Source organism: Elaeis guineensis, chromosome 6 (genome assembly GCF_000442705.2).
Source record: "Elaeis guineensis isolate ETL-2024a chromosome 6, EG11, whole genome shotgun sequence".
Classification (NCBI taxonomy): Eukaryota; Viridiplantae; Streptophyta; class Magnoliopsida; order Arecales; family Arecaceae; genus Elaeis; species Elaeis guineensis.
The window spans coordinates 40,067,099-40,128,853 of record NC_025998.2 but is presented as its reverse complement, the minus strand read 5'-3'; the positions used below and the strand labels follow the sequence as shown (position 1 = coordinate 40,128,853).

General features: G+C 38.2%; 2 pseudogenes; one reads left to right on the top strand and one right to left on the bottom strand.

Annotated features, from left to right (window-relative positions):
* The first annotated feature begins 15,473 nt into the window (after nt 1-15,473).
* Nucleotides 15,474-25,925, top strand: LOC105034102 (uncharacterized; annotated as a pseudogene).
* A 903-nt stretch (nt 25,926-26,828) lies between these two features.
* On the bottom strand, nt 26,829-48,635 carry LOC105034103 (dirigent protein-like; annotated as a pseudogene).
* Between the last annotated feature and the right edge of the window lie 13,120 nt (nt 48,636-61,755).

Below are 61,755 nucleotides of genomic sequence, written 5' to 3'. Positions count from 1 at the left end.
CTTTGAGAAGGATCACCAACTTCACAAGGAGTCGGTGAATTTAGTGGGAGGTTCATCTTCTGGTTCTCGACCTTTAAGAAAGGAAAGAAGAACAAGAAGAAGAAAGTAAAGAAGGTGCAAGTTCAGGCTAGGACATCAGTGCAGAGCCAGACCAAAAAGGTCAAGCCTGATAAGAGTCTATTCTACTGGCAAGCACCCTAGATTAGATAGTGTGTCAGATATCTACTTATGGCACTGTAGGCTAGGTCATATAAACAAGAACAGAATAAACATGTTGACTCAAGAGAGAATCTTCGAAGTTAGTGATTGTGAATCACTTCCAACCTGTGAGTCCTGTCTTCTTGGTAAAATGACCAAGTCACCTTTTACTGGAAAAGGTGAGAGAGCTACTGAGCTCTTGGGCCTAGTATATACTGATGTATGTGGGCCCATGAGCACCAATGCTAGAGGTGGATATTTCTACTTCATAGCTTTCACGGATGACCTATACCTATATGGATATGTCTATCTGATGAAACATAAGTCGGATTCATTTGAAATGTTCAAACGATTCTGAAGTGAAGTAGAAAAATAAACTGGAAGAGTATTAAAACTCTTCGATCTGATCGAGGAGGAGAATACCTTTCTAGTGAGTTTCTCACATATCTAGGAGAGAATGGATTCTCTCTCAATAGACTCCTCCAGGAACACCACAGCATAATGGTGTGTTTGAAAGGAGGAATCGGATTTTGTTAGACATGGTCCGATCCATGATGGGTTTTTGCTAGCTTGCTGATATCTTCTGGGGATATGCACTCGAATCGGCCTGTTATCTGTTAAATAGATTCCAAGTAAGTCTGTAATTAAGACTCCATATGAGATATGGACAGGGCGTAAGCCAGTACTTTCACACCTTAGGGTCTGGGGTGCCCGGCCTATGTCAAACGATTAGTCACAGACAAACTTGGACCTAGGTCTGACAAATGCTCATTCATAGGGTACCCCAAAGAGACAAAAGGATATTTTTTCTACCATACTGATGAACAAAAGATGTTCGTCAGCCTTAAGGCAATCTTTTTAGAAAAGAAGTTCTTGGTGAAGGAACCGTTGCCTCTAAGGTTGAACTTGATGAAGTTCAACAGGTAGAAGGACTGACACCAATAGCTGAACCTGAGTCGGATATGATTAGATCAGATCCAGAGCCCAATATACCTGCACCATTAAGGTGATCCGGTAGAGTACCGCGTCAGCCGGACAGATACTACGGTTTCTTGATCTGGGACGGTGATCCCATTGAACTTGATGAGAATAATGAGGATCCGATCACCTATATGGATGCTATGCAGAGACCTGATTCTGAGAAATGGCTTGAAGCAATGAAATCCGAAATGGAGTCCATGAAGGTCAACGATGTATGGACATTGGTTGACCCACCTGAAGGGGTTAAACCCATTGGGTGTAAATGGGTCTTCAAAAGGAAGAGGGGCGCAGACGGAAAGGTGGAGACCTATAAAGCCCGTCTGGTTGCCAAGGGGTATCGTCAACGTTATGGTATTGACTATGACGAGATGTTTTCCCCTGTGGCAATGCTCAAATCTATTCGGATAATGCTTGCAATAGCTGCCCATCTGGATTATGAGATCTGGCAGATGGATGTAAAGACAGCTTTTCTGAATGGAGAGCTGACTGAAGAGGTGTATATGATACAACCTGAAAGGTTTACATCCACAGATGAGTCCAAGGTGTGCAAGCTTCAGAGATCCATTTATGGACTGAAGCAAGCTTCTCGGAGTTGGAACATGCGTTTTGATAAGGTGATCAAAACGTATGGCTTCATTAAGAATGGAGAAGATCCCTGCATCTATAAATGGGTAAATGGTCCAGTTGTGGTATTTCTTGTCTTGTACGTGGATGACATTCTCTTAATCGGGAATGACATCCCCGCACTACAGGGAATAAAAGTTTGGTTGTCATCACAGTTCTTCATGAAGGACTTGGGTGAAGCATCCTACATCCTAAGGATGAAGATCTATAGGGATAGATCTAAAAGGATGCTTGGGTTATCTCAGTCCATGTACATAGACACTGTGCTGAAGAGGTTCAGCATGGAGAATTCCAAGAAGGACTATCTACCGATAGGCCAAGGAATTTCTCTCTCTAAGAAGGATTGTCCGACAACTCCTGAAGAGAGAGAGCGTATGAGTAGAGTCCCATATGCTTTAGCCGTGAGATCTATCATGTACGCCATGACATGTACAAGATCAGATGTGGCATACTCACTAGGAGTAGTGAGTAGATACCAATCTGATCCTGGAGAAAACCACTGGAAAGTGTTAAAGCCATCCTTAAGTATTTGAGAAATACTAAGGACCAATGGTTGGTTTATGGCGAGTCAGATCTGAAACTTGTGGGGTTCACAGACTCCAGCTTTCAATCTGACCATGATGATAGCAGGAGAGTGTCGGGTTATATCTTTACTCTGAATGGTGGAGCCATCTGCTGGAAGAGTTCCAAGCAGCATAATGTGGCGGACTCTGTTTGTGAAGCGGAGTACATCGCAGCATCGGATGCCGCGAAGGAAGCTGTGTGGCTGAGGAAATTCATCAATGAGCTTGGAGTAGCATCTTCCTTCGATGGTCCAGTCCTGCTCTACTGCGACAGCACTGGTACCATAGCTCAGGTGAAGGAACCCAAAGCACATCAGCGGATGAAGCACATCTTGCACCGCTTCCACCTGGTCCGAGAGATCGTGGATCGAGGTGACGTCGACCTTCAGAAGATCGACGGAAAGGAGAACCTAGCCGACCCCTTCACTAAAGCTCTGGCAATAAAGGAGTTCGACAACCACAAGTCGAAGATGGGTATTAGATACTGTGCCGAGTGGCTTTAGGACAAGTGGGAGTTGTTGGGAAATGTGTCCCAAAAAGCCAATCGTCAAGCTATTGACGGTTGAGCAACCAAGTATTGTAATTGATTTGTTAATAAATAAAATATATTTGGCATCTTCATCATAAGCTTTCATCTTCTAATGAACTCCGTTGTTATGATGAAGTCCTTAGGACTATTTAGGTTCGATAAAGAGAGGATTTATCGATTAGTCCTTAAAACTGTTCACGACCAAATGATAGGCTGTTAATAAGGACGACAGCTTCTATCGAGTATAGGTCGCTGTAGGCCATATGGGTTGGTTGTCCTCTTAACCAAAGAGTGTGGAGACACTGGTATGGCATACAGGTGAGATGTAAGGGTACATCATCATTGAACGTGACCAACTCCAGAGTATTCTGCTGTCGAGAATGTCTCTGATGGGATATAGGTATAAGTGTCCCTTAGACTTGAGATCACCTCAGTGACTTGCAAGCAACTCACTGTGCTTTGGTACCGGACTAACTGAATTTCTAATTCAGGGACGGAAGGCTTCTGGGCACAGTCAAGTACTTGCGAAGTCAGAGTGTGATCGAGATGGGATTGACCACTCCAAGAGTTGGAGAAGAATGAGTCGCTGTATTTCAATTTAGCAAAACCTTGGCCAGGGTAATCCATCAGATGGATTTGATATTTTGAAATACAATGTGGACAACCTGATCAGAGTTGACAGTTGAGCTCTAGGGTGTCCTATGATCATTTTGGTCAAGGGGATGAATTATATGTAAACTATATCCGCATGGGTTCTAAGGATGTTGTTCTACACATTCGACCTATCCGGACGTCGGGTACCATTGCTAGATGGTCACTTTGATTGGTATAGAAATTTATTTCTATGCTACCGGCTTAGGTTCGGACCTATGAGGTCACACACATTAGAGTTCATGATCCGATCGGATGGTTGATCAACGATTAAGAATCATTCTAGGGTTAAATAATCAATACGATTGACATTTAACCCAGTGCAAGTGTTGCAGGAGGATCGATTAGCAATTTGATTGCTAATTGGCTTAATTTGATTAAGCCAATGGGCTGAGATTAAGTCTAATTAAATATGATTTAATTAGATTTGGTTTGGGCTTGATTGGATCAAGTCCAATTGGTTTATTGGATAAGCCAAGTGCAAGGAAAAAACTAGTCCTAGTTCAACTAGGACTTGGGTCAATCTAATTTCTAATTTGATTAGAAAATTAAATCAGATTTAAATCTAATTTAATCTGATTAAATTAGGTTCTTAATTAGGTTAAGACCTATCTTAATTAGGTTGATCTAATTTTGATTTGATTTGGTTTGGGAAACCAAATTAAAACAAGTCATGAGACAGAATCCTAGTAGGACTAGGATTCCACCTTGCGCCACATAAGCCTTCTCCACACCCTCTCTCTTATTCAACGCCAATCTCCACTAATTTTGTGCGACAAAAGCCCTCTTCCAGATCTCTCTCACGTTCACAAAAGGTCTCCTCTCTTCTTTCTTACATGGAAGGTGATTTGGATCAAATCTAAAAGGAATAAGTTTGGATTTCGAATTCTATGAGATAGAGTTTTAGAAATCCAAAACTCTTTCAATTTTGCACCGAATTTATCCAAATTTTTTTTGGAATTTTCATGGCTTTTAGGGTTTACATTGTACACCCTTTTCTGGTGATCCATGCACGAAAATATGGAGGAGGTGCTCAAGAGTTGGGCGTCCCTTAACTTGCCATGTTTGGATAAGCCTTGACTAGGTGTTTGACCTAGACAAGGACTCTATCATATCTCTCTATATAAGACGAGTTTCTTCGTGAAATTTTAAGAGGAGATAGATATTTGAGAGACCTTTCTGTCATCCAAAAATCAGAGAGAAATACCTTTGGGTCGTGGAGATATAAAAGATGCAAGTTTGGGTGTCTAGAGAGAAAAACGTGAAGAAGAAGAGGGTCTTCTTCTAGGGTTTTTATTTTCATATCTTTCCTCCTTCCATCTTGAGTTTCCTGAGAGCATCTCAGATCTGAAACTCCTCCTTCTACTTTTCATCTTTGGAAGAGTCCAAATCAAGAAGAAGGAGGCACCTGATCAACCATCAAAGAAGGATCAGCGCAGTACTAGCATACTGTGCTGATTTCCTGAAGCAGGACTTCTGATCGAGATTCGTGGGCTCGTGTGGACGACTCCTAGAGGCCGGATGCGTGTGTGGCTTGCAACATCATCCTTAAGCCCGGATCAGCGAGGTTAGAGCGTCTAACTTGCAAGGTAATAGATCTGATCTATTGTTTAATACATACATTAGATGTAGTATAGAAACATGTTGATATGATCAACATGTAGTTCATACTATATTTAAATATATTTTAATTTTTGATTTAATGCCATATAATAATCATGTAATAGGATCTTAGATCTAGGGATTTTCTGATCTTAGAAAATAAATTTTGATTTATTTTAGTCTTCCGCTGTATGATCTTGAAAAAGTTTCAAGATCTAACCCTGAAACTCTAGATCTGGTTCCTTCACTGATGTAGCAATATACTCTGCCTCGCATACTGAATCAGCCACAGTGTGCTGCTTGAAACTCTTCCAGCAGACAGCCCCACCATTAAGGGTAAAAATAAATCCTGACACACTCTTGCTGTCATCGCGATCAGACTGGAAACTAGAGTCTGTAAACCCAATAAGTCTCAAGTCTGATTCACCATAAACAAGCCACTGATCCTTAGTATTTTTTAAATACTTCAGGATGGTTTTAACAACCTTTCAGTGATTCTCCCCTGGATCAGATTGGTATCTACTCACTACCCCTAGTGAGTATGCCACATCTGGTCGTGTACATGTCATGGCGTACATGATAGATCCCACTGTCGAAGCATATGGAATCCTACCCATACGCTCTCTCTCTTGAGGTGTTGTCGGACAATCCCTTTTCGAGAGAGAAATTCCATGGCCTATCGGTAGATAGCCTTTCTTGAAATTCTCCATGCTGAACCTTTTCAGTATAGTATCAATGTACGTGGACTGGGATAAGCCAAGCAACCTTTTGGATCTATCCCTATAGATCCTCATCCCTAGGATGTAGGAAGCTTCTCCCAGATCCTTCATAGAGAACTGTGATGATAGCCAAATCTTTATTCCCTGTAATGCAGGGATATCATTCCCGATTAAGAGAATGTCATCCACATACAATACAAGAAATACTACTACTGGACCATTAGCCCACTTATAAATGCAGGGCTCTTCTCCGTTCTTAACGAAGTCATACATTTTGATTGTCCTATCAAAACGTATGTTCTAACTCCGAGATACCTGCTTAAGTCCATAAATGGACCTTTGTAGCTTGCATACCTTAGACTCATCTGTGGATGTGAACCCTTCAGGTTGTATCATATACACCTCTTCGTCCAGCTCTCTGTTTAGGAAAGCTATCTTCACATCCATCTGTCAGATTTCATAGTCTAGATGGGCAGCTATCGCAAGCATAATCCGAATGAATTTGAGCATTGCCACAGGAGAAAACATCTCGTCATAGTCTATACCATAATGTTGATGATATCCCTCGGCAACCAGACGTGCTTTATAGGTCTCCACCTTTCCATCTGCACCCCTCTTCCTCTTGAAGACCCACTTACACCCTATGGGTTTCACTCCTTCGGGTGAGTCAACCAATGTCCACACATCGTTGACCTTCATGGACTCCATTTCGGATTTCATGGCCTCTAGCCATTTCTCAGAGTCAAGTCTCTGCATTGCATCCATGTAGGTGATCGGATCCTCATCATTTTCATCAAGTTCGACAGGATCGCCATCCCGGACCAAGAAACCATAGTATCTATCCGGTTGATGTGGTATTCTACCAAACCGCCTTAAGGGTGCATAATCAATGGGCTTTGGATCTGATCTAATCAAATCCGGTTCAGGTTCAGTAACATATGTCGGATTTTTCACCTGTCGAACTTCGTCAAGTTCGACCTTAAAGGCAACAGTTCCTTCACTAAGGAACTCCTTTTCTAAAAAGATTGCCTTAAGGCTGACAAACACCTTTTGCTCATCAGCAAGGTAGAAATAATATCTTTTGGTCTCTTTTGGGTATCCTATAAAATTACACTTGTCAGACCTAGATCCAAGCTTGTCCGTAATTAAACGTTTAACATAAGCCAGACACCCCCAAACCCTAAGGTGCGAGAGTATTGGCTTACATCCTATCCATATCTCATATGGCGTTTTGGCTACAGACTTACTCGGAACTCTATTTAGAAGGTAACAAGTCGATTCGAGCGCATATCCCCAGAGGGAGATCGACAGACCAGCAAACCCCATCATGGATCGAACCATGTCCAATAAGGTCCGATTCCTCCTTTCAGACACACCATTATGCTGTGATGTTCCAGGAGGAGTCCACTGAGAGAGAATCCCATTCTCCCCTAGATACGTCAGAAACTCATTGGAAAGGTATTCACCTCCTCGATCAGATCGAAGAATTTTAATACACTTTCCAGTTTGTTTTTCTACCTCATTTCGGAATAGTTTGAACATTTCAAATGACTCCGACTTATGCTTCATTAAGTAGACATACCCATACCTCGATAGGTCGTCTGTAAAGGTTATGAAGTAAAAATATCCACCTCTTGCACTTGAGCTCATAGGTCCACATACATCAGAATGTAGCAGACCCAAGAGTTCACTGGCTCGCTCATCTTTTCCAGTAAAAGGTGACTTGGTCATCTTTCCAAGAAGACAAGACTCACAGGTTGGAAGTGATTCACAATCACCAAGTTCAAGAATTCTTTCTTGAGCCAACCAGTTTATCCTGTTCTTATTGATATGACCTAGCCTACAGTGCCAAAGGTAGACTTCTGACATATTATCTATTCTAGGGCGTTTACCGAAGTTTTGAACCATATTAACAGGCTGTGATAGTAAGTAAATTTCATTATTTAATTATCCAACAAATATTGTAACACCATTCAAAATGATATTGCAAATATTTTTTTTTATTAAAAAATCATAACTGTACATGGTCAAAAGGCCTACAGAAATAATATTTAATAAAAAGCTTGGACAATAGTGACATTCACTCAGAATTACATTACGAGAATTGATTACAAGACTCATGATTCCTAAAGCTAGAACTGAAACTTTGCTTCCATCTCCAACGTTCAGGAACCTCTCGCCTTCATCAAATCTCCTACTGACCTGCATACCCTGCATCGAATTACAAATATGATAAGGGCTTTCGGTATCCAATACCCAGGCAGTAGTATCATAAATGAAAATGTTGCAAGGAGTTATCATATAATTACCTTGCTTCTTCTTCGGCCTGTTTGGGTCCAGGGAGGCAATATATTGAGGACAGTTCCTCTTCTAATGCCCCTGCTTCTTGCAAAAGAAGCACTCTGCCTGGCTCTGGTCGGGCTTGCGCTTCTTGGTCTGACCCTGTGCAACCGTCCCAGCATGAGGCTACACCTTCTTGTTCTTCTTCTTCTTGTTCTTCTTCCCCTTCCCAAAGGATCGACGATGAGAAGAAGACTGTCCCACTACATTCACCGACTCCTTATGAAGTTGGTGATCCTTCTCAAAGTTCTGCAGCAACCCCAACAACCCGTGGTAGTTTACTACAGGCTTTGTCATTCGAAAATGAGTAAGGAATGGGAGGAAGGACTTAGGCAAGGAATTAAGGATCGCATCCTTACCGAGCTGCTCGTGCAGAGAAAAACCCAATTTGCTTAGGCGCTCAATCATCTCGATCATGTACAGTACATGATCAGTGACTGAGGCCCCATCCCTCATCCGAGCATTGAAAATGGCACAACTAGTTTTGTGCCTTTCAATGTCGTCAGGCATGCCAAAGGAGTCGTTCAATATTTGAAGCATCTCCTGTGGCTGGACGTTCTCAAACCTGCGGCTGAACTCGTCATTCATTGCTGCCAGCATAATACATCGGACGGTGATGCGGTCATTGAGCCACTTCTGGTAAGTGTCTCTGATCGCCTTACTAGCGTTCGGAGCTGGCTCCTCAGGTGCTGGATCCGTTACTACATAAAGGATTCGCTCATGCTCAAGGACGATTTTCAATTTTTGATACCAGCTATCGAAATTAGGTCCCATGAGCTTGTCATTATCTAATAATGATCGGAGTGACAGGGTAGTGGCCATAGCTGTATAAAGAAAAACCAGACCTCTATTAGTACATAAATTAATACTAAAGACTTGGACTTTAGTCTAAAGTTTTTCTCAATATTTTTACGAACTAGTAGCCTCAACCTCCAATTCGAAGAATTACTTTAATTCCTTAATGGGTACTAGAATCCACACAGACTACACACGAGCCCAACTTTGATTGGTCAACCCATGTACATCTATGGGTAGGTTCTTAATCAGTTGTTTCTTTAAACAACTTCTAGTAATTGATTTTACCCCAGAACCTAATCAGTAGGCTTTGGCCTCCAATAAAAAGATCTGGTTAGGTCCAACCATTAACATGACTTAATTTGGTGAATCAAACCAATAAATGATCAGGCCCAACTTTGGCCGGCCAACCTAACCACCATCAGAAAGACTCAACCAAATTATCATATTATGAATGATAATTCCATTAGCCAATGAGCACCAGGCCTTTGGGCCTCCAATGATCATTAAACTAATGGACTCATTATCATTCACTTAATGGGAGGCATTGACTTAGTTATCATTATAACTTAATCATTTTAGGGACCTAATAATTTTTGAGGATTTTATTAAAGGATAGTAGAGAAGAAATCATCCAACCAATTTCAATCCTCCCACTGACTTCACCAAGTCAGATTAAAAAGGATTTAATTAAAGTTGACATTAGGAGCACCTAAATCAGTCACACTGATTTACCTAATGACATGGGTGAGCTCTAATCACCAAGTGATCTAATCAAAATCTAACTTACCAGATTGGCCAGGTAAGTGAGATCAGTGGTGGGGATTTGCCATTAACTTGTCTATGATCGAATCAATGCGAGTAGCTCTCACTTAAGAACCACTGGTCAAAACTGTCGAACTTACCTTAGACACCAACCGGTTCATTAGTTTTAATTTTGATCAACTTAGTAAATAGGGCTCCACCGCGTAGCCATGAATTAAGTCCATCTTGGTCTAGTTAAAGACATGGACCCATTCAACTACAACTATTGAAGTTGATTCTAGAGTATCCTTGACCTAATCTAATTCAACTTTTGATTAGATTTGATCAATTACTCTATTTAGTCTATTTTTTAAGCTAACTTTAGGTCTAACCCAATTATGGACCTAATTCATCTAACCCATTGACCCACAAGTTTATGCAATTATCTTAGGTCTTAATTCATAATTCTAGACCTACTAGACAACACTTAATTCTTTTAATTAAGTACTTGGGCTGATGGGTCAGGGTTTGGCATTTTGAAAATAATTTTTAAATTTTGAAAGATTTTATTTTCTGTTCACCAAATGTGTTGACTCATTTCACAAACGGGTCAGCACAATTCATAAACAGCAATCCTATTGCTCATTTCATAACAGAAAATAACTCAAAATAAATCATAAATTTTTTTTAGATCTAATCTAACACATTCATGATAAATTTTATAATTAAGTCCTTTTGCTGCTTCATCGGCATGGGATATAATTGCATCGGCACCCCTACTGCCATAGGAGACCCCATCGAATGGGAAGAGAGGGCCTTTAAACCCTACTTTTCTCCTATGACCGAACGACTATGGCAACCAACCCAATTAGATTACTTGCTACTTGGATCAAGTATATCTAAATATACCAATTTCAAAATTTAAATTTTGAATTTCAAATTTCAAATTTGAGATTTCAACCAAATTTCAAATTTCGAATTTCCAATCTTTAAATTTTAAATTTTAAATTTTGAATTTTGAATTTCAAATTTCAAATTTTAAATTTTAAATTTCAAATTTTAAATTTAAAATTTCAATCAAATTTTAAATTTTGAATTTTTAATCTTTGAATTTTAAATTTTGAATTTTGAATTTCAAATTTCAAATTTTAAATTTCAAATTTCAAATTTCAAATTTCAAATTTGAAATTTCAAACAAAGTTCAAATTTTAAATTTTAATTTTTAAATTTTAAATTTTGAATTTCAAATTTGAACTTATAGATTACACCTTAATCTACACATACATATGTATATCATATTCTAGAACCATGCTCTGATACCATTTGAAGCGAAAATTCAGTGAGGGGCAAAATGGTAATTTTAAAATTTTTTCAAAATTACTATTTTATAGCAGAATTATTAATTAATCTCATTAATTAATACTAATTAACCCTACACTAGGATCTAAATATGGTACAACAGCTGCATTTAAATTTGAAATTCAAATTTGAAACAGTAAACTTTTTACTGTACTATGTTCAGAACACATCATCTTTTACGGATAGTCGATCACCGCAATCTGATCATCATCGGAGGGCTCTGATCATCACGTCGCAGCCACACTAGTGTCTGAGCCTCTACGGATCGTCCACACGAAGCTCCCGTCTGATCGGTTCCTCACGAATACTAGTTCGTGATTTCATCCTTTTGATGGCTGATGTTGATTAAACTCCTTCGATCGATGTGTGCCAACTCCTCGGATGCTCCGGATCGTCTGCACGATTGGTTGAGAGGTTGATGAATCTCTCTCTAAAATTTGATGGACTCATGACACTCGTGACACACCAATCTCACTTCCCGAACCCTAGGTAGAAACCTTAGGGTACACACCAAAAACTCTGCGCTCAATTTTCTTTCTTTTCTTTCTTTTTCTCTCTCTCAAAAGGTTTTGAACCTTCACCTCACGCACAAGGCTTTCTCACGCCCCACTTTCTTTTTTAAAATTTTTCTACGCACGCCCCAGCTCCCTATCTCTTTTAAAACAGTTCAAAACGTATCTTATCCGCGTGAGAGGATAAAGACAAGTGTTACACATTTGAATTCAAATCAAATTTGAATTCAAACTAAAATCAACTCATCCCTATCCACTTGGGTGTGAGAAGAGAAGGTGCGAGTCTGCTTTGTGCGTGGAAAGGTTTCACGAGAAACTCTTTCTCGTGTGAATTATGTGGTGCACAAGATGGATAAGCTTGAAGGCAAAAGAGATAAGTTATCCATTCAAATTCAAACACGCTTTGAATTTGAATGGTTAACTAATCAGCTTTATCCATCTATATGGTGCACAAAAGTGGGCGTGAGAAGGGCTTTGCGTGAGAAAAAATTCACAAGAAGTTTCTTCTCGTGAATTCAAATGGGCACAGAGATTTAAGGTGGTGCAGGGATTCAAATTCAAATGGTGGTTTGATCTTAATTGAACCAACCTAATCAAAATAGGTTAAGCACAATTAGACTAAATTAAACCTAACTTAATTAGGCTTAATTAGGCTCAATAAAATCTTAATCAAATCAGAAATTGACTAAGCCCAACCCCTGATCAAATCAGGGACCAAACCATCTCGACGATTAGGTCAACTCTTAACCTAATCGGGTCAAACCCAACTGAATCCAATTCAATTGGACTTGATCCAAAAATAATTACTCAATCAAATTAAGTTAATTAGCGATCAAATTACTAATAAAATCTCTTATAATTATTGAGTCCAAATCCGATGGGCAATCGGGTATCAAAGTCCATCAATATGAAACCTTGATCGAAGAGTTCAAATTTCAAATTCAAAATTTGAAATTCAAAATTTTGACCCCGGTATCCAAAATGTGTGGAACTCATGATCAGAGAATCCTAATTCTCAATCATAGAGTCTCAAACATATAAGACTCATAATCAGCCATCAGATCAGAAAGGAACCTCTAATGTGTGTGACCCCGCAGGTTCGAACCTAAGCCGGTAGCACAGGAACCAATTCCTATACTAATCGAAGTGACCATCTAGCAATGGTATCCGACGACCGGATAGGTCGAATAGTCGCAATCGCAACATTCAGAACCTACATGAATATGATTACCGTATAATTCATCCTTTTTGACCCCTGTGTTTAGGATGACTCAGGGTTAAACTGTCAACCCTGATGAGATCATCCGAGTCGTGTTCAACTCAAACAGTCCTGTGACTCCTCACTAGGACTACCCTGGCCAAAGTTTTGCTAAATTGAAACACGACTGTACACAGCTCCTGAACTGGAGTGGTCAATCCCATCTTGACACACGCACCGACAAGTCAAGTACTTGACTACACCCAGCAGCCTTCCGTCACTGAATTAGAAATTCAGGTAGTCCAGTGCCAAAGTACAGTGAGTTACTTGCAAGTCACCGTGGCGGTCTCAGGTCGGAGGGACAGTTATACCCATATCCCATCGGAGCAAATCTTGACAGCAGAAATAGCTCCGGAGTCGGTCACGTTCAGTGCAGATGTACCATTACATCTCACCTGTATGCCATACCAGTGTCTCCACACTCCTTGGTTATGAGGACAACCAACCCATATGGCACGCAACGACCTATGCTCGATAAACATTGTCGTCCTTGGTAACAACGTATCATTTGGTCGCGAACAGATTTAAGGACTAAGCGACAAATCCTCCTTTATCGAGTCTAAATAGTCCTAAGGACTTCACCACAACACAGGAGTTCATTAGAAGATGAAACATTTATGATGAAAAAATATCAAAATAACTTTTATTTATTTATAATTCATGTACTAATACAAAAGGAGCACAACCATCAACAGGCTGACGATTGATTTTGGGATACTATTTCCAATAATTTTCTCACTTGTTGTTAAATATAGCTCTATTCATATCTTGCTTGCATTAGTTGCTATGCATGATCTAAAATTAATGCACTAGATGTTAAAACTGCCTTCTTGCATGGTGATCTTTAAGAGAAAATTTACATGCAACAACCTGAGGATTTTGAAATTAAAGGTAAAGAAAACCATATTTGTTTGTTGAAAAAATTATTATATGGTTTGAAATAGTCTCCCAGACAGTGGTATAAGCAGTTTGATTCTTTCATGATTAGACATGACTATTCTAGGAGCCAATATGATAGCTGTGTTTATTACAAAAAACTTAATGATAACTCATTCATTTATCTATTACTTTATATTGATGATATGCTTATTGCTGTCAAAGATATATCTAAAATCAACATGTTGAAATTAGAGTTGAGTGGTGAATTTGAAATGAAAGATTTGAGAGCAGCTAAGAAAATTTTGGGTATGGAAATTCAGAGAAACAAACTATAGATAAATTATATCTAACTTAGAAGAGTTTTATTGAAAAAATTTTAGAACGTTTTGGCATAAAAAATGCCAAACTTGTAAATACTTTGTTTGCCGCTCATTTTAGACTTTCATCTGTATTGTTACCACAGTCAAATAAAGAAATTGAATGTATATCACATGTTCCTTACTCTAATGTAGTTGGTAGTATCATGTATGCTATGGTTTGTACTCATCCAGATATTTCACATGCAGTTAGTGTTATCAGCAGATATATGTCTAATCCGAGAAAAGAACACTGACAAGCAGTGAAATAGATTTTGAGATATTTGCGTGGTACTACTAATGCTTGTTTGGAATTTGGAAGGAGCAAAGGCAATATAATTGGTTATGTTGACTCTAATTATGCAGGTGATCTTGATAAAAGGAGATCTATTACAAGGTACGTGTTTACCCTCAATGATTGCACTATCAGTTGAAAAGCTACTTTATAGTCTACAGTTACATTATCTACTACTGAAGCAGAGTATATGGTAGTAACTAAGACTATAAAGGAAGTTATTTGGTTGAGAGGTTTATTTGGTGAACTCAGCTCCAATCAATAAGTGACTGTTGTCCATTGTGATAGTCAAAGTGCTATCCATTTGATAAAGAATCAGATATTTTATGAAAGGACGAAACACATTGATGGGAAGTACCATTTTGTTCGTGATATTACTTTTGAAAAAAAAATTATTGTGAAGAAAATTAGTACCACAGATAATCCAACTGATATGATGACTAAAACTCTTATAGTGAACAAGTTCAGGCATTGCTTGGACTTGATTAGCATTTGTCAAAATTGAGATTTGCTTTTAGGGACATTTTTGGAGAAGATGATTGAAAAATTTTTCAATGACAATTAATCAATTCAAGCCAAGGTGGACATTTGTTAATTGTATCTTGAATCAATTAATGCCTAAACCCATACGATAAATATGAAAGATCTTGCAAAGATTTCAAATAAATGGTGGCCAAGTATTTAATCTATATGATAAATGTGGGATATGCAAAAGATTTGATAAGATTTTTGGATAGATACGATAAGAATATGCATAGATATGATATGATCTTCGAAGATCCTTACAAGATATGATATGGATGCTATATAAAGGCCATTTTGTGTGGCATTTGAGGAAAGCAAGTAAAATGAGAATGAGCTTAGGAGAGCGAGTGTGATTTGGATGTATTTGAACAAATGATTTTAAATATTTTATAATATTTTTATTTTATAAATTTTTTTTGATCATCTTTCATCAGTAGATATAAACTTAAAAATTAAACCACATAGATTTTTGTATCTTATTATTTTTTAATTTTTGTTTGTCGTCCATTAGTTTATTTCATTTCATTTTCACGTCCAAAATCCGGATCAGGGTTATTCCCAACACACGGCCAGCCGAAACCGATCGCTTCCTTTCCCCTTCCATCATAAAAACATAGAAACCAGGCTCCAGGGTGAGGGTCGCGGTTGTAAATTTCTTCTGAGATCTAAAGCCGGTCCTCTATTCTTTCGGTTTGGGAGAGTTTTCCGGATGGCTACGTGCTTCGATCGGTGGGAGAAGGATCCCTTCTTCGCCGCCTCGGAGGAGGTCCAGGAATCCGCCGACAGGTGCCATTTTTCTGTATTTTTTTCACCTTCTGTTACTCTAATCCAAGGTGTCGAAGGATCTTAGTCCCCCACCTCTCGATTTCCTGCTTCTAGGATGGAATCCGTGTATAGAAATGGATTTATGGGAGGAAAGCGGCTTCTGGGGGGAAAGCGGCTTCTAGTGGCGCCGGCAACGGCGAAGACGTCTCAGGCGAGCTCCTTGGGGAGCTTCACACGGCCCTCGGCACTGCAAAATGGCAGGTGACTTCGAAAGTTGAAATTTTGAAACTAGGATTTGATTTATTCTAGGGGCTTTTGTGATGGTCCTTGATCAAGGAGAGATTTTGATCATTGTTGGGTACTATTTGCAGCTGGAGGAGTTGGATCGGGCGGTTAGGTCGAGCGATGAGGCTTGCTCGGCCGGGGAGGAAACAAGGACCCGGCATAGCCAATTTGTTGCTGCGATTGGGAATCAGATATTGCTGGTGGAGAATTCTTGGAGGGAATTGACACATGAGGAGGGAAAGGCTATGGCCTGGGTTCAATTGGATGAAGGAGAGCGGGATGAGCTCGGTCTTTTCTTGTCCTGTCCATTGCCAGAACTAGAGAAAGTGGTGACTGTTGCATCTCTCGGAGAGGTCAAGGTCGGGGGCAATCAGCTGAGGATAAATGGAGGGGCCGAATGCCTGAAGAACTTTTGCCATTCATATGAGTTGGGTAAGAGGGAAAGAGAGAAGGAGAAGGTGCAGGGGCACCGGAGGACGGCAAATGCTAATGCTGATATTGGGGTATGGAAGATTCCGGTTTCTGATGAGGAAGCTTGGAGGAGATCATTTGAGGAACGGCCAAATTTACCCCCTCCAAAGATACCCAGCTTATCTTGCTTAACGAAGGCTTTAAAATCAACATCTAGGATGAACTTGTCTAAAAATGGCTATAGGAAATGGAAAGGTGTGGTTCAGCATCAAGAGGAAGAATTGATCCCATTACAAAACAATAGATTGAGTCAAGTGAGGAGTTTCCCATTAACTAGTGTTTCCTCAAAAATAATTTATTTAAAATTTGTAATTGCTTTTGTGATTGTGGTGGCTTTATTCAATGCTACTGTTTTTCTGGTTCATCATATAGAGAAATGATGCATGCTATGAGAAAAGTAAGAGCTGCCTTAGTAGTTATGGTGATGAATCTTATGATAAACAGCTCTATGGGTGGTTTGGAGCTGTTCAAAGACAGTTTCAAAGGTCTCAGTATCAAATCCAGTATGGCCGTCCTATTCAAACTATTCTCTGGACCATTCTCATATTTGTATTATTTGGTAAGTTTTCCATTCCTTTTCTCCTGTTGCTTCTTTTCAAAAATTGAATTTCTTTCATTAAAGGTAATTCTTTTATCGTTACTCATTGCTTTGAATGAATGAGCACGCAACATGGAAATTAGGAGGCTAGTTCTCAGAATTATTGAGGGTTGTAATAGTTAGTTTTGGGTGATCAGATTTTGGAGAAATGGATTGGGTGGTTGAAAAGTTGTATTATGATTCTAGGTTTCGGTTTTGAGTCATTAAGAAGGTTTCTTGGAAGGTGTATTAATGAGATAGAACCATCTCAGCTTGTTTGTGATCTAGGTTCCTAGGTTGGGCTCTAATAATCAGACATTCTGCTCACAATCCAAGCTCAAGCCTTGAATTAGGGTCAGGATCAGGCGAGCTGAAATTAAGGTGTGGCAAGTTTGGGAAATCTATATCATTAAATGCACATGCTTACCTATTGAACTGAATCTTATAGTGCACCCACATCTGTGGCTTTCTGTGCGAATTAAAATCAATTGTTTGTCTACTATGACTGTTTTTGAAGTTTTTAAAGATAGAGGCACATGGGCTTTCAAAAGTGTTGGTTATAAGACAGTTGCCAGAATCAGGAGCAGGTGCATGAGCAAGTGCAAGGTTGGGTATGGGGAAGCTAATAGTCTAGCAACACTTTTAGTTGGAAAGCACTTAGGAAGCAAGCGTGGATTCGAGATCCAACAAGATTCCGAAGCAGGTGCATTACCCTAGGTAGAAGATTCTAGCTATTAGGTATAACACTTCATGTGTCAGTAAGCTCAATGTCTCAAGGGACAATCACATTGCATGGAACTCAACAAGTTTTGACGAGCTTCAGCTTACAAAATTTAGAAGAGCCAAACTCAAGTAGAGCGGACCTTGTACTGTTTAGAGCCAAGATAGAGTTGGTTAGTGATTGATGTATCTTGGCTTGTTATCAGCCTTTATCTATCAGAATGAATCCCACTTCACATCTTCCTTTTGGGCAAGGAAAATTTACATAGATCTGCTTTATATGGTTATCTAATTGTAATATGGTGGCTTGTTGTATCCACACACACTCGTGCACACACGCGAACACACACACATAGAGAGAGAGAGAGAGAGAGATTATGATACTCTTCTTCTCATTCAAAATTGAAGGTTAACATTTGAAAAGTGGTAATCTAATTCCAGAATCAAAATTGTGCCATCTGTAAATATATGAAAAGGATCTAATTTTTTCACTGGTTTTGAAAATAATCAATGCCTATTATGTATATTGACTGTACGAGATGCAAACTATGGCACAATTATGCCCCATCCATGAATGATTCTGTATGATGTCTTACAAAGCATCACCCAAGGGCCTGAAGGCTCCTTTGTGGAGCTACACCTAAAGGCATAACTTGAGCTGATTGTCATTTTGGCCTTTTTAAATAATTACCTTTTTCTCTGCAATAATATGCGATTTTTTTTTATATGCACTCTTTTATCCTCGGATGGTTGCTCCATTTACATTTAGCCCATAATGAACTTTTCATTCTGACTGCTTCTGTCAAATAAAGAAAGTATTGACCATTTTCAAATATTGTTTCCAGTACAATATATCCCATGACATTTGCAACTTCCCACTTTGTGTTTGGATGACAAAGGCAGTTATTGAATGCTAATTATCTACTTGCTGAGCATAGTAATGGTGTGATTGCATGCTTAGTTACTGATTGGTTTCTTAAATTAAGGAGTTTTTCGTATTTCTTTTTGAAGTTCATTTCTTTGCTTGGATAAGGAGGAAAGTTCCTTCATTAAGCTTCCAGAGGCCCCCCTTTTTTCTTTGTACATTTTAATCTTTCAAATTAGGATTGCAGTTGTCTGTTGGATTGTGATTTTATATCTATGGTAAACAGTGGTGCAAGCTTGATCCTAATTAATTGCCAGCCCTCTACTTTCAAAGTTCAGGCTTTCTCTTCAAACTATATTTTGCAGTCTTATTGGCACCGAGTGCAATCTAGTGGTGATAGACATATTGATACATCATTTGGAGATGGAAAATCCATGGGTGATAGTCCAAGCTTTGATACTTTCACAACAATAAGGTAATTTTTTTTTTTGCCTCTCTTCAAAGTATATTGTCATCCACTCATAGAAAGCATAAACAATCATGGAAGAACAAATTTGTGCTCATGTAATTGGTAGAAAACTACTGATAGGGCTGACAGGAAGTTTGATGAATACATGCTTGATTTTGTAATCCCTACTTGATGTCATATTTTGCTTATCGTGCAAACCACTAGTTGTGGTAAGCCTATGAAACTTCGATGTCTTGAAAATTTACTCATGTGAACAAGCAATGTCCTCATGCAAAATGGAAGTTGTTTTGTGTTTTAGAATTTTTTACATTCATCCAAGGTAATTATTTTCATGCTAGAGTTTACATGAGGGCCCTGTTGCAGCATCTGGTGTTCTGGGTTTGTATTCGTGTACATGTTCCACTGTGCATGCGTATAGAAATATACTGTAGGTTATATACAATTTGTTTTCAGTATCAAATTGCATGACCTTTTAATTTTCAGTAAGCTGTTATGGATAGGCATGTTCATTTCCAGAAGCTTTGGCTTCATGAGAAATGATAAACATGGGAAAGGACAGTGAGCTCATTAGTGATGCATATGCGGACTTTGTTTCTACGAGCAATTCCATCAAGAGTTTGCATGCGTTCATCGTTTGGAGTGATGCACTTCCATGATCTCTCGGTGCCACCAAAGTGTGTTTGTGTCCTTGATATGAAAGGAAATTTTTTCTTCAATAAGAGTTTGCATGATATGGTTGCTGCAGCTGTTTTCTGTAGCATGCATTTGATTTTCAGATGTTAAATACAGTTCATTTGCATGTCGCATGTTACATATTTGCACGTGCAATGCAAGGGTTTTAATGGAATCCTAGATATAATCCAAGGTGTGATGAATTCATAAAATTATACCTTTGTCTATTGTTCAAGCTACCTGGTCAATTTTTAAACTATTGTTTATGACGCTAATTTGGATAAGCATCATAGTATGCTTCCAAATTTAAGATCGGAGTACTGTGAGAACTGTGCAGGCAAATGAAATGGTAAGGAATGGAACGCTTTAAGATCTATGCTGGTGGATGAACGATAGAAAATGGAGTACTTTTAGATCTGTGCATGCAAATAAATGACAAAGGATAAGTCTTTTGAGATCTATGCATGAGAATGGATCATAGAGCATAGAGTGCTTGGAGAAATGTGCAGATGGATGGATGATAGATTATGAAGTGGTTGATGGTTGGATGGAGGACAAGCCACTTTGAGATTTTTGCAAGCTAATGGATGATAAAGGATGAAGCCATAAGAAATCCATGTAGGCAAATGAATGATAAAGAATGGAGTGCTTTGAGATCTATGTAAGTAGATGAATGATAGAGGATGAAGAGTTTTGAGATTTGTGTATGTAGACGGATGATGGCGGATGGAGCGCTTTGAGATTTGTACAAACAGATAGATGATAGACGATCGAGTACTCTACAATTTGTACAAGTATATGAATGATATAGGATATAGTGTTGTAAGATGTGCAAGCGGATGAATGATAGTGGGTGGAGTGCTTTGAGATTTGTGTGGATGAATGGATAATAGAGGATGGTGCTCTTTGAGATTAGTGCAGGCTAATCGATCATAGACAAAGCACTTAGAGATATTTGCAAGCAAATTGATCCCAAACAAAGTGCTTTGAGATCTGTGCAGATGGATGAATGATAGCGGATTGGGTGGCTTATGATTTGTGCAGATGGATGAGATCCATGCAGATGGTTGGATGATGGAGGACCAACCATTGAGATTTGTGCAAGTAGATGTATGATAAAAGATGGAGCACTTTGAAATCCCTATAGATGGATGGATGATAGATGGAGTGCTTTGAGATATGTAGGGGGATAAATGGAGAATGAAGAGCTTTAACATTCGTGTAGGTGGAATGATGATATATGATGGTGCGCTTTGGGATTTGTGCAAGCAAATAGATGATAAAGGATGGGTTGCCATGAGGTTTCTGCAAACAAATGAATAGTAGAGGATAAATGCTTTAAGATATGTGCAAACGGATTGATGATAGAGGGTGGAGCACTTTGGGATGTGCATAGATGAATGGATGATAGAGAAGAATGGAGCAATTTGAGATCCATGCAGGCACATGGAGTATAGACAAAGCACTTAGAGATATATGCAAGCACATGGATCACAAATGGAGCGTTTAGAGATCTGTCCAGTTGGATTGATGATAAACAATGGGGCTCTTTAGATTTGTACATGTGGATTGATGATTGAGGCCAGAGCACTTTAATATCCATGCTGGCAAAAGATTGACAGCGAATGAAGTACTTTAAGATCTATGCAACTCGATGAATGGTGGAGGATGGGGTGTTTTGAGATCTATGCAGGTAGATAAATGATAAAAGATGGAGCCCCTTGAGATCTATGCTTACAAATAGATGATAGAGGACAGAGTGCTCTGCGATCTATGCATATGGATGGATAATAGAGGATGGAGTGCCTTGATATCCGTGTGTAAGCATAAGATGTGTAGGTGGTTGGATGATGGAGGATTGATCATTTTGAGGTTTGTGCAAGCAGATGGATGACAAATGATGGAGCACTTTAAAATCTATATAATTACAGCATTCCCAGCAATTACAGCACGAACTATTTGAGATGCAATGCTTTTCTGCTGCTCCATGTTAAAAGACAAATAGTGCTTCCAAAATTAAGTAATTTTTTTTAAAGAAAAACTGCATACATTTTCATCACCCAAATGCCTGGTTATATGGTCAACTAGAAGTTGGAATTGAAGAGGATTGAACATGTTACTCCCAACACTTAATCCTGAGATGAGAACCTCATATTTGTCTTCTCATGCAGTGAAGTCAAAACTTTGCATCATCGGATTTTAGATGTTATTGAAGCCTGAAGTATACTGGTAATGCTCAACTTAGGATTATCCAGTGCAGTAAAATAATGTTTTGATAAAACATTATAACCGGCCTTCTGACACAACACAGTTTTATGAGGAAACATCATAGACAGAAATATTAGTAGTCTAATGGCAATCATATTGAGCACTCCAACATACCAAAGAACATACTATAAACAAGATTACAGAAGGAAAATTTCATGTAGAAAAAGATTACAAGGTTGGTGCCGGAGAGGAAAGACAAGCCCCGATCATTTGAAAACATAAAAAACCCTGATGAAATTGAAAGATCAAAATCCTGATTTTCATGCTCTAGCAAGTTAAATGACCAGAAATTCTGGTGATATAAGATATGATAGTCCCAGGCAATAAAGATACTCTGGCAGTTGAAAGGCTGAAATTTTTGAGTGGATCAGCACATGAGGCCATGGAGAATGTTTGACAGAATTAAAATAGTAGCAGAGATAACAAGTCAATGTGGAATGTTCTTAGGAAGGAAAAAAGATAAGTGAATAGTACAATGATAGAATCTTAGGATTATGACCATTGAAGTAGAAATTCTGGATCAGCAGTTCAATGATGGAGCACTTCGAGACGAACTGATTGACGGCGGCTGCTTTTCTGTGAGGCACTACACATCCTTCTTCAAGGTCAGATGCTTCATTTCCAGGACAGCTCGAATCTTTTCTAGGTTTGCCTTGATCCCCACTGCATTACCATAAACCCCAAGAATTTTTTTGAGGTAACTCCGAAGGCGCACTTCATTGGGTTGAGCTTCATTCGATATCGTCTCAGCTCTTCGAAGGCTTCCTCTAGGTCAGCTATGTGCCTATTTACTTCAATGCTCTATACTAGCATGTTGTCGATGTATACCTCCATGTTGCGGCCGATTTGGTTGAACACCTTGTTGACAAAGCGCTGATATATTGCATCTGCATTTTTTAAACCTGAATGGCAATACTTTGTAATAGTACAAACCATTATCGATGATGAATGCCGTCTTTTCTTCATCCTTAGGCACCATCCGAATCTAGTTATATATGGAGAAGGCGTCCATGAAGTTTAGAAGCTTATGTCTCGAAGTGACGTCTACTAGTTGGTCAATCTGTAGTAGTGAAAAGCTCTTCTTCGAATAAGCTTTGTTGAGATCGATATAATCGATTCATATCCTCCACTGGCTATTGGCTTTTTTCACCGTCATCATATTCGCCAGCCAGTTGAAGTAGTAGGCTTCTCGGATGAAGCCTACCACCAGAAGTTTATATACCTCATCTTCTATCACCTGTCGCTGATCCGATGTGAAGCTCTTCTTCTTTTGCCGGATTGGGCAATGCTCAGGGCTGATATTCAATCTGTGGACAATAATTTAAGAAGGAATATCTGGCATGTCGGAAGCCGATTAGGCGAAGATGCCAGCATTGGCCTGCAAAAATTGTAGCAAACGGGCTTGCAAGTCGATCGTCAGCATTGTCTTGATCTGGATCGTCTTGCTTGGGTCCTCTTCTTTGAAGGTACAGACTTTAGTCATTTAGCAGGTTCACCTTGGGCCTCCTTGAGTTCCTCTCAATGATCAAGGCTCTCGATTGGTAGAGACTTTATGGATAGTGTCCAATGCAAGGTTTGCAAAGCAGTAGCATCTAATAACTCAATTGGTCCAATCAAGATAATTTTATCGGATTGTGGTTAGACTAGGGATACAGGTGGTTCCACAGAAATCAAGGGTGATAAAATCTGTTAGTGCCCGACAAGAGTCAAAGTGCAGGTCGGTACATCGATTGGTACTTAGGGGTCAATCTGATCAAATAGCTTCTTGGGAGAACTGAATAGGGTATTGAAGATTTATTGCTGACATTATCTTTTGTTTCCATGTGCAGGACCATCATAATCCTAAATCTAAATCCAGGCTCGCTTTCATCTCCCTTACTCATAATGCTTTATTATCAAATGCATGCTTCTTATAGATATAATCGTGCTTACATTCACCCTCTGCATTTACTATATCACCGTGGGCCAGTTTTTTATATTCGGTTCAGCATTCAGTGTATTGGCTCTTCAAACTCCATGGTGCTTTTTGATCCATATATTACTCATCCTCCTGTGTATATGTTACGCAGATTTACCCAAGGTCCAAGGATTGTTGCCCGCAAGCTCCAGCCTTTGATGTACACCTACAGTTATATGGGGTTTGCTTTTCACAGAAGCTTTGCTTTTCTTCTACTGACCACTTAAGTAAGCTGTGTCTTCATTACCTTTTCTGTTTTGCATTAGTATTACTTATCAGGGTCATACTGTCTTATTTGCTGTGTGCTCCTCATTGTCATCATTCATCTTGTATCGGCCACAGCACCTTTTATATACTCCTTGTTTATGTAATTCAGTTCGGTTGCTTTTATTGAAAAAAATAGTGATCAACAAGAATTAGATCTTGCAATACTCGACAAAAGTTCAGATGGTATAGGCATGTTGTCCGACTAATAAAGCGGTTCAAAGCTCTTACGAAAATCAACTCGGATTCAAAGCAACAGGATTTGGGATCCTTCGTTCAGTTTATAGATCAGGTAGAGAGAATATCAGAGGAGAGAGAAATTACTGAGATGGAATAGAGCAATTAGGCGATACTGTCCGGCATCCAAATTTGTCCGACTAATATGCAAACAATTGGATCTCAAGGGTGGGCTTCCAATAAGTATAATAACATATTCAAGGTATTATGAACAAACGTATATCCTCTATTGTTTCCAAGTCCGCTGGTAACATATTCACCACTTTGGCCACTTTGTCCAAGTCTAGAATTGGATTGGATTTGTTGTGAAAGCCTAGGATTGGCTTGAAGGTGTGGTTTGGGTTGATTTCTATTGAGAAAATCAATTGGATTTTGATTATGAGCCCAGTACTATGCACTCAGCAAATCTGAGAAGATAAAAGAGGTTGTTGTTGATCAAGATATGTTCTCCAAGATGGGAGCTGGCAAGGAAAGTCAACTGAGTTGGAGCAGACTTGATCACAAGACACTGATGCATCCTACAAACCCTCTGCATTCTGGGGCAATTTCTCTTCCAGAAGGTAGGGTGCATGGTGGGAGATTAATGGCGATGCTGTCTAGTAATGCATGTCATGGAAGCCACTCTGGAAGCCAAGTTAAGGGTGGTAATTCTGAGCAGGATGTACCATCTACTTCTGTTCCCAAGTGGCTGTAAAGACAAAGCAGGGAGATTCCTCCGTTCCATCCGTTGCTCTGTTTGATTCGGCTCTGGCATAGTGTGCTTTCTTCCCTGTGCTTGGGTTTTTTTCCTCCTCAAGTGATTCATGTGAAAATGAGAAAATCAAGCTTTTCTCATTCATTGGTTGTATTGGCTAGGACTTGTATGTGATTCAATTGATGCCCTATTTGTGAGATAAATATGGGGAAGAGAAAGCTTGGTCAAAGCTTTTAAGGTGTTTCAGTGTAGCCATCAAAATTAGTGTTTTAGACATTAGTGTTGGATTGACAGTTTTCTTTTTCACAAACTATATATTCCCTTCTGGGGGTACATAATCAACTTTTCAGGCGCTACATGTTAAAATATATTGAAATAATAAAATTGTTACTGGCTTGTTTGTGACTATCTTTGACATGATATATTTTGGAACTGTAATTTTTTAACATGTAAACTAGCTAATTAACAAATAGTAGTGTTTCTTCTGCAGCGAAGGAATTTGGTTCAGGACAGTTTTCTGGCTAAATGGGATAACAGTAATCCACTGCAGCAGCATGGGGACTCCAATGAAATGCAAGTCCACAATGCTAGAAGGTTTTAACATTCTGTACTGTACACATGCATCGGTTTGTTTGTCTAGCAATATTGTGCATTTTCCTTGTCAATTGATAAGAACCTTTACCACGTACATGACTTTTTTTGCAGCTAGCAAACAATGTGAGAGAAGCCTAAGTGACCAGCATTTGGGATATGTCTTGCTCAAAATTTTTGGAGCTTTTCTGTTAGATTGCACAAACACCACCCAGACTTCTAGAACAAAATTAGCGGCCGACCGTAGATCATGCATATGGTGCAATCCAAACAGACGGCATAAATGGGGAGGGGTCATATGGTTGAATGCTTCCATCTAGTAGGTTATTAAAATGATTGAAAGAATAATTATATGAAAAATAAATACAGCTGCCCTTGCATCTGGGTGGTAAATTTGTGGGGAGAGAAATTAAAGAATATTATTTGCCTAGGAGCAGTATATGTTTTTCTAAACTTTCCAACTTAATCCACTTAGACCAAACTTCCCATTTAGTTTTTCACTTATGACCCCGTGATTATTGTTTTCTTCTGACGCGGTCTTGTGCAATTGGTGGGTTGTGAATCATTTGAACTAGTGCCGGCAAACCAGTTGCCGAGATTAGTTCAAACTAGCATACCCAGAGTCCGTTGTGCAAGTCATCCCTGTGAACTGCTGCTCTTGTTGAAACATGGCTCTTTGACCCACATTCCCACACCAATACAAGTGTTTATCCTCTCCACAATTCGATAGATAGATCTATTCATAATAAAAACACCCCAATTGGCGGTTCCCACCTGTCAAAATTGAGATGTTTCATAGTGTGGGCAAAACTTTTTAGTTGCTTTGTATTGGTGGTCAAAGATCGTACTTACAATCCATATTCATATTTGATGCTGATATAATAAAGCTTAGTTCTTCAAATCCATAATTCTAACTAACTAATCGTAGCTTTGCATTTGATGGTGATGTTATAAAGCAAAGAAATCTTCTATAAAACACCACCATGTATAACAAACACATAAGAAGCGCTCTTCCCTGCACGCTAAAAAACAAAAACAGAAGGTTCCCATCACATGTTGCTTCTTAGTAACACTCATACAGGTTGATATCAACACGAAGGCAAAAATAGATTCCACCCTCAAATGCATCAGTCATCAACGTGGCAATCCCTCGAGTCATGAAGCAGTCTCCCATGCCGCCAACCACAGGGATATCCCTTGTCTTGTTCGTGATAGGATCTGCACCGAGAAAGTTCATGGTCCCCTTCAGCTCTGTTGAGTTGAACACAAAGGTGAAGACTAGCCATGCCGTGTCGACCTCCTTCTTGTCATATTATTGGTATAGTTGATCGACTTCTAACCATGTGGCAAAATCAGAATGAATCATATGAAAATCACGTCGATCAAGTCAACTTTTGGATCAAGTCGGTGAAATACCGACCTGATTTAGCTTTTAGACCAATTTTGTGCTGACCTGAATGGATCTATTTTAACCCTTAATTGAGTATTTTGATCAGCTTAGCTTTTTCTTGATATTCTACAAATGACATCGGTCCAGAACCGATCTAATCCAGAACAAAACAATTACTTTATAGCTCTGTTATAGCTGTCGTCTAACTCTACAACAACTATCTTTCAACTATACTACAAATTAATCATCACGTCGGTGAATAGCTCACAATTTTCATACAGTTGGCTATTCTGTTATAACAAACTAACGGCTTAACAGATTCCTAACGGTCTATCAAACTCTTCTAATGATCTAATGGCCTAAGCAAATCCTCTCTATATAAAGAGGGGTAGAGTACTTTCTGCAAGATAAGTCATAATTCTAAAAGCCAAGATTTTGCTGAATTTATTTTAGCTCCCCCACTGAAGAGAACCAAAAGCTCTCACTCTTTCCACTCAAAACTTCTTTCCTTGCCTTTCGTTTTTTCTATTTTCACTATCTGCTTTCTAAATCTCGACTGACTTAAGCATTAGAAGATCCTAAATCAGAGGGTACCCCATCGATTTTAAGACTTCTTTTGCAGGTCCATTTGTGGTCTACATCGATCTAACTCTTGGCAAATCTTTAGCTTGATTTAGCACCAACCTCATCTTCTTTTCTCCGAAGCCTTGCATCAACAGATTGATGCTAGAGAAAGGGTATGCCCAAAAGATTTTTGTGAAAATAGTAAACAGGAAGGTATAGAACAACTTCCAATTGTGGTTGATCTACAATAATTTAATCTTCTACTTCAGCAAGTTTAGGCTCTTACTGCTACGGTACAACAGCTCCAGTATACTACAGAGCAGTAGGAAGAAGCAGTTCCTCAACAAGCTCAATCTCAGCATACTCAACAATCGACTCATCAAGATCTTTGTCAAAATTATTATTTTGCACATATTGATCAATCTTTTGAAGGAGAATCTACTTCACACAGCAGGAAGTAGTATTGGAAAGAAGGTCTTGAATAAAAGATTCAAGATCTTGAAAAAAAAAAACTGATGGAGGCATAGCTTGGGAGCTATTCCAAAAGTGAAAGAGATTTTAACCTGCGATCCCCTTTCTCCCATAAAATCCTAAGTAAACCTTTTCCTTTCCGATTCAAAATGCCAACAATAGAATTATTCAATGGTTCCACTGATCCTCGAGATCATCTTGAAGGCTTTAGAGTAATTATGTGGCTACAAGGGACGTTTGATGTCCTGTTTTGTGTTGCTTTCCTCATCACTCTCAAAAAATCACCATGGATCTGCTTTTTTGAACTTCAACTAGGATCTATTTCTTTCTTTGAACAACTTGCCTGACTGTTTATCACCTATTTTGGTAATAATTGACTCCACTTAAAGAATATAAACAGTCTCTTCACCATCAAACAATAGGAGAGTGAGTCTCTTTGGGAATATGCAGCATATTTTAACGCTAACATACTGAAAGTAAAAAACTTCAATGAGTTTGTTGCAATGGCTGCTTTGAAGCAAAGACTCCAAAGCAATCACTTGATCTTCTCCCTCAACAAAGATTATCTATACACCTATGAGCAAATACTAGTTTGAGTCCGAAAATATGCTCAAGTTGAGGAGGAAGAAAGCATACTCCATTAGAAAAAAAATATGACCCTGAGAAGAGGATCGTGGAGATCGACTGAGGAATAATTCTGACCCACCTCAATAAAATCTAAGGTCAAAAAGTCCACCTCAGCATTTTGATACCTACACCCCTTTATCTGCTCCTCGTGCCCAAATTCTAATGAAAATCAAGAACTAAGGATACCTTCATCGGTCCAACCCTATGAAGGCTCTACCAATGATAAGAGATAAAAAAAATACTGTTGTTTCCATAGAGACCATGGCCACATGATACTGAAGAATGTCGGTAGCTTAAAGAGGAAATTGAAATTCTGATCCATCAAGGTTACCTCGATAAGTATATTCGAGATCCAGTAGACCAAGTATTGATCCTATAATTGATTTTGATGATTTCAAAATTTTGAATGATTATGTTACTAATCATGTATTCATGAGTAAATGTAGAATTTTTTAAGTACTGAAAATGTAGAAATTATCCATAGAAAAAAATCTTCTTAAAAGAAGCTAAGTCAAGCAAAAGAATGATTTTAAATGCTCAAATAAACCTCAAATAAGAGTTTTTGAAACCCGTCATGATGGAAAAGATCATAAAAATCAAGGTGGAAGAAGCTCTCAAAAGTTGAAGTCAAAAAATCACTCATGCAAAAACAAATATTCAATATTTTTTAGTTCGCTATCATCCGAATCGATTCAAATTTCATCCGAGATGACTCAAACTGAAAAAAAAAAGATTTTAACATGCTAGAATTTCAGTCGGTATGCACTCGAGTCGACTCGAGTGTCATCCGAATTAACTTAAAGAAAAAAGGAGAAAAAATATGAGTAGACTTGTAGAAATTTGAGTGGACTCATAGAAATTCGAACGAACCTTTGAATCAACTCGAATCATTCGAGCGAAAGTTGTAGGAAAATATAGAGAAGAGTGTTTTTGGGAAGATAGACTCGAAGGTCTTTCGAGTCGACTCGAGCCCAATCCGAGTCGACTTCAGTTCCAATGGCTAGTTCTGTAGAATTTTAAAAAATATGCAAATTATTTCTAATGACTAATTTTCACTCTAATGGCTAGTCCAAGCCTTCCAATGGTCAAAACTCATTCTCCAGTTAATATCAAGTCTTTTAAAAGCTACAGAATCAATTTGGGAAGGAAGATGAAGAGGGATTGAAGAGAAAAATATTCAAATAAGTGAGGTCATTGAACATCCTTAAAAAAGAGAGAAAAAAATTAATTGAGCACTGATCTTTGAGAACCTTCAAGAGCAATCTTCACCAACATCTTCTACATTTTCTTAAGCATCATTTGAAAAGAAGTCAAGTCTCAAAGAACAATCCTTCAGCTTCTATTTTGAGCCTCAAAGAGTTTATTTTTATTTTTATTTTTGTGCTAAAAGTTCTTACCTTTGTAATTTATTTTCTTTACACATTTCTTTGTGGAAAAGAAACTTCAGGTGTAGGCCCGTCCAAGCTCAGAATTGGAGAAGCATAGGTTTTGGTTAGTGAGCCCATAAAACCAACTGGATTGATTGTAAGTTTGAAAAATAATAGGTGTAAGATTTTGATTGTTGATCCCAGAAAATCAACTAGATTTGTTTGTGATCTCAGATAAAATAAACACACTGTAATCAAGAAGATTATAGTAAAATTCTTAAGGAGCTTTTGAGAAGTGGATGTAGGTGTGGAGTTGCACTAAACTACTATAAATTTCTATATGTTTGTGTTATGCCCTTTCATACTTGCCTTGCTTTTAATTCTTACTTTACATTCTTACTTGCTTTTATTATTTCAATTCCGCTGCAATATAATTGTATACACCCCATAATCACTTAAGATAGCTTAAATTGAAGCACATCATTATTTAGATTATTGATTTAGTTAAAATTTTTAAAGAATCTAATTCATCCTCTTATATTGTTACCTTATTGGGCAACACCAAGTCTTTGAACAACATCAAAAGCCCAACGATGATTCTGAACTCAATCAGCCTATTGTAGGGGTCATTAATATGATCTCAGGTCTTGATAGAGACTGGGAGGCAGGCGAGAATCCTTCTTCGAATAGATAGCGCACTGATAATATCATTTCATTTTTTGATGCTAATATTCAAGGAGTACTCTTCATAATGATGTTGTTGTTATCTCCATGACAATAGTGAAATATGATGTAAAAAGAATATTAGTTGATAATAAAAGTTCTATTGATGTATTATTTTATGATACATTCTAAAAAATAAACATGCTAGATCGATTAAAATAGCTCGACACTCCGCTGGTCAGATTTTTTGGAGATCCTGTAGTTGTAAAGGAAGAAATCACTCTGTTTGTCATAGTAGAAAAAGAACTACTCTGTTTGCCGACCTGAACTCAATGCTCTTAAAGCGGTGTTCTCCACTTAGCATCTCTTAGTTCAGTTTCCAACAAAAGATAAAGTTAGAGAAATATGAGGAGATCAAATGCTTGCTAGGCAATACTTCTTGATAGCTATAAAGATTAAAAAAACTAGTCGAAGCCCTACTAATTGAAGTACTTGATCAGAAGGACAATCTTGAGATCAGTAAAAATTAAGGAGAACTAATTGAACAGCTTATCACTATTCCATTAGGTGAAGATCCGAAGAAAACTATTCAGGTCGGATCTTAATTAAAATCTGATCTGAAAGAAAAATTGATATCTTTTCTTCGGACAAACATTGATATTTTTATTTGGTTAGCTTCTGACATGCCGAAAATCTCTATTGATGTCATTATACACAAGCTAAATGCTGACTCAAAATATAAGCCAGTGCAACAAAAGAAAAAGAGCTTTACCCCAGAAAGACAAAAAGCTATAGATGAAGAAGTCGACAAGCTCTTAAAAGTTAATTTTATTAGAGAAGCACAGTATTCGAAGTGGATTGTTAACATTGTTATGGTTAAAAAAGTAAATAGTAAATCTTGTATTGATTATACCAACCTCAATAAGACCTATCTCAAAGATAGCTTCTCTCTTTTGAGAATCGTTTGTCTCATTGATGCCACTTTGGGATACAAACTGTTAAGTTTTATGAATACTTTTTCCGACTATAATAAGATTAGAATGGCATCCAAAGATGAAGAAAATATGGCCTTCATCACTAAAAGAGGTTTGTATTATTATGAAATGATGCCTTTTGATCTTAAAAATGTAGGTGCTATATATCAATACTTGATCAATAAGATTTTCAAGCAACAAATCAATCGCAATATAGAAGTTTATATTGATGATATACTGGTAAAGAGCACCAAAGCAGATCGACATATTATCGATATGAAAGAAGTCTTTGGAGAACTTCGTAAATATCAAATGAAGCTCAACCCCAATAAATATACTTTTGGAGTTACATCAAAAAAATTATTAGATTTTTAAGTGACTCAAAAAGAAATCGAAGCTAACCCCAAAAAGATCCGAGCACTACTTGAAATAAAACATCTAAGTACAATAAAAAAGATACAACAACTTATTGGATGGGTAGCATCACTCAGTCGATTTATATCTAGATCGATTGAGAAATATCTTCCTTTCTTTAAAATTTTGAGATAAATTAAAGACATTAATTGGTCAGATGAATGCCGAACTATCTTTGACAACCTCAAAAAATACTTCGAATCACCTCTATTACTATCAAAATCAGGTGAAGGTGAGGAGTTATTCATGTATTTATTTGTCTCACCTAACACTATTGTCTCGATTTTAGTCTGAGATGATGCAGAAACTCAAAAGCCAATCTATTACACTAACAAACTGCTAGGGGATGCAGAAATCTGAAATACCAAAATAGAGAAAATGATATATGCACTTATCACATTGGCTCAATGACTTTACCCTTATTTCCAATCTTATACTATTATCATTTTAACTGACCAATCTTTGAAGTCAGTCCTATAATGACTTGATACTTTAGGTCAGATGGCCAAGTGGGCTATTAAGCTTAACAAATTTGATATTCATTACCGACCTCAGTTGTCATTAAAAGCTCAAGTATTAGCTAACTTCATTGTGGAATGTTCTATTTTTGATGAAAAAGTGAGCTCGAAAAGCCCAAAAGAGATCGTTGAAGATTCTTATTGGGTATTGCATGTTGATGGAACTTCAAATTTTAAAGAAAGTGGAGCTGGTTTAATTTATGCCAATCCAGAAAGTGTTGTGACCAAGCATGCTCTGAGATTCAACTTCAACACCTCAAATAACGAGACAAAATATGAAGCACTTACTGCTTGACTTAAAATAGCAAAAGAACTGGGGGTCAAAAATCTTAAAGTTTTTACCGACTCTCAACTTGTTGTCGAATAGGTATGAGGTCAATTCGAAGCTAAAGATCTTATAATATCTCAATATTTATAAAATATAAAAAAATTATCTAAAAGCTTTGAAGTTCTAGAAGTTATTCAAATATCAAGATCGGAGAACGTCCAAACTGACACTCTTTCACATTTGGCTACATCAGGATTTCCCAAGCTTAATCAAAAAGTTCTTATTGATGTTCTTGAAAAGCCGATATAGAAGCCATACTGATTGCTCAAATTGGTTATGAGTCAAGTTGGATTGATCCATTGGTGGGTTATATTGTTAAAAAAATCTTACCAACCGATCCTATTGAAGCCAGGAGGATCAAAAGACAAGCTCCTTGGTATGTTATTCATGATGATCGATTATATAAGAGGTCGTATTCATTGTCATTACTTCGATGCTTATGGCCATCAAAGATTGATTATGCTCTATCAGAAGTTCATGAAGAAATCTGTGGCAATCACTTAGGGGACAGATCATTAGCATATATGGTTATTCAACAAGGTTATTATTGGCCAACCATTCAAAAAGATACTACTGATCTTGTCAATAAATATGACTGGTGCCAAAGGTATGCTAATATTCAACATCAGCCAGTGATCGAACTCATTTCTATTATGGCACTTTGGCCTTTTGCTATATAAAAAATGGACCTCCTTGGATCTTTTCCAATAGCGATAGGATAAGAAAAATTTTTGATTATGGCTATTGATTACTTCACCAAATAGATGAAAGCTGAACTTCTGGCATAAATTATTGAGAAAAAGATGCAAGACTTCATCTGGAAGTCAATTATCTGTCATTTTGGCTTACCTTGAATAATTATCATTGATAATAGATGATAATTTTGTTAGAAAATGGATAGATTAGCATGCATAGATTTTAAAATAATTTTAAAATAGTAGCGAAAATAGATCTAGGTTAAACCCTTTAATCCCACATGCAATAAATCTAATCTATATCTATTCAAGTCCTGGATCTAAGTCATGCATGTAATCTAAAAATAAAATAGAAAAATTGAGATCATATCTCAATACTTTATGCGGGTCGAAATACACCGTAGCTGATGATCGTAAATCTAAAGGTTCTTTAAAAATAGCCGCACACACATCCGATCTCTACAGATATCCATCAGGATCAATCTTGAATATTTCTTCTCATTTTAGATCCATCTTCTCCAAAATAAATCTCAACCTTTTGGATCTTTGATCAACTGTTGATCTTTGTCCATGATTTTAACACTGAAACTGCAGTCTTTTTCCTTATTTCTTGATGTAGAAGAGATCACCCAACACCTTGAGTGCGTAGGAAAGTGGAAAGCCCAACTCTTGGGCATTGGAGAGATAAGAGAAGGAGAGGATGGCATGGAGATGGGAGGGGTTTTGATCTGAATTCTCAATTCTCTTTGAACCCTAGGAGACCATCTCTTAAATAAAGCTTTATCTTGATTTCAAATCAAACTCCAATCAGGCTAAAAAAGTTAGTCCTTATCTTATAAGGTTCCTTGCTTTTTAATTTGATTTTCTTTTCGAAAAGATCAGGCTCAATTGGAAAGGCTCCAGACCCTATATGGAAAGAAGAGAGAGCATCCACACCTTATTAGGCAAGATGAGGGGGTGCCCTCATCCCATAAGGTAAGAAGAGGAGATGCCAACCTTTGGTGCCCCTTAGAGTTTTTGCACACAAGGAGAGGGCATTGACCTTCTCTCTTTCCCTTTCCATGCCAAAACAAAGAGGGGGTGGGCCCCTCTCTTTCTCTCTACCAACTTCAAGTGGGCATGCACCTGTTGGACTTTCCAAAAATGAAAAGGAGGCATGCACCTCCTCTCCTCTTCTCTTTCTAATTAATCCATGCCAAAAAAGAAAATATCAAGGGAGAAAAATAAAATGATTTGTTTGCCAACTCATTAGCTTGATCCAATCCTTTTGGGCCCTCAAATAGGTACCTCTCTAAACCCAAATCAAAGTAGATCTAGATTAAGTTCAAGGCTATGAACTTGATCTAATCTTTATCCAATAAAAAATTCAAGTCCAAAAAAGAATTGGATTTAATCATGTACTGGTATGATTCTCCTAAACCCAATAGGATTTTACTAAATCCTAACTCAATTGTAACTTCACAAGCCGAATTAGTTAATTCAAGATTAAATCTCTTAATGTGTGAGCCCATAGGTTCCATTCTATTTGGTAGTGAGATATATTATGATCTCCATTACAATATCATCAAAACTCCTTTCAATGAATTGGAATAATTCTAACTTTGTCCTTCGAGGGTCATCGATTATCTAGATGATGTCCGATGAGTTCACAATCCATCAGTGATATCTAGTAGTATGTAGTGGCAACCCAGTAGAATAAAAATATGAACCCCTAGGTGCAGTTATCGTATAATTCAGTCCTTCTATCATGAGTTCCGACTGTTAGATGTATGTCCTAGAAGTCAATATGGCTGACACATTGTTATAAAGCTAGGACATAATTTTGTACTTTATATACTGATTTGATCAATAAAAGGACAAGTTTATTTTTTATTCAAGTGTGATATATCCTTGAATCATCCATGAAATTAATTTTTTGATACATATTCTTAAAGTATTGAGAATTAGAGACATATATTTAATTTCTAAATGCTCTTGATCATAGTATCATCATAAGGATGGTGATTGATCTGGATAGACTGGCGCATAGATTGCTTCTTTCGAGGTAGATGAATTTTTAATCTACAATGTAGAGATATTGAGTGATGAGTGCGGATAGTTGTTAGAGAATAACTAGTACTAAGCATAACCATACGAGAGATCACTTAGATTTCTATTCGATCGTTAATGATTGTCTCGATGCTGTAGTTGTGTGAATGATCCTTTGATCTGAGATGGTATGATTGCTCACAGTGAGATTGTTGGAGTTTGACTGACACATAAACATGGGTCTCAATGAGCCCTTGTAGTGAATGTTGATGATAGTTGGTCCACTATAGGAGTAGGATGCGCATCAAAATGGGATCTATCGATCTTGATAGAGAGGAGTAGTCCTATGAGATTTGAGAGGATAAGTCTAAGAGTCTGTGGCCATAGCAGTGTGATTAATAGAAAAAAATTTTTATAAGAATCACAATTGAACTTGAGCTGATTAAATCTATCATATGACTGATATTGAGGTTTGACAATTTATCCATGACTTGCCATCTAGTTGGGACTCATGATAGAGGGACTGAATCATATGTTAACTACACCTTGAGATTCATTTTCGATTCTATTGGGTTGTCACTACATACTGCTAGGTGTCATTGGTGGATTGTGAGAGCTCACTAGGATTGTTCTGGATCGACAATCCTTGATGAGTTAGAGTGAAATTATTTCGACCCATTGAAAAGAGTTTCAATGATACCTTGATAAAGATCATTGTATATCTCACTACTAGATAGAATTGAACCTATGGGATCACACAACAAAGGGATTAGACCTAGAATAAGTAATTGGGCTTATGAAGTCTCAATTGGATTTAGAGAAATCTTATTGGGTTCAGGGTAACCTTGCTAGCATATGGTTGGACCCAATTTTTTCTTTATATTTAGATTTCTTATTTGATAAGATTAAATCAAACTAAATTATCTGTTAATAATCTAAATGAATTAGATTCATTAGGCTCTAATTGTTGGGTGCCTAAGATTTTGGATCAAATAAATTAAGGGTGCAAGTCCTTAATTAATTTTCTTGATAGTTTTTATGGGGCGCCACTTGATTTGATCAAGTTGGGCATGTTCCATCTTTAGAGGATGTGTGGATCCTTTTTGAGGTGTCTCTTGGGTGCACTTTGGGATATGATTTTATGGGTGCAAGGGCTCCAAGAGTTGGCACCTAATAGGTCTCCTAAAGGAAGTTGAATAACTTAAGTTATTGAAAAACCTAATACAAGTAAGACTTCTATTAAGTGCTTATTTAGTTTTGAATAGGATTCAAACCTTTTCCTATTTAAAGAAGCCTCTCCTAAGGTCTCTAAACATCACAACCAGCAGCCCACACCCCCTATTAGAGTGCCCCACACCCTCTCTTCTCCTCCCCTTCTTCTCCCCTTTGGACGTCCACACACCACCTCCCTTTGGGCATCCCTCTTCCTTCCATGCCCAAGGCTGTTGGGCATCCCTCTTGTGCTAGTTTTTAGTGCATAGCAGTAGCATATTCAAAAGAAGAAAGGCAAGAGAAGAAGAGAAGAAAAAGATCAAGACAAGGATCAAAGAGTTGATCACAATCCAGGCTTCGTTCAAATTTGCAGGCTGATTTTTTTTGAAGAAAAAAAATCAATTTTAAGAAGGCTGTTCCAGACTGATCCTAAGTGGATATTCATAGAGGTTGGATATTTGTATGGCTAAGAGAGAGATTCTTTTCTTTCAGATCCAGATTTAAAGAAATAAATTACGAAACAGGTATGTGATTCGATCACATATTAAATTTCAGCATATGTACAATTTCAACATATTAAGTAGATGCTTGTGGTTTAAGTTTTATGCATGTATGATATAGATTAAAAAGAATTTTATTCTTCTATTCTACTATCATGTTTAGAAAAGAAAAAAATTTAAAACATACATGCATGCATGCCCCGATATAGAAATTTCAACAGTGGTATCAGAGTCACAGGTTTCATGTGCATGAAATTGACATATATATTTTGAAAAAAGTTTCAAAATCTAATTTTTTTTTGATATATAAGATATATAGATGAATATTTTGAATCTAAAATTTATTTTATGTTTAATTTTAGAACATATAGTTGATATATTAAAGCATGCATAGATCTGAATTTTGATCTAGAATAATTTCTAATTCATGTTCATGTGATCTATAGATGCATGCATAAATCTTAAATTTTATTTGACTTGATTCATAATTCATATATGAGATATATGATTGGATATTTAGGTCACAAAATTTATTTTTCATATAATTCATGATTTGTATATGAGATATATGAAATCATGTATTGATCTGAATTTTATTTAGATCTGAATTTCACATGCATATATGAGATATATGTTTGTATGTTAAATCTAAAAATTATTTCATGATTTAAAACTTATCTTTCATGTAAAGAATTTAGATTTGAAATTTAGTTTTGAAATCTAAAATTTGTGTTTATGCATGAGGATTTTGGTTATAAAAAAATCAAAAGTTAGGTCATGTAATTAGATTGCATCTAAGGTTTATGTTTTGAATATTATGGGTCTAATTCGATTAAGTAATTAATCAAATCGAGTCAAGTATTGATTAGGGTTAGATCAATTAAGTTAAATGATCATGTAATTATTGTTGATCAAATTGATTGAATCCCATATGTAGAATCGATTAACCTAAAGACCTAATTTAGCTCGATGGCTTGAGTCTAATTCATTTGAGTTAATCTATTTGGACCAATTGATCTATTGGTGTCTAAGGCAAATAATTGAGACATGGTTATTTAATTAATTTCGTTAGCTGATCTGATCAATTTATTGGTGTCTAAGGAAAGCAACAGGGGGACATCCACCGATCTCTACTTACCTGGCCAATTTGAAAAATTGAGTCTTCAATTCAGTTGCTTGGCATTTTGGTTTAGCCCATACCAATCAGATTGGTCATATGATGATTGATTAGATAAGACATAAACATAAATTTTTTCATAAATATTAAGTCCATAGGTCTTCCATCATTGTAGATTTGCGGATGTGCTACTGGTGTTGATTATTCTCAGCTGGTTACAGTGGTTCAGTTGTACTGAAAATATGCAACTACTCTATTAGCAAAGAATTGCTCCAGGATAAGGATGGGGTTGGGCCCAATAACTGTTAGGTGAGGAACCTAATGACGGCCTTGCACCTGCTTGTAAACGGTGGGTCGGGCTTAACTAAAGAGTGTGGTCAATAACTGTTAGGTGAGCCCACATGACTTAGAGATCAAGTCGCTGCAACATGCTTAAAAAAGCATCTAGATAAAGAGTTGTCCATACATCGGTGTGTATGTTACCAATAACTGTTAGGTGAGATGCATGACATCGGTGGAATCGCAGCACCCACTAAGAATCTTTTTATCGCATTAGAGTTTTTGTTTCCCACCCGGAGAGTGGAGGGATCCAAAAAATTAGTGAGAGTCATTGTTTGCATCTTAAAATCTGTAGAAGCAAATATATCATTAAAGTATAAAAGTGTAACTTAAGTTTCTACTCTCGCAGTTAAATAATATCAGCCTCAAACTCTCTAGCCTGCATCATTGAAACCAATCGTTTAATCGAAACTAATTACAAAGACTGGCTTAGAAATCTTAGGATTGTTCTGACCTCAAAAAAATTAGTTCATGTACTCGATCAGGAACCCATAGTGTTACAAAATCATCCTATTGCTGAGCAAAGAGCTGCTTTTGAAAAATAGATGGATGAAGACAGTCGGGTCAAGTGCTATATGCTGGCATCTATGTCAAATAAGTTGTAAAGCTAGCATGAATATTTGCCCACTGACAGGGCTATAATAACTCACCTGTAAGAGTTGTATGGTGAGCAGAGCCATACAGTATGCTTCAAAGTATCCAAAAGACTCTTCAATTTGAAGATATGCAAAGGATAGTCAGTCCATAAGTACTGTATGACAGTAATCAAGGACATTGAGGAGCTTGGGAAGCTCGGGCTTGAAATACAAAAGGAATTATGGATGGATTTGATCTTTTAATCTCTTACGAGTTCATATAGTCAATTTATTGTAAATTTTTATATGAACAAACTCGATTGCACTATATCCGAACTGGTCAATATGTTTGTCACTACAGAAGGAATCTTGAAGAGTTCAAGAGGTACTATTCTCGCTGTAGAGCGAACTTCTTCTAAGAAAAAGTCTACTGAGAAGAAGAAGACTAAATCTGCTAAGAAGCAGAAAAAAGAGAGCAAGCCAAAGAAGGATGTTCCAAAGAAGACCGAAGTAAAGAGAAAGTATTTTCACTATGATGCTGAAGGCCACTAGAGGTGGAACTGTCCACTTTATCTAGAGAGCCTAAAAATCAAAAAGGATGATAAACCATCAGAAGGTATGCTCATAATTGAATCTAACCTTATAGTTTCTTCTACTTCTAGTTGGGTTTTAGATTTTGGTTCAAGTGCTCATATATATACCTCAATGCAAGATCAATAGGAGGTTGAGGGAAGGTGATATGATCCTTCGGGTTGGCAATGGAGCAAAAGTTACTGCAGAAACTGTTGGCATTTATCCTCTTCGATTATCGTCTGATTTTAGATTAGATTTAAAGGACTATTATTTTATTCCTATAGCTAGTCGGAACTTGATTTCTGTGTCTGTGCTAGCTAGAAAGATTTTGAAATTAGTTTCAATAAAGGCTTTTATTCTATTTATTTATGAAATAAATTAGTTGCACGAGGTCTTTTAATTGACAGTCTATATCACTTGCATGTTGATGCAAATGTGAATTTAAACAAGCAAATAGTGAGTGCCGTAGGTCAAAAGAGATCCAGAGATGAAATTAATCAGAAGTACTTATGGCATCATAGACTAGGTCATATTAGAGAGGACAGGATAAACAAACTGAAAAAAGATGAGATCCTTGGGTCTCTTAACCCAGAGTCATATCCAGCTTGTGAATCTTGCCTTCGAGAAAAAAATCATCAAGTTACCCTTTATAGAACATGGAGAAAGGGCCACTGAGTTACTTATCTCAGTACACACCTATATGTGTGGGCCATTTGATGTGTAGGCCAGAGATAGTTATAGCTACTTCATTACCTTTACCAATGATCTGTCTAGGTATGGGTATGTGTATCTGATGAAATACAAGTCTGAAGCCTTTAAAAAGTTTAAGAAATTAAAAAATGAAGTAGAAAAATAAACAGACAAACTCATTAAGGTTCTTCGATCTGATTGAGGAGGTGAATATCTTAGTCAAAAATTTTTGAGATATATTAAGGACAATGGCATACACTTAATGGACTCTTTTCGGAACACCTCAGCTCAATGGGGTATCTGAAAGGAGGAATAGGTCCCTATTGGATATAGTTAGGTCCATGATAAGCTTCATTGATCTATCCTTATATCTTTGGGGACATACCTTATTAACTGTCATTCACTTATTGAATAGGATTCCATCAAAGTCCGTTCTTACCACACCATATGAGATATGGTATGGTAAGAAGTCAAGTCTAGATTATCTTAAGATTTGAAGATGTCCGGCCTATGTCAAGAGACAGATGGCTGATACACTAGAGGATAGATTTGTAATAGCTCGTTTTATAGGGTATCCAAAAGAATCCATAAGATATTACTTCTACTTCCTACAAGATCATAATGTGATTGTGAGTCGCAACGCCATATTCGTAGAAAAATAGTTTATTCAGGATGGTGGCAGTGGGAGGCTAGTTGAGCTCGAAGAGAAGGTCTCTAAAGAACAAAGAGCTATTGATCCTCAAGAACCCATTATTCATGAGCTAGTAGTTGATATTCTTCTACCACCTCATAGATCTAGCAAGATCTCTCGATCTCCTGAAAGATACATGGGTATGCTTATAGAGGAAGTAAAGAAAATATTCCTTATGGGAGATAGGGGTAATGGTGATGATCTTAATATCTTTGACGAGATGATGTCTGACATCAATTTTGAGAAATGATTAGATACGATGAAGTCAGAAATTGACTCGATATACTTGAACTAAGTATGGATCTTAGTGGATCCACCTGAGGGTATTGTTACCATTGGATGTAAATAGATCTACAAAAGAAAAATAGGTGCCGATAGTAAGATAGAGACCTATAAAGCTAGGTTTGTGGTAAAAAGTTATAGTCAGTGCGAGAGCATTGATTATCAAGAAACCTTCCCGCCCATAGCCATGCTGAAATCCATCCACACTTTGCTTGCTGTTGCAGCTTATTATGATTATGAAATCTGACAAATGGATTTGAAAACTGCTTTCCTGAATAAATATCTTGAGGAAGATATCTATATGAAGCAGTCTTTGGGTTTTACGTCTGGTGATGGTGATCACAAAGTTTGCAAGCTGCAAAAATCTATATACGGATAAAAGCAAGCCTCTCAAAGTTAGAATCATCATTTTGATGATACGATCAAATTATTTCATTTCATCAAGAATGAAGAGGAACTTTGTGTATATAAAAAGATCAGTGGGAGTGCAATAATATTTTTTGTATTGTATGTGGATGATATTCTCCCCATTGAGAATGATATTCCCATATTGACCACAGTCAAAAAATGGTTATCCAAGAAATTTTTCATGAAAGACCTAGGAGAAGCATTCTATATTCTTAGAATAAAGGTCTATAGGGATAAATCAAAAAAGATTCTAGGCCTGTCACAAAAGCTATACATAGAGAAGGTGCTGAAGAGGTTCAGCATAAAAAATTCTAAAAAAAGATTTTTACCTCTTAGGTATGGTATTAATCTTTTCAAGACGATGTATCCGACCACATCTAAAAAAGTTCAACGTATGAGTAGGATTCCTTATGCCTCAGCCATAGAGAGCCTCATGTATGTCATGCTATGTACTCAACCTGATATTGCCCTTACTGTGAGTGTCACGAGTAGGTATTAGTCAAATCCAGATGAGGAGTACTAGATAGCTATGAAAAATATCCTTAAGTACTTGAGAAGGACTAAAGATTTATGCTTGATCTTTGGGGGAGGTTCTGAGTTGTGAGTCGAGGGATATACTAATTCAGACTTCATGTCTGATCCTGATGATAGAAAATCTGCATCAGGATATATGTTCGTTTGCAATGGTGATGTAGTTAGCTAGAAGAGTTCTAAGCAATCCATCATAGCGGATTCGACCACAGAGGCTAAGTATGTCACTGTTTCGGATGCTGCAAAAGAAGGCTTCTGATTCAAGAAGTTTATCGCAAAACTTGAAGTTATGATATCGGATGTCATACCACTTTACTGTGACAACAATAAAGCTATAGCACTTGCTAAGGAGCCGAGATCTCATCAGAAATCAAAGCACATTGAGCGGCGGTATCATATCATATGTGACTATCTCGAAAAGAAACATGTCGAGGTGCGAAGATCCGCGAACAATGTGGCAAATCCGTTGATAAAGAAATTGATCCAACCGAAAATAAAAATCCACCTTGAAAAGATGGGACTTAGATTAGTGGCCAATTGACTTTAATCCAAGTGGGAGATTATTAGATATATGTTCTAGAAGCCAATATGGCTGACACATTGTTATAAAGCTAGGATATAATTTTGTACTTTATATATTGATTTGATCAATAAAAAAATAAGTTTATTTTTTATTCAAGTGTGATGTGTCCTTGAATCATCTATGAAATTAACTTTTCGATACGTATTCTTAAAATATTAAGAATTAGAGACATGTATTTAATTCCTAAATGCTTCCGATCATAGTATCATCATGAGGATAGTGATTGATCTGGATAAACCGATGCATAGATCACTTTCTTCGGGATAGATGAGTCTCTGGTCTATAGTGTAGAGACACTGAGCGATAAGTGCGGATAGTTGTTAGAGAATAACTAGTACTGAGCATGACCATATGAGAGATTATTTAGATTTTCATTCGATTGTTAGTGATTATCTCGATACTGTAGTTGTGTGAATGGTCATTTGACCTAAGATTGTACGACTGCTCGTAGTGAGACTGCTGGAGTTTGACTGACACATAAACATGGATCTCAATGAGCCCTTGTAGTAGATGTTGACGATAATTGGTCCACTATAAGAGTAGGATGTGCATTAAGATGGGATCTATCGACCTTAATAGAGAGGAGTAGTCTTATGAAATTTGAAAGTTTATGACCACAATAGTATGATTGATGAAAAAGAATTTTTATAAGAATCATAATTGGACTTGAGCTGATTAAATCTATTATATGACTGATGTTGAGATTTGATAATTTATCCATGACCTGCCATTTAGTCAGGACTCACGATAGAGGAACTGAATCACATGTTAACTACACCTTGAGATTTATTTTTGATTCTATTGGGTTGCTGCTACATACTGCTAGGTGTCACTGGTGGATTGTGAGAGCTCACTAGGATTGTTTTGGATCGATAATTCTTGATGAGTTAGAGTGAAATTGTTCTGACCCATTGAAAAAAGTTTCAATGATTCTTTGATAGAGATCATTGTATATCTCACTACAAGATAGAATTGAATCTATGGGATCACACAATAAAAGGATTAGACCTGCAATAAGCAATTGGGCTTATGAAGTCTTAATTGAATTTAGAAAAATCCTATTAGGTTTAGGATAATCTTGCTAGCACATGGTTGGATCCAATTTTTTCTTTATATTTAGACTTAATATTTGATAAGATTAATTCAAACTAAATTATCTACTAATAATCTAAATGAATTAGATTTATTGGACTTCAATTGTTAGGTGCCTAAGGTTTTGGATCAAATGAATTAAGAGTACAAATCCTTAATTAATTTTCTTGATAGTTTTTATGGGGCGCCACTTGATTTGATCAAGTTGGACTGTTCCATCTTTAGAGAATGTGTGGATTCTTTTTAGGGTGTCTCTTGGGTGCACTTTGGGGTGTGATTTTATGGGTGCAAGGGCTCCAAGAGTTGGTGCCTAATAGGTCTCCTAAAGGAAGTTGAATAACTTAAGTTATTAGGAAACCTAATATAAGTAGGACTTGTATTAAGTGCTTATTTAGTTTTGAATAGGATTCAAAACTTATGCCTATTTAAAGAGACCTCTCCTAAGGTCCTTAGGCATCACAACCAACAACCTATGCCACCTATTAGAGTGCCCCATGCCCTCTCTTCTCCTCCCCTTTGGACGTCCACACACCACCTCCTTTTGGGCATCCCTTTTCCTTCCATACCCAAGGCTGTTGGGCATCCCTCTTGTACTGTTTTCTAGCCCATAGCAGCAGCATATTCAAGGGAAGAAAGACAAGAGAAGAAGAGAAGAAGAAGATCAAGAAAAGAATCAAAGAGTTGATCGCGATGTAGACTTCATTCAGATTCGCAGGCTGATTTTTCTTGGAGAAGAAAAATTAATTTTAAAAGAAATATTTCAGACTGATTTTGAGTGGATACCCATAGAGGTCAGGTACTTGTGTGGCTAAGAGAGAGCCTCTTCTCTTTCAGATTCAGATTTGAAGAAAGAAATTACGAAATAGGTATGTGATTCGATCACATATTAAATTTCAGCACATGTACAATTTTAGCATATGAAGTAGATCCTTATAGTTTAATTTTATGCATGCATAATATAGATTAAAAGAAGTTTGAATTTTCTATTCTGCTATCATATTTAAAAAAAAAAATTTTTGAAACATACATGCATGCCCCGACATAGAAATTCCAACACCAACTTGATGGAGGTCATGGAGAACTCGTTATACCCCATCATTAGTCATATACTAGATTGACTTGACTCGAGTTCACTAATGAATTTCGTAAAAATTTTTTTCTAATATTCACACTTGCTTTGGCCAAAAACTTTTTGAACTCATCTCGTAAATCATATAGAACTTCTCTTTTTCTACCAAGATCGATAGATTTCATGTAGGTACATCCTACTCCTAATAGTAAATCTGAACCTACTATAACCAACATACATAGTACGGATTCGAATGGCTAGGGACCAAAGAAATGTGCAATCAAACTCAATAGCCTCACTGTGAATAGCCGATGACATTGCTAGTCAAAAGACCATTTAGACCACTACAGCATCGAAATAATCACTGACGAGTGAGTAGATATCTAAGTGGTTTCTCCCATTGGTCATGCTCAGTACAAGTTATTCTCTAACAACCACCTATACTTTCACCTCAGTGTAGGGACCTCAGTGTCCGTACACTGCAGACTCAAGACTCATTTACCCAGAAGAGAAAGTGATGTATGCATCGATCTTAAATGAATTGATCACTATCCTTTGTGATGATCCTTTGATCGAAAGTATCTAGAAACTAACCACTAATAATGTAAGTCTCAAATTTTCAATACCTTGAGAATATACAAAATCATCTTTATTAATTTTTAGGATAAATCATGGACACATAAATATAATTGGAATAAAAATATCCTCTATTAATAATAAAAGTGCTACAAGTATAAGGTTAAGTTCTGGAATTACAAAATGTGTCAGTCAATAATTGACTTCTAGGGCACTCATCTAACAAATCTGATAATAAAAAATTTAAAGAATTTTGTTTTAAGCTTCATATAGACCACAGGCTTACTTTAGTGGGACATCCATAATCAAATAGAAGCCAAGGTTATCAATCGAACTATTCTTTGAGGTTTGAAAATAAAACTCACAAAAGCAAAGAGACCCTAAATGGATGAACTTTATGGTGTTCTTTAGGCCTACCAAACTACACCTCGAAGATCAATTGGAGAGATAATTTTTAAACTTTTGGGGTAGAAGCAATAATACTTATGGAGATCGATCTTCCGACGATCAGGATAGAAAATTTTCATGAGGAAAGTAACTCAGATCAGTTAAGAATCGATTTGGATCTGCTTGATGAAACCTGAGAAAGAGCTCAGATTCACATGGCCACTTATAAATAGAAAGTGGCCAGATATTATAATGCTCGGATGAAGCTAAAATCTTCTTATAAAGGAGATCTTATTATTTGTCGAGCTAAAATCTCGAAACCATCAGAATACAGAATAAGGAAAGCTCGTTCCTAATTAGAAAGGACAAAATGGAAAGGGAATGTGAGCAAAAAGAAAGAAGAAGAAAGCTATTCAAAAAAAGAAAATGAAGATGGTGAAACCTAAAACCCTAGAATGACACAAGAAAAGGAACTGGGAACAAAGAAAATCTACCTATTGGATGGAAAAAAGGCTTTGAAGAGGTTTTTGGGAACTCTTGTTCGACATCGATGACCCTTCTTCTAACTACCGTGATGCTGGAAATCTTTCTCTGGCTTTGGTGGTGTTGGGAAGGCTCGAAAAAAAATTTGGCAGAACTTCCATGTAGTAGAAATAGTAAAGTGATTTTCAAACAGAGTATGCGCCTATTTATAGAGCTCATCAATGGTTCAAATCAACCAGATTTTCCATCACACCAATGCCACTTGATCGTAATCCAATGACTTTGATAAGAGATATTTTAGCACATCTCTTCCTAATCAAGCCACGCATGCGATAGTTAAAGTAGCCAATGTTAGGATGACATGTGGCAGGCAGAGAATTAGACTATATCAGCATAGCCTTTTAGGTAATTATGAGTTTCTGATTCTTTAGATCTTCATAATTGCTGGAGGATCGATGAGACATTTTGAAAAGTGGCATGCCGCCTCGAATGATTAAAAATAAATACTGTCAACCACCACATGGTGCATTTATTATCGTTGGTAGAGATCAGATGAGATCTTTTGACTTTCTACTCTGATGTGGAGAATTTTACTTCGGGTCCGAAAAGTAGAGGGCATGTGTTGGTACAATTAACCAACTTCTGACCACATGGTAAAATCAGAATGAATCATCTGAAAGTCACATCGACCAAGTCAACTTCTGGGTCAAGTCGATAAAATACCGACCTAATTTAGCTCTTAGATCGATTTTGTGCTGATTTGAATTAATCTATTTTAATTCTTATTGGAGTATTGTGATCAGCTCAATTTTTTCTCGATCTTCTACAAATGACATCAATCCAGAACCAATCTAATTCAGAACAAAGATAGTTACTCTATAGCTCCATTATAGCTGTTGTCCAATTCTATAACAATTATCTTCCAGCTATACTATAGCTAATCACCATGTGGGTGAACAGTCTACGATCTTCATATAGTTGGTCATTCTATTATAATAAATTAACGACTTAATAGATTTCTAATAGCCTAACAAACTCTCCTAACAGTCTAAACAAATTTTTTCTATATAAAGAGAGACAGGGTACTTTCCATAAGATAAGTCATAATTTTAAAAGCCAAGATTTTGCTGAATTTATTTCAGCTCCCCCACTGAAGGAAACCAAAAATTCTTACTCTTTCTACTCAACTTTTTTTCTTGCCTTCCATTTTCTTTATTTTTACTATCTGTTCTCAAGGTCTCAACTGACTTAAGCATCAAAAGGTCATAAACCAGAGGATACCTCATCGATTTTAAGACTTCTTTTATAGGTCCATTCATGGTCTACATCGGTTTGACTCTTAGCAGCTCTCTAGCTCAATTCAACACCGACCTCATCTTCTTTCCTCTAGAGCCTCGCAACAACACAAACAAATAGAGGCCCTAAGCTTGGCCTACCGGCTTGGAGTGCAAGTTGTTGTCTAAGGTGATAGGCTTGTTGAACACAACCACATCCCCAAAGTGCACGAACCCGGCAAGTGTTGTGAGATTGACTCATGCAAGTGCCCCGACAATGGCCGAGGTGGCATTGGCAGCATTTTGGCCATTGTAGCGTATATCATGAAAGTAGAATACCAAGTTCTTATATGGATGGAGGGCACTTAATTTTTTTGGCTCTTGGCCACTGAGAAGAGTAAGAGGAGGAAGCAAAGGCATTGGAAAATGAAGACCCTTCTTCCTTCCATCTCTTCTTTTGTTATTGTCATGCCTCCATTCCCGAATTTAAAAAAAAAAATCGAAGACATGAACAGCTATCACATACCTACAAAGAACCATCCCTATAGACATGCAAGGCATTTGATCTGGTAAGCACTAAAATATAATATAAAAAATTATATATTCTTTGCATAGGCAGTGGTATTATCATAACAACCATCTATTGCATTTTATATTTTCAACTTTAACTGTTGCAGCCTTCCACATCATTTTTGTATGAAATATCACTATACTTTCATTGATCTAGGGGACTACCCACCTTCTACAAATCAGTCTCGCCTTATGCATAAATTCAAAATGCTGATGCCTGATCCCAAAATTAGGTCCTTGAATCTAAAAATATTAGGTGAATATTTATGAGCTCCATGGCTTAGTAAGTAACAAATATATTTATATAACAAATTTAAATCATATTAGTGCATCATATAATATGGAATATCAATATGTTTAGTATCAAAATTATATAATTAGTGATGTTGTGGACCACCATCTTGGCCTGGATTGACAAGATCCTCGACCATAGTCGAGGTCTTGGTAGACTTGGTCCTCGGTTACAGTTGAGGCTACTAAGGGTCAGTTATAGCCAACCTAGAGGAGTTGAACATGAGATTCAAGTCAATTGACCTAATCTAGTTAGAAGTTCTTGATCTTGAAAAGACCAGACTCGGACCTCGGGCATGGCCGAGGTAGGTAAAGGTCAGCTATGGTTGACTTGAGGAAGATGATTCAAATAAGACAGCAGTCTCAATCTGAAAGGAATTCATTCTTTTTATGATCTTGAAAAGACTTGATAAGAAAGAAAACCATTGAGATTAGATTCTTTCCCAAATGGCAATAAACGGCTGGCTCCACATCATGAATGTGGAAGCAACCATTGTTAGCACAATCCATGCACAATATCTGAGAGTAGCAAGTCTCCCCAATGTACACAACTCTCATTTCCCCTCTATGAATAGGAGGAAAGTGGGGACCCCATGTAAGCTCTCGAAATGCCTCAAGGTGCTCCATGCTCTCTCTATTCTTCAATTGGAGGTTCTCTATCAGAAAATCTTTCGATCATGGGCTTTTTGCAATTCTCGCCCCAATAGTCGAAGTCAGCCGCTCTAGTGCCTCATCTCAATCAAGGACCTACCTTTCTCATCCTTGTCGAGGACCCATCTTTCCCACCCCAGTTGAGGAGACTTCAGTCGAGGAGATCTACACTTAGCCGCCACTCACTGGGACTAGCTTCGACCTCTCTAACTTGGGATTTGGCAACAATAGGTTAGTGCTAGAAGGAGGAACCTCGAAGTATTTGTTCGAGACTAGTATTTAGGCAAGAGAGAAATCATAAGGCCATAAAGAGGAGCCTCAAATGCTTCTCGCCATTCCAATGGCGCATGGATGAACAATGTCCTCTAGAAAGCCATTGCACCTAAACCGACCTTGGTACCCCCTCTTGCTCGATTGGTGCCAATGGTCTCCAACAAGCAATTTAATAGCCTCGTCCTAGAGGTTGGAGCTTGATCCACTGACGTGTGAGGGATGCAACAAATCATTGCATCTCAGCTTATTTCAGAAGCCCCACATCGAGACCAAGCTAGACCAGTAATCGAGCACTCACCTCCTTGAAGTCCGAGGTAGGGGCATAGCCGACTCAGTCGACCCACATGCCCTGTTCGAGGATGACATAGGCACTCATTAGCCCCACAGTCAGAGAGGGATTTCATCCTGGGTAACCTATCTCCTCGACATCGAGAACCCTATACAATTTAGGATGCTGAGGTGGAGAGAAGATTTTAGAAGATGCAGTGGTGGATTGAAGTGCTGCAAGGTCAAACTCAGCAACCAGGGATAGAGCTCAGCTTCAACTCCGACCCCCCATTCATTAGGAAGATTATAGATGAACCACTTCCAGCATGATTCATGATGTGATAATTAGAACCCTATGACAGGACCTCGGACCTCATTGACCATTTAGAGAGCTTCAAGGCTCTGATGCACCTTCATAGAGTGACTAATGCAATCCTCTACTAGGCATGCCTATCGACCTTAAGGAAGGTTGTCCAATACTAGTATTCAAGCCTTCAGTCTGGCTCAATTGATTTTTTTGAGCAGCTTGGTCAGTTGTTCGCAACCCACTTCATCAACAATCGCTGACAGCATCGTAGCTCGGAGTCGCTTGTTAGCATCAAGCAATAAAAAGGTGAGTCTCTTCAAGACTACATTAACTGCTTTAATGCCATGACTTTAGAAGCACAATCTGGACCAGTCAATAGCCATGCCTGTGCTTATGGCTGGGCTACTTAAGAACGACTTTCTCTTTTGCTTGAAAGGAGGTACCTTAAGACTTCATTGAAATGTTGGGAAGGGTGGGGAAGTATGCAAATGCTAAGGAGGTGTGGGCTTGGCATGGACAGAGCCCCAGCAATGGGCCTAAGGAAATGAGGGAGAGAGTAGCAAAAGAGCAAGGTGCATAAGCGGGAAGGCCAGCACAGTGATAGGAAGTCCCACCGGTCCCATACACCTCTCATTGGTCGGGCCAGATCCTAGATCGGACAACACTGATCTAGATCTCCACATCAGAGGTTTAATAATTACATTTCCCTCAACACATCTCGGGCTCGACTACTGGTGGAAATTGTCCATCAAGGAAACCTTTCAAAGTCAAAGAAGATGACAGCCACACCTCATGTATGGAATGCAAGAAAGTATTGCCCATACCATCAGAACCACAACCATGATACAGAGGAACGACGGCAACTCAAAGATGAGATTAAAGCACTCATCAAGAGGGGATGACTGAGGCGGTATGTTGAGGAGCAGTCAAACTGAAAGGAAGACAGACTTGAACCATCTCAGCATGAAGGTCCTCCGAAAGATAGGCCCATGGTGAGAGTGATCCACACCATCTCTGAGGAGGTTGGCAACCCTACCTCAAAGCCAAGCCAAGCTAAAGAGGAGCAGAAGAAGAGAAGGGTCAAAGATGGAATTACTTTCTCTAACACTGACATGAAAGGAATAAAATATCCTCATGATGATCCAGTTGTAGTCACTTTAAATATTTTGAACTATGTTATACGTCGTATTTTAATTGATAATAAAAGTTTTATGGATTTTTTATTTTGTGATGCATTTGTAAGAATGGGTTTGCCTCATCACCAATTGAGGAGATTAGATCTCCTCTGGTCAGCTTTTTGTGTAATGTCATGCTAGTAGAAGGGGCTATCTCCCTCCTCATGATCGTAGGATGGGCTGGTCAGGGGTTGAATTAGAGTACTTCAACTTGGAAGTGGACCTTTGATTTCTGCACAAATTTGATAAAAAAGCTCCCTGGATGGTTGACTCCCTCTAAGGCAGTCAACCTTCTAGGTCGACTTCCTGATCGTGAAGGTTCTGTTTGCCTATAATGCTATACTAGGTCAGCTGGAGTAGTAATATCAATCTATCACTCATTGATAAAGTTTCCTACCTCTCACAAGGTTGGAGAGGTCCGAGGAGACTAACAATTAGCTAAAGTGCTATATGGCATGTGACTTTATGTAGTGAGGGGCTTATGGAGCCCTAGCCTATGGAAGAGCATGATATTCGAGATGAACTAACGCAACAAAGGGGTCAACCTATAGAAGATCTCATCCCAGTTGTGGTGGAATTCAACCTGACCAGAATAATCCAGGTCGGCTTTAACTTGAGTGACAAGGATCGCTAACATCTCGTCTTATTTCTTCAATCCAACATAGATATCTTTACTTGGTCAGCCTTGGATATGCCAAGCACAGATCTGAAGCTTATTATCCATCACCTGAACGTAGACCCAAAGCATCATCCCATTAGGCAAAAGAAGAGAAGCTTCATATTAGAGCAACAGAAGGCCATAGAAAAGAAGTCGACAAGCTCTTGAAGGCTGGTTTTATTTGAGAGGTCCATTATCCTGAATGGCTAGCCAATGTGGTGCTGGTCAAGAAGGCAAATGGAAAGTGATGTGTATGCATTGACTATATCAATATCAATAAGGTGTGTCCTAAGGATAGTTACCCACTATCTCGGATCGATCAGTTGATGGATGCTATGTTAGATCACCAACTTCTCTCCTTCATGGATGCCTTCTCCAGCTACAACCAAATTCATATAGCTCTCAAGGATGAAGAAAGAATAGCTTTTATTACTGATAAGGGCCTTTTTTATTATACGGTCATGCCTTTTGGCCTAAAAAATATAGGGACAACTTACCAAAAGCTCATCAACAAGCTCTTCAAGGAGTAGATCGGATAAAATATGAAGGTGTATATGGATGACATGCTCGTCAAAGGTAGGGCTACTGAGCATCACATCGCTGATCTCAAAGAGACCTTCGTGACACTGTGATGCTTTTGTATGAAGCTCAATCCCAATAAATGTGTTTTTGGGATCACTTCCGATAAATTTTTTGACTTTATGGTGTTGCAGCATGAGATCAAAGTAACCCTGAAAAGATTCAATCACTCCAAGAGATGAAGCCGTCAGGACAATCAAAGTGGTACAGTATCTCATAAGAAGAATCGTGGCTCTTAGCAAGTTTCTCTAGAGGTTGGCTAAGAAGAGTCTATCCTTTTTTGGAGCTCTTAAATGGATAAAGAATTTTCAATGAATAGAGGAATGCCAAGATATGTTTGATGAGCTGAAGTGGTACCTTGGCTCCCCACCTCTCTTCAGCAAGCCAGAGCTTGATGAGGTCCTATACTTATACCTTACAATCTCTCATCAAGCAGATAGATTGATGCTCGTCCAATAGGATTGTGTGCTTCAAAAACCATGTATTATGTAAGTCGAGTCCTCCATGAAGTGGAAACTAGGTATACAAGGTTGGAGAAAATGGTGTGCACACTTGTGATTTCAACAAAGAGGTAGCATCCATACTTTCAAGTGCAAATAGTCACTGTCTTCACCGACCAACCCATCATGTTGGTTCATTACCGACCTCAAACCTCAAGCCGGCTAGCTAAGTGGGCCTTGAGTTAGGGGAGTTTGACATAAAATACCTTCTCTGACCATCCACTAAGGCTAAGGTGATAGCAGATTTTATTCTGGAATGCACTATTTCTGACCCCACAGTGAAACCTGAAGCCAGAGAGCCTGAGAAGTGCTAGACTCTCTATGTAGATGGCTCTTCTAATACAACTAGTTCTGGGATCAGAATGATCCTCACCAGCTTAGGAGTGGTTGTCGAATATGATCTACATTTTGGATTTAAAGCCTCAAATAATGAGGCTGAATATGAAGTCTTGGAAGTTGGGCTTAAGATTGCTAAGGAGCTGGGAGTTTAGCACCAAAGATTTTATAGTGATTCATAGCTTGTCGTCGATCAAGTATGAGGTGAATACGAGGCACGAGATCCTAGTATGATCAAGTACCTACAAAAGATAAAAGACCTCATATCTAACTTTGTATCTCTGAATGTTTCATATATTCTGAGATTGGCAAATGCTAGAGCTGACCTCCTATCAAAGCTCGCTACCCAAGAAACTGCTAACCTCAAGAGGAGCTCATATCTGGAGATCCTAGAATGTCTGAGCATTAAAGAGGCCCTAGTAATATAGACTGACCATAAGCTAAGTTGGATGGATCCGATCATCCAATTTTTGAGGGATAGAATTCTATCTACCGATCATGAAGAGGCCAGAAAGTTGAGGCACCAAGCACCACGGTACCTAATGTATGAAAGGAAGCTATATAAGAGGTCCTATTCATTGCCATTGCTTTGATGTCTTTGCCTAACGAAGGTAGACTATGCTCTTTGGGAGGTTCATAAGCACATTTACGATAACCACTTAGAGGGTAGAGCCCTTGCTTACAAAGTACTGCGATAAGGTTATTTGTGGTTGATCATGCAAGAGGATGAATCCGACTTAATACGAAGGTGTGACCAATGCCAGAGGAATGCTAACATTCAATGTTAGCCTTCAACCCCATTGGCACTGATCACAATGCTTTGGATCTTTATCCAATGGAGAATGGACATCCTTGGACCCTTTTTGATTGCTGTAGTACAAAAAAAGTTTTCGCTCGTTACAATTAACTACTTCATGAAGTGGGTGGGAGTAGAGACTTTGGTGTGCATCATCGAAGCCAAAGTTCGTGACTTCATATGGATGTTCATTATCTATCGGTTCGGCCTGCTGCGAGCTATTATCATAGACAATGGACACCAGTTTGATAATACTAAGTTCACATAATTCTGTAAGGAGATTGGGATTATGCATCGCATGATCTCGATCGCACATCCTCAAAATAATGGAGAGGTCAAGATAACTAAGCAAACTTTATTGCAAGGATTGAAGGTAAGACTGGATCGAGATAAGGGGCTATGGGTCGAAGAGCTTTACAACGTACTTTAGGCTTACCGAACGATGCAACAAATCTCTATTGGAGAAACATTGTTCAACCTAGCCTTTAGGACCAAGGCTGTAATACCACTCGAGGTTGGTCTACCTTTGCTAAGGATGAAGAAGTTCAATGAAGAAAACAACTCAGATGACCTAAGGGTAAACTTGGGCTTACTGGAAGAAATGTAGGAGCGAGCTTGACTTTGGATGGTGACTTACCAATAGAAAGTACCTTTATGCTACATCTCAAAAATCAGAGAAAAAGCCTTCCGATTAGGTGACCTCATCTTGCGAAGAGCTAAATTGTCTCGCCCAGCCTAATAGGGAAAGCTGTTGCCAAATTGAGAAGGTCCGTACCATGGTCATGACGTGGTGCGCTTGGAAGCATATCTACTGCATTGACTCAACGGAGCACCAATTTCTTAAACCTGAAATGATAAAAATTTATGAATTTATTATCCTTGATGTAAGTTTCATTAAATAATAAAGATCTACTTTTTGTAAATTGAAATCATCTTCCCCCATATTTTCAATCATAAAAGGCCAGCGGGCACTTCTCATCCTCGAACGAGTCAAGTGGAGGCTAACATTAAGATCTAAAAGGTACTCCTCATCCTTCGATGAGTCGAGCAGAGGCTAGAGACACGGCCAATGGGTGCTTCTCATTATCAGACGAGTCAAGTGGAGGCCAATGATGAGGCCCAAAAAGCACTCATCCTTAAACGAGTCTAGTGAAGCTAGCAACATGACTCATGGGTGCTTCTTATCCTCAGACAAAGTCAAGTAGAGGCCAACAATGAGGCCCAAAAAACACTCCTCATCCTTGAACAAGTCGAGCGGGGCCAGCAACATAACCAATGGATGTTCCTCATCCTCGGATGAGTCGAGTGGAGGCCAATGATGAGGCCAAAAAGTGCTCCTTATCCTCGAACAAATTGAGCGGTTGATAGTGATACAACCAATGGATACTCCTCATCCTTGGATGAATTGAGTGGAGGCCAATGACATGGCTAACAAGTTCTCTTTGTGCTTGGACGAGTCAAGTGGAAACCAATGATGAGGCCAAAAGGTACTCTTCGTCCTTATCCTCAAACGAGTCAAGCGAAGGCTAGCAACACGGCCAATGGGTGCTCCTCATTCTCAGATGAGTCGAGTAGAGGCCAACGACGAAATTAAAAGATACTTCTTTTCCTTGAATTAGTCTAGCAAAAGCTAATAATGAGGCCAAAAGATGCTCCTTGTCTTCGGATGAGTCGAGTGAAGGCTAGCAATACGACCAATGGGCGCTCCTCATCCTTGGATAAGTCTAGTGGAGGCCAACAACATGGCCAATGGATGCTTCTCATCCTTAGATGAGTCGAGTGAAGGTCAATGATGAGGCCAAAAGGTGCTCCTCATCCTCAGATGGATCGAGTAGAGGCCAACGACACAGTCAATGGATGCTTTTCATCCTTGGATGATTGAGTGGAAACCAGCCATAGTCAACGGACGTTCTCCATCCTTGGATGAGCACACTTCATCCTTGAATGAACTATGCAAAGGTTCGAGGACAAGGATGACCTTTCCATCAAGGTCTAATTCTCGTGACTTTACATGCAAAGTAACAAAGAAAAACAAAAGAACGATGATGAAAAGCAGTAAAGGCAAAATTGAAAAAGTGTGATCTGTATAAAGATGAAAGATTTACAATGGCAAGGTCGGCCTATTACAAAGTCAATTTGATCATAGTTGAAGAATACAAAAGTAGTCCGACCATAAAATTTGCTTGGTCATTACCAAGCTTAAGCACAAAAATAAGGAAAAGACCGAAATCCTAGGTGTCGGCAAGGGCACTCGACTTCTCGGTTGGGGTCTTAAACTTTGGCAGCATGATCATGGGCAGAGGTTGGGGGGTAGTTGCATCTTCAACCGGCATGAGCTTAGCATGTCTCAAATTGACTTCTTCCTAAGTTCTTGTATCCTCAGTCGGAATGACCTCAGCTCCAAATCCTACATCCTCCTCCTTGGCATCCAATGGGTCAAGGTCGATGTCAGGGAAAAGATCCTAGATTTTCACCTTGCAATTTGCAAAGCCCTCCAGGTAAGAGTCAGTAGTGAACTCTAGCTTGATCATTGTGAGCTCCTTTGAGGACTAGAAGGCTTTGACTACTATAGCCTTCTTAGCCTCTTGCTTCTTTTCCCATTGATTCATCGCTGCATAGAGACCTTCCATCAGACAGGCCTCGACCTCTGGTGATCTTATCTTAGCCTTCAAGGACTAGACATTCTTCTCAGTCGCTACCTTTGATACCAAGGCCTCATCCGCCTTCTTCTCAGCCTAGGTAGCTCAGGCCTCGGATTGAGTAGTTCAGGCCTTGGCCTCCTTTGAGGCCTATCGAGATTTTAGAACACCCATGAAGTGATCCATGTGGTTGAAGAGCTGAGGAAGAGGTGAAGTCAAAAGAAAGAGAGAGAGAGGAGAAAGGAAGAGGAGGAGCTTGTTCAAATTTACTCAAAGAAGAGAGTCATAGGAATCTTTGATGCGATATCCGGGCCCTTCTATATTGATGTCCTCAACATCGGCTGGAAGAATTGTGGCCCAAAGAACTTCATGGGCAACTTGGTTGTTTGTGAGGTCTGAATTGTAATCTTGGGCCCCCTACATAGGATGAGTAGAGGGCTTTTAAGAAGCCAAAGTAGGAGGGTCGGCTTGTCGTGGGGACAACTGTATGGCTACTCGAGGTGTGGTAGAACCTTGAAGAGATAAGGATGCAAAGGAGGGTGCAATTGGTTCCCCCAGAGCAACCGACTTAAGGGGAGACGACCTAGACTCCAAAGGAAGCCTCCTTCCTTGGAGTCAAACCCCACATCGGCATTTGAGACGAGCCAATGGTCGGTTGGATGAGGATGGCTTCGGGTTAACTTTGCTCAAGAATAGGAGTGTACCTAATGACTTCTTCCTCTTGGTGGTGCGGTGTAAGGCTTCAAGGTCCTCAAGCTTCATATCTAGAAATCAGAAGTCAGTCCAAAGAAATCAAAGTAAAAAATACAACAAAAGATTGACTTACTATGAGGATTGGTTGGGCTCAATCCGACCTTGTATAATGTCTCTTCAAAGAGGAGTTTTCAAAAAGGAAGAGCAGCATGGCTGAAAACGAGCTTCAAGACCTCCTCCTTGGTGTCTGAAAGCACTAGAGCCTTATTTAACAACCTCTAAGGTTGATCCCATGAAGTACCAAAATCCTAGGACAGCTTGGTTGAAATAAAGAAATAATGCTCTTTCCAATTATGGATCGAGGAAAGAGTGCCTCAAAAGAGATGTACCACCATTCGATCTTCTTAGGGTATTCCTTAAATGAGAAATCTATCTGAAAATCTGAGGTTGACCTTCAAAGACTCTTCATAGAGTCTGATCCGACCTTGAGAGGGTAAGACTATCTGATCTTCATGATCGGTGAACTCTAGTTTAAATTCTGAAGGAATTTGGTACTACAGACATAGGAACTCTAGGTCCTCATGGGTGAGCACAAAGGCCACTCGAAAAGGGCCAAAATTGGGCACCTTTTCAACCTCAAAATTTTTCAAGGAAGACTCAACATCAGATCGAGGGTCCATATCGATCGAGTCATGACCAAAGGATCAGGTGCTTGGGGATGAGCTTGACACACTCATCCTTGATGAAATTAAAAAAAAAAGGGGGGAGAAGAAAGAAAAACTAACCTAAGGATGACCAAGCAAAACCAAGGATTGGACCCTAAGAGTCGGAATTCGGAGCTTAGCTATAGTCGAGGTTGACTACAGCTACCAACAGCAATCATCGAAAGTGATCGAAAATCACCTAAGGGCTCCGCTTTGCTCTTGAAAAAGTGAAACTATAAAACAATAAAAGTAATCCAAGAAAGCAACCGCCTATTTATAGAAGCTTGGACCGCCAATCTAGTGGCGATTCATCTAGCCACCATCAATGATTGCCTAGTGGTAGCATCAGGTTGGGCACAATCGAGCTCATGCGGATCCATGACGTCAATAGTTTAGATTGGCAGATCGAAATGGTCCTCATCATCGATCTTCGACATGTGTCCCAATCTTTATTGGTTCTTGAACCTGGTTGATGTAGTATCCTTCTAGGTCGACATGGCTTCAAGTTTGTACTCTTTTTGACTAACCTCGATTCGAGCTCGGGCTTGAGAGTGGGAGGCATTGTTGTGGACCACCACCTCGACCTTGGTCTATAGAGTCCTCAACCATAGTTGAGGTCTCGACAGGCTTGATCCTCGGTTATAGCTGAGGCTATTATGGGTCAACTATAGTCGATCTAGAGGAGTTGAATATGAGAAAATTAGTTGACTTAATCCAGTAGGAAGCTCTTGATCTTGAAAAGATCTGACTCAGACCTTGAGCATGATCGGGTAGGTAATGGTCGGCTACGGCCAACCTGATAAAGCAGCACTCCCAATCTGGAAGAAATCCATTATCCTAACAGTTTTGAAAAGGCTAGATAAGGAAGAAAACTATTGAGATTATATTCAGCGTCGAATGAAATTAACAACTGGCTTCACATCATGAATGCTGGAGCAACCACAGCCAACACGATCCATGCACAATATCCAAGAGTAGCAAGTCTCTCTGACGTACATGACTCTCATTCCTCCTCTATAAATAGAAAGTGAGGACCCCAGGCAAGCTTTCGAAAGGTCTCAAGGTGCTCCACTCTCTCTCTCTCTCTCTCTGTTCTTCACTTCTCAACTGATTTGAGAGTCGAAGGGTCCCCATCGAAAATTCAAAATATATCATTACAAACTTTAAATTCAATTTTAATGGTCTCATTTTTAAAGTTGTACTTTTGAATTCTGACACATTTTTCTACTTGATATGCTTGCAATATTTACTAGACTTTTTTTTTCTTTTCATAGTATTAATTTTGTCAACATATAACCAATTCCTTCTAGAAAATGATAACTCAAGTTTTAATCAATACATATCTCAATCATGATCCAATGATTAACAATTTTCAAATTTCCACATCCATAATAAAAGTAGACCTAATTTAGTTTTAAATTATCACAAAATATACTAATATCTAGAATATCTCCAATTCTACTAATTATATTAATAGTTGGCGATCAAAGCATTAGACATTTATTATTGAACTTATATAGCATTGAAGGAATTCTTATCAGAAATGGTTTCGATCCTTTGTAACTATGAGCATAATTATACTATTTTTGATGCAAAGAATTATGAAGGTAGTAGAATTTAATTAAATCTTAGTATATTACTTTTGATTCAGATCAATTTCACTCAAAAAATACCCCCATAAATCTTAAGTTTTCCAAGTCCATTCAAAAGACCTGATCAACTATCAATTTCTTAAATTTACGGATACTACCTTGAATCTTCTCCAAAATATATCAAGATATTCCATAATTAAGAAAGTTTTTGATAATATAATTCAAGATTAATCACTATTGAGTCCTCTAGTACAAGAAAAAATTTGAATAAACTCAAATCAATTATTCAAATATCAAATATGACATAAACTTATTCTATGCAATAATAAATTATACCTTTCTTTAAATCATCTTCTTTCCCCCACATTAATTTTCTCTTAATGAAGATTTAGTATCCAGATATGTTTTTGATTCATATCTCTTAGTCTATCATAATCCCATCTCAACTATTGAAGTTCTTCATAACTAGCATTTACTCTTTGATAGGCATATTTGAAATACTCCTTATCTGAGTAATTGACATCTCACACCTCCAAGTTAAATCGATGCTTCAAAGCAGTAAAGGCATAAGTTGCCGTTTGCTTCTCAGATTTCTCTTGTTCTACCCCTGAAGGGCCAACTATTCTTATAACCTCATGGGGTTGGTCCCCTCTATAAAATACTACCTCAACATAGGACCTAACATATTATCCCTTATCCATATCTGCTCCATAAACAGGATTCGACAGTCCTAAATTTTTTGTCACTTCAGCTACAATGACCTTTATGGATATATTAACTACTTTCATTATCTATAATTAACACTACAAAATTAGTCATCTATATAAAATAATTCTTATCAAAGATAAAGTCCAACTAGATGAACTCTAGAGGCAGCAAGTACCTTTTTGTCCATCTTTGGTTCCCTCTACAGAGTGTCTCTACCTTCCCCTTTTCATCCATCCTCGGTTCCCTCTTCCTCAGGAATGGTGCATTCAATGACAAAGTTAGCAAGCACCTACACTTTGACTATTGAAAGAGATTGATACTTGATATCAAACTCTTCAAGCTCCAGTGCCCACTTGGTGAGTTAGCTTGAGGTATCCAACATGTAAAGGACCATCTTCATGGGTTGATTTGTCAGCATGACTATTGGATGGGTTTGGAAATAGGGTCACAATTTTCTCGCTCAAGTTATCAGGGTATACACCATCTTTTCTAATCGGGAGTATCTCGTCTCGATGTCCAAAAGAACTTTACTTGTATAATAGATGGACTTCTGTAGCCTGCTTTCTTCACAAACCAAAAGTCAAACTTATTGCACTAGATGAAACAACCAAGTATAAATGCAATACCTCTTCTAGTTTTGGTTTGTTGTGGAGGGGGGGGAGAGCCCAGGTATTCCTTCAATTTATCAAAGATAGTTTGGCACTCGTCAGTCCATTGAAACTCCTTAACATGCTTTAGGGCTCTATAGAATGGGAGACATCTCTTTATTGATCTTGATATGTATCGATTGACAGTAGCTATTCATCCAATTAGGTGTTGTACTTTTTTCA